General features: G+C 49.1%; 1 protein-coding gene, 1 non-coding gene and 1 pseudogene across 2 annotated transcripts; 1 reads left to right on the top strand and 2 right to left on the bottom strand.

Annotated features, from left to right (window-relative positions):
* Positions 1-19,759: 19,759 nt before the first annotated feature.
* On the bottom strand, positions 19,760-38,035 carry ENO1 (enolase 1). The gene is made up of 12 exons (XM_003822124.5): positions 37,321-38,035; positions 33,576-33,669; positions 30,659-30,754; positions 29,218-29,276; positions 26,741-26,810; positions 25,868-26,001; positions 25,033-25,255; positions 24,042-24,239; positions 22,657-22,858; positions 22,001-22,109; positions 21,655-21,713; positions 19,760-20,187 (listed from the first exon to the last, which is right to left on the bottom strand). Exons 2-12 carry the CDS (start codon positions 33,658-33,660, stop codon positions 20,118-20,120), a joined length of 1,305 nt encoding a protein of 434 aa, XP_003822172.1. The 5' UTR covers positions 33,661-33,669; positions 37,321-38,035; the 3' UTR covers positions 19,760-20,117.
* Positions 38,036-42,175: 4,140 nt separating this feature from the next.
* LOC112438357 (U6 spliceosomal RNA) lies at positions 42,176-42,279 on the bottom strand. Its single transcript, XR_003026799.2, has one exon. It is a non-coding gene; the product is annotated as a U6 spliceosomal RNA (small nuclear RNA).
* An 8,846-nt stretch (positions 42,280-51,125) lies between these two features.
* LOC117976237 (non-histone chromosomal protein HMG-17-like) lies at positions 51,126-53,920 on the top strand (annotated as a pseudogene).
* The last annotated feature ends 16,908 nt before the right edge of the window (positions 53,921-70,828 follow it).

Genomic DNA, 70,828 nt, shown 5'->3' with positions numbered 1-70,828 from the left:
CCCTCCCACTGGCTGTTCTCACCAGGGATAGCAATTGTTTTGCAACTTAGGCCTGGGCCCAATGGCTCATGCCTGTAATCCCAGCACTTTGGGAGGCCAAGGTGGGCAGATCACCTGAAGTCAGGAGTTTGAGACCAGCCTGGCCAACATGGGGAAACCTCGTCTCTATTAAAAATACAAAAATTAGCTGGGCATGGTGGTGCTCGCCTGTAGTCCCAGCTACTTAGGAGGCTGAGGCAGGAGGCTTGTACCTAGGAGGTCAAGGTTGCAGTGAGCCGAGATCGTGCCACTGCACTCCAGCCTGGGCAACAGAGTGAGACTGTGTCAAAAACAAAAAAACAAAACACACACACACAAAAATGAGAAAACAACAACTGAGGTCACATTTTGCCCTCCTCATTCAGAGTCCTCCACTGGCTCCCATCTCATTCAGCGAAAACCCAGGGACGTCACCAGGGACCCACAGAGTCCTACGTGATGCGGTCCTGTATGTGTTTTCTCCAACCTCATTCCCCATTGATCTTGTCCTGACCCACTGTTCTCCAGCCTCATTGATCTCCTGGTGTTATTCACATAGACCTCGCCTGGATTGAGCACCCCAGGACGTTGGCATTACCAGCCTCTGCCTGAGGGCCCTGCTGTGTGTTGAACTGTGTCCCCTAACAAAGCTACGTCCAAGTCGTAGCCTTATTTGGTGCTGTGGTCTGAATGCTTAGTCCTCACAATTCAGACGTTGAGACTGAATCCCCAGTGTGATAGTATGAAGTGGTGGGGACTTTAGGAAGTGACAGGTCATAAGGGCTCTGCCCTTGGGAATGAGATTTGTGTCCTCGTCAAAGAGGCCTGAGGTGGGAGGATTGCTTGAGCCCAGGAGTTTGAGATTACAGTGAGCTAGGATTGTGCCACTGCACTTCAGCCTGGGTGACAGAGCAAGAAAGTTCTTGTCTCAAAAAAAAAAAAAAAAAAAAAAAAAGGTGGGAGGTGGGAGGGAGAGCATTAGGACAAATACCTAATGCACGTGGGGCTTAAAACCTACATGAGAGGTTGATAGGGGAAGCAGACCACCACGGCACATACATACCTGTGTAACAAACCTGCATGTTCTGCACATGTATCCCAGAACTTAAAAAATAAAAATAAAATTTAAAAGAAAAAAGAGGCACAAGGGAACCTGTGTGCCCCCTCCTCCACCATGTGAGGACACATAGAAGGTGCCAACTATCAGGAGCAGCCTCTTACCAGATACTAAATCTGCTGGTGTCTTGATCTTGGACTTCCCAGCCTCCAGAACTGTGAGCATTAAATGTATGTTGTCTATAGTTACCCAGTCTAAGGTATGTTGTTATAGCAGCATGAATGGACTAATGCTTTTTTTTTTTTTTTTTTTTTTTTTTTTTTTGAGACAGAGTCTCGCTCTGTCGCCCAGGCTGGAGTGCAGTGGCGCGATCTCAGCTCACGGAAACCTCTGACTCCTGGGTTCAAGTGATTTTCCTGCCTCAGCTTCCCAAGTAGCTGGGGTTACAGGCATGTGCCACCACGTCCAACTAACTTATTTTTGTTTTGTTTTGTTTTTGAGATGGAGTCTCGCTCTGTTGCCCAGGCTGGAGTGCAGTGGCACGATCTCGGCTCACTGCTACCTCCACCTCCCAGGTTCAAGTGATTCTCCTGCCTCAGCCTCCCAAGTAGCTGGGACTACAGGCACGTGCCACCATGCTGGCTAATTTTTTGTATTTTTAGTAGAGATGGGGTTTCACCATGTTAGCCGGGATGGTCTTGAACTCCTGACCTCGTTATCTGCCCGCTGAGCTCAGCCTTACAAAGGCTGGGATTACAGGCATGAGCCACCGCACCCAGCCAACTTATTGTATTTTTAGTAGAGAAGGGGTTTCACCATGTTGGCCAGGCTGGTCTCGAACTCCTGACCTTAGGTGGTCTACCTGCCTCAGCCTCCGAAAGTGCTGGGATTACAGGTGCGAGCCACCGTGCCCGGCCTGGACTAAGACATTTTGGAATAAGGTTTTTGCAAATGTAATCAAGTTAAGAGGAGTCATACTGGATTAGCGTGGGCTTTCAATCCAATGATGGTGATCTACTAAGGAGAGAGATTGAGAAACACAGAAGAGACGCACAGAAAAGAAGGCCATGAACTGATGGAGGTGGAGATTGGGGTGATGCAGCTGTAACCCTAAGGCAAGTGACCCCAAGGATGGCCAGCAGCTACCAGACGCTGAAAGAGGCAAGAGAGATCCTCCGAGAGACTTCAGTGCCTGCTGATGCCTTGATTTCAGACTGCTAGGCTCTAGGGCTGTGAGAGGGTGACTTCTGTTTTTTTGTTGTTGTTGTTTATTTGTTTGAGACGGTGTCTCACTCTGTTGGCCAGGCTGGAGTGCAGTGGTGTGAACTTGGCTCACTGCAACCTCCACCTCCCAGGTTCAAGCAATTCTCATGCCTCAGCCTCCCCAAGTAGTTAAGATTACAGGCGGGCGCCACCACGCCTGGCTAATTTTTGTATTTTTAGTAGAGACAGGGTTTTGCCAGTTGGCCAGGCTGGTCTCGAACTCCTGACCTCAGGTGATCCTCCCGCCTTGGCCTCCCAAAATGCTGGGATTACAGGCGCAAACCACAGCACCTGGCCTGATTTCTGTTGTTTTATGACATCCAGTCTGTGGTCATTTGTTACAGCAGCCACAATAAACTAATAGAGGTCTCGCCCCAATGTCAGATGCTTCCTACTGCCACTTAGAGGGGGCTTGCGGAGAGGGCTCTGTGTCTCTGCTCCACGCCTTTCTCTCAGGTCACCACAGCCCCAACCGAGAGGACTCTCCCATAGTTTGGGCAGGGGCACAGGGTGATGCCCTCCTTCCCCATTCTCTTTCCAATTTAGACTCTGCTGCTTCCCTAGGCTTTCTTTGTTGAGTTGCGAAAAAAGCAGATATTGCTTCTTGACCCTTACATTCTATTACTTTATTTTTTTCTTACTTCCTTTTCTTTTCTTTTTTTTTTTTTTTAGACAGAGTTTCCCTCTGTCGCCCAGGCTGGAATGCAGTGATGTGGTCTCAGCTCACTTCAACCTCCATCTCCCAGGTTCAAGTGATTTTCCTGCTTCCACCTCCTGAGTAGCTGGGATTACAGGCACCTGCCACCACGCCTGGCTAAGTTTTGTATTTTTAGTAGAGACAGAGTTTCCCCATATTGGCCAGGCTGGTCTTGAACTCCTGGCCTCAAGTGATCCCCCCTACCTTGACCTCCCAAAGTGCTGGGATTACCCACTGCGCCTGGCCAACTTTGAGTATAAATATGTGTAGGAAACCGTGAGAAGCATAACAACAAAGACACCCTCCTGCAAATGTTCTCAGGAAGAAAAAGCAGTGGTTGGAGGGATCTGGGGCTTTATGCATAGCTTGAGGCAAACCAGCTCAGAGTCACGGGGAATCAGGAGCGATGGGTCATCTCCCCGCCTCCCTGGTCACTGGTGGAGACATGGCGGAGGAAGGCTACCCATAAATAGGCCAGATAACAGCTGCACACAGGCTAGTGTCCGGGAGCTCACCCAGGGCTGCAGGGGAAAGTGGCTTCCTCTCAAGCTGTGCTTAGGGCCAGCTGTGGATGTTTCCTGACATCAACATGCTACCTTGACCAGATGATACAACAATATGTCCAGACCCCTTTGCTCAGGTCTACACAGCAAGAACACAGGGCCAGATGGCAGTGCCAGCTCCCATCTGCATTCAGCGTCGACTGCTCTGAGGCCCCAGGGGGAGAACATATGGCTCCAATACAAACGAAGACTGGCCAGGCCCTCAGCCTGCTCCTGTCTGTGCCCTTGAACTGGTGCTGCTCCTCCTAGGAGCTCCATGTCCCCCTTCCCTTTGCTGAGAGCTCTGAAGGAGAGGTAAGGAAAGTGAATCCCAAAAGGTTTACCTTTGCCAAAATAATTGTTTGCCAGGAACAGCCTCTGCTTCTAAGGGCCAAGGCAATTGAGTTCTTAATAAGTCACCTTGTGATCTACCCTAACGAAACCTCCAGATACAGTAGGAACCCCAGGACACCTCCAGCCTCTCCTGTTTTTACAAAGAAAGGAACCATTAAGACTGAACCAAGTTGTGTTTCCAGCTGAGGCTCAGAGAAGTTAAGTGACCTGGCCAAAGCCACACAGCCAGCGGTGGCAGGAATCAGTGCTCTGAGAGAGTGAGCATTGATGTTTTTGCTCATCATGCATTCACTCTTTCTCTAGTCACAGCGCCCCATTCTTCTGGTGGGAAACACCCCCCTCCCAGTCTCAGTCCATTCTGTTGGGCGAGGCTGAGCTATCTCCAGAATCTAAGGGTGACCATGTGACCCAGGCCTAATCAATCAGTGATTCCATCTCCCTTGGCCATAGTGATTGGTTCAAGGATATACCTGTAACCCATTTTGAGCCAATGAGAGTCAGGCTTAGGGTTTTTGCTGAAACAATTGAGAGAAAGAAGCTAGGGGTGCTGAGCTGAACCTACAGAGGTGCTGGGGCCACCAAGCGGAGAGATGGATTGAGGCTGAGTCCTGATGTCATCCTCTCAGTCTCTGGACCCAGCCGTGCCTGAAGCCACGTCCTTTTTGGTTTAAACCTCCTTGAATTGGTCACTGCTGTAGGTTCAGCAGATGAAAGATGCTGAACCAACTGGACCCCAAACCCACGCCCTCTTCCGACACTGCGCCGCCATCAGCCCAGATTCACCAACCTGGCTCCCCCCGGGGAGCAGACGAGGTCCACCAACCCAGGTCCCCCCGGGGAGCAGACAAGCACGTGGGCACGGCTTTGCTGTTGTTTTCGCCTTTGGATCAAACTAGCCTCAGGGACTTGGGAAGCACAGCAGAGCCCAGGAAGCTCTCCGCACCTTTCCCTCTGCGTCCTTCCCAGTCACCTGCTGCATCTTCCCTCCTTTCCAGGAAGGAGGCAATTAGAGACAAGTGAAATGTAAGCTTCCGTCCACCATCTCAAAGGAGGCAGGAACATGGCTGGGGACCCAAACGTAACACTTCACAGGCTTTGTATCTGGCACACTTTTGTTATTCTTGTCATCCTAGGGATGTTTTCTTATGGTGTCCAGGAAAAAAAAAAAAAAAAAAAAAAAAAAAAACAGAAAGAAAGAAAGCCCTTATGAAGAAAAGAGAACCAAAGTGGGGAGCCTGCTTATGCCAGCATCTACATAGATTTCCAGCATCACCGCTGGTTTGATAAATGCAGCTCCTCTGCCTCTGGCTCGTGTGTGACCATGTTTTTGGCAAGAGCTACATCCCAAGGTCTCAAGTGCTGTCTGACGACACATCACTGTGTATAGTTCCTGAGGGACTTTGCTCTCCGAACCTCGTGTGCCAATAACCCTGAGGAGCCCCAGTCCCCACCCTGCCATGTGAGTGGGACTTAGGTACAGGCAAGATTTAATAAGTAGGCTGTCACTGCTATTTTGCAGGGATCAGTTAGGACAAAGGACACCCAGGCAGGCCAGGGCATACTTTTTGGGGGACTCGCATATTTGAGGTCAGCAGTGAATTTCTAAGTCTCTATACTTTTTTTTTTTTTGAGATGGAGTCTTGCTTTGTCACCCAGGCTGGAGTGCAGTGGCACGATCTCAACTCACTGCAACCTCCACCTCCCGGGTTCAAGTGATTCTCCTGCCTCAGCTTCCCGAGCAGCTGGGACTACAAGCACCCGCCACCACATCCGGGTAATTTTTTTTTTTTTTGCAGACAAAGTCTCACTCTTTTGCCCAGGCTGGAGTGCAGTGGTGTCATCTCGGTTCACTGCAACCTCCACCTCCTGGGTTCAAGTGATTCTCATGTCTCAGCCTCCTGAATAGCTGGAATCACAGGTGCCTGCCACCATGCCCAGCTAATTTTTTTGTATTTTTAGTAGAGATGGGGTTTCACCATGTTGGCCAGGCTGGTCTTGAACTCCTGACCTCAAGTGATCCGCCCGACTCAGCCTCCCAAAGAGCTGGGATTATGGACGTGAGCCACTGTGTCTAGCCTTAATTTTGTTGTTGTTGTTGTTTAGTTGAGACAGGGTTTCATCATGTTGGCCAGGCTGATCTCAAACTCCTGACCTCAAATGAGCCTTGGCCTCCCAAAGTGCTAGGATTACAGATGTGAGCCACCGTGCCCGGCCCTAGGTCTCTATACTTCCAGGTCATTTGAATTGGGGTGACATTAGTGTGGAGACATCATCTCTGTTTATTGGTGAAGTAAGCTGCGAGTGGCCTTCTTTCAGGAGGAGGGGCCACCGCCTACTGTGAGAGACCCCCGACACATAGCTTCCCCTTAGGGCAGAGTAGGATTGGTCCAGCCTTTGTTTTTTCAGCAATTGTCCCTATTTCTACTCTGGAAGTCATATTTCTCTAGTATGAGGCATTATTTCTGCAGTGTCTAGGCCTTAGGAAGGTGTTGGCTAGAGACTTACGAGGGTCTTTTAACACTGCAGGCTCTTTATGCCAAATACTGCAGCCCATTTCCTATGGAGGTTGGCTGGCTGGCTGGCTGGCTTTGATGTTGGTGGATGAGATGAGGCCCAACATTCCATAAAAACAGGGAAAAAGTGTGACCAAGATGACCAAGAGGAGAGACCCAAGGATCTGATCACTCCCGACCCCGCCTCGGGCTGCCCTTCCCCAGACCAGGCACCCAGGGCCCCTGCCTTGTGTGGAGTCACTGATTCTCCCCGAATGGCCCTAGAGCACTCCCTCAAACAGGTGCTGTCACTTGGAGTGACAGGAATCAGTGCAGGACACCTGTGGAAATTCTCCCCTGAAGTTGCAGCCTGACCACAGATGCCCTCCATATGAGCACTTGGCATAGAACCCACTGGTTCCCTTTAAAGCAGGTGCACGTGAACTTGGGTACTCACCCTGTGGCTGCCTCTGCCATGCTCATTTCCAAAGTGGTCCCTGGGGCTGGTCCCAGGAAGTATCGTTCCCGGCCCTGGTTTGCTGGTTTTTCTGGCTTGTGGCTGGCCATGCCACACACAGCTGCACCTGCTCTGCGGCTTTGCTTCCCAGTGAGGCGGAGGCAGGTACTAGGTCTCACTGCTGAAGATCAGAGTTCAGTGCTAGGGCAGCCAGAGAGGGAGGGGAGCTGTGGCCAAGCAGAGAGGCAGGGAGGCACAGCAGCTGCTCTTCCCACAGCTGTTTCCTCCTCTGTCCTTTCATCCACTGAAAGCCTGAACAAAAGACCTCAACACACAAGAAATGTGAGGGAAGGAGATGCTACCCAAAAGGTTCAGAAATCAAAGTGGGAGGCCGGGCGCGGTGGCTCATGCCTGTAATCCCAGCACTTTGGGAGGCCAAGGCGAGTGGATCACCTGAAGTCAGGAGTTCGAGACCAGCCTGGCCAACATGGTGAAACCCCGTCTCTACTAAAAATACAAAAATTAGCTGGGCATGATGGCAGGCACCTGTAATCCCAGCTACTCGGGAGGCTGAGGCAGGAGAATCACTTGAATCCAGGATGTAAAGGTTGCGGTGTGCTGAGATCACGCCACTGCACTCCAGCCTGGGCGACAAAGCTAGACTCTGTCTCAACAACGACAACAAAAAAGAAATCAAAATGGGCCAAGGAAGAAGTCTCGCTTTGACCAGGTCCCATGGCCTCTGCTGTGCCTCGTCCCAGCATCTGCAGTGACACAGGAGAGAGTGTTGACAAGGATGGGCTGGCTTCACTCTGGCTCTGAGTCCCTGTGAGCCACAGGGTACAGTCCACTTGCAACAGTAAACCTGCGCCAGCCAGCTGGGGCTGGAGAGAAGGAAGGGCTGGGATGGCAGCCAGCCCAGCCAGGCAGCGCGCAGAGCCAGCAGCTAGGGGAGGCCACGGAGGCCCAGGGTCTTGGGGCAGCCCCACTGCGCCCCCTGGCGGCTGAAGGAAGCTCCTGGGCGCGTCTGGACCTGGACCACCAGCTGACCTTCTGCACAGTTAAAGAGTAGCTGTGACCTGGCTTTCATATGCAGAAATAAATAAATAAATAAATAGAGTAGCCAGGAGAAGTAGCCAGGATGAGGGCCCCGACCAGGGCTCCTTACATATTGTGTCTCACCGCACCCCTAGCAGGCGGATGCAGGGGCGCCCTGCTCTCATGGCAGGGAAAGCTGAGCTGCACCTGCAGAAGGTTGGGGGAAGGATTAACCCCCTCCAACCCCCCCCCCCGTACAGAAGAGCTCCTCTCCAGCCCCGTGGCCCTCAGGCATCAGGCATTGTATGTTCTGGCCAGGAGTCCTGGTTGTGCACTGGCCGACCTAGAGCTTCAATTTTCCCAGTCCTAGCCTAGCCTGGTGTAAGCTCAGTGAAGGCAGCAGTTGTAACAGTGCTAACTGCACAGCGGCGCTCTTTCTTAATAATAACAAGAAGGACAGCTGAGGGTGGGTGTGTACTGGGAGTGGCCACGACCTCTGAGCACACTGTCTGAAAACACCACATTTTCAACAGTGTTTTTGGTTTTGTTTCGTTTTTTTTTTTGAGACAGAGTCTCACTCTGTCACCCAGGCTGGAGTGCAATGGAGTGCAATGGTGCGATCTCTGCTCACTGCAACCTCTGCTTCCCGGGTTCAGGGGATTCTCGTGCCTCAGACTCCTAAGTAGCTGGGGATTACAGGTGTGTGCCACCACACCCAGCTAATTTTTGTATTTTTAGTAGAGGCGGGGTTTCACCATGTTGGCCAGGCTGGTTTCAAACTTCTGACCTCAGGTGATCCGCCCACCTCAGCCTCCCAAAGTGCTGGGATTACAGGCGTGAGCCACTGTGCCCGTCCTTCAGCAGTTTTTAAGGTGATCTGTTGGCAGTTAAGACTTAGACTTTTTTTTTTTAAAGACACTTAAAAAAAAAAAAAGACACCTTTTCAACAAACGGTACTGGGACAACTGGATATCCACATGCAACCTTATATAAAAATGAACTCAAATGGCTCATAGACCTAAATGAAAGACCTAAAACTATTAGACTCTTAGAAGGAATTAACAGGTGCAAATCTTTTGGAGCTTGGATTAGGCAATGGTTTCTTAAATACAATACCAAAAGCACAGCAACAACAACAAAATAGACAAAGTGGACCTCATCAAAAGTAAACACTCTTGTGCATCAAAGGACACTATTGGCTGTGCATGGTGGCTCACGCCTGTAATCCTAGCACCTTGGGAGGCCAAGGCAGGAGGATGGCTTGCACTCAAGCCGGGCTCAAGACCAGCCTGGGCAACATAGTGAGACCTCATCTCTACAAAAAAATTTTGAAAAATTAGCTGGATGTGGTGGCGTGCACCTCTAGTCCCAGCTACTTGGGGGGCTGAGTGAGGGGATCGCTTGAGCCCAGGAGTTTGAGGTTGCAGTGAGCTATGACTGTTCCACTGTACTCCAGCCTGGGTGACAAAGCAAGAACCTGGCTCAAAAAAATAAATAAATAAAAGTAAATAAAAAGTTATATAAGACACTATCAAGAAAGTGAAAAGACAACCTACAGAATGGGAGAAAATGTTTGTAAATCATGTAACTATCAGTTCTATCAGAATTCTACAACTCAACAAAAAAACACAAGCAACTCAATTCAAAAATGGGCAAAGGGCTGGGTGCGGTGGCTCATGCCTATAACCCCAGTACTTTGGGAGGCCAAGGTGGGCAGATCACCTGAGGTCAGGAGTTCTTGACCAGCCTAGACAACATGGTGAAAGCCCATCTCTACTAAAAATACAAAAAATTAGCTGGGCGTGGTGGTGGGTGCCTGTAATCCCAGCTACTCGGGAGGCTGAGGCAGGAGAATTGCTTGAGCCCAGGAGGTGGAGGTTGCAGTGAGCCGAGATCGTGCCACTGCGCTCCAGCCTGGGTGACAGAGTAAGAATCTGTCTCAAAAAAAAAAAAAAAAAAAAAAGCGAAGGAGGATTGCTTGAACCTAGGAATTTGAGACCAGCCTGGGCAACATTGTGAGACCCTCGACTCCACAAAAAAAAAAAAAAAAAAAAAAAATTAGCTGAGTGTAGTGGTACACGCCTGTAGTCCCAGCTACTTGGGAGGCTGAGGTGGGAGATCAAGGCTGCAGTGAGCTACAAGTGTGCCACCGCACTCCAGCCTGGGCAACAGAGTGAGACCCTGTCTCAAAAAAAAAAAAAGTACTTGAATAGTCATGTCTCCAAGATTACAAGTTGATGGCCAGACACAGTGGCTCGCACTTTGGGAGACTGAGATTGGAGGATTGCTTGAGCTCAGGAGTTTGAGACCAGCCTGGGCAACATGGCAAAACCCCGTCTCTACCAAAAAATACAAAAAAATTAGCTGGGCATGGTGGCGCTCACCTGGAGTCTCAGTTACTTGAGGGGCTGAGGCGGGAGGATTGCTTGAGCCCAGGAAGTCAAGGCTTTGGTGAGCCCTGATCAAGCCACTGCACTCCAGCCTGGGTGACAGAGAGAAACTCTGTCTCAGAAACAAGAGCAACAAAAACAAATGGACAGTAAGCACATGAAAAGATGTTCAACATCATTAGCCATTCGAGAAATGTAAATCAAACCCACAATGAGATACCCCTTCACAACCATTAGGATGGAATTTAAAAACACAGAAAACGGTTGGGCGCAGTGGCTCATGCCTGTAATCCCAGCACTTTGGGAGGCTGAGGCAGGCGGATCATCTGAGGTCAGGAGTTCAAGAACAGCCTGGCCAACATGGTGAAACCCAGTCTTTACTAAAAATACAAAAATTAGCTGGGCATGGTGGCACGTGCCTGTACTCCCAGCTACTCGGGAGGCTGAGGCAGGAGAATCGATTGATCCCGGGAGGCGGAGATTGCAGTGAGCCGAGATCGCACTCCAGCCTGGGTGACAGCGCAAGACTCTGTCTAAAAAAAACAAAAAACAAAAAACCCAGAAAATAACCATTGTTGGTGAGGATGTGGAAACTCGGACTCCTTGAACCCTGCTGGTGGAAAAGTAACATGGTACAGCCATTGTGGAAAACAGTTCAGCAGCTTCTCAAAAACTGAAACATAGAGTTGCCATATACCCAGCAATTCCACACCCAGGTGTAGACCCGTAAGAACTGAAACCATAAGTTCACACAGAAATTTATACACAAATGTTCACAGGAGCCTTATTCATAACAGCCCTCAAATGAAAACAACACAGATGTCCATAAAACTGAATAGGGGCATGCACCCGTAATCCCACCTACTCTGGAGGCTGAGGCCTGAGGATGCCTTTAGCCCAGGAATTCGAGGCTGCAGTGAGCTATGATTATCACTGCACTCCAGCCTGGGTGACAGAGTGAAACTCCATCTCAAAAAAAAAAGAGAGATCATGCCATCTCAAAAAGAAAGAAAGAAAGAAAAAAAAAACACAAAACTTCTCTCATTTCTTTCTTTTTTTAAATTTTCTTTTTTATTTTTGAGGCAGAGTCTCTGTCACCCAGGCTGCATTTCAGTGGTAAGCATAGCTCTCTGCAGCCTCGAACTCCTGGGCTCAAGGTATCCTCCAGCCTCAGCCTCCTAAAATGTTGGGATTACAGGCGTGAGCCATCATGCCTGGCCTCCTCTTCATCCTGAGCACCAAAACGTCAGAACTCAGAGGTCCTGCCGGTAGGTTGCTGTGTGCCTTATGTGAGGGACATTAAAACCACACGGTGTGGACCATGGGGCTTATTCATGCCTGGGGCACCTGCTGTGTACCAGGCACCTTTCTTCCTGCAGGATTCACTACAGTCAGCAAAATAAAGTCTAATGGAGCTTACAGTGTAATTAAGGAAGAAGAAATAAAAAGCAGATATATAACATTTCAGGTGATGTTAAGTACCTTGCAGAAAATAAAGCAGGGTACGGGGTAGAGCATTGGCCAGGGAAGGGCTGGGGTGTATGTATGTGCATTTGGGGAGATGGTAGCCCCCCTTTGCCTTGAAAGTGTTTCTCAAAGCCTCAAAGCCCCAGCATGCTAATAGTCTGGAAACCCATTAACCAGCAGACACACTTAGACACTGCAGAGGTCAAGACCTCCCCAGCACTGTGGACAGAGCCACAGTCAAAGCCAAACAGCTCCAGGGTCTCCTTTTTAATAAGGTACCACTTCACGGCCGGGCGCTGTGGCTCACACCTGTAATCCCAGCACTTTGGGAGGCCGAGGCGGGCCGATCACGAGGTCAGGAGACCGAGACCATCCTGGCTAACACGGTGAAACCCCGTCTCTACTAAAAATACAAAAAATTAGCTGGGCGTGGTGGCGGGCGCCTGTAGTCCCAGCTACTCGGGAGGCTGAGGCAGGAGAATGGCGTGAACCCGGGAGGCGGAGCTTGCAGTGAGCCGAGATCGCGCCACTGCAGTCCAGCCTGGGGAAAAGAGCGAGACTCCGTCTCAAAAAAAAAAAAAAAAAAAAAAAAAAAGGTACCACTTCACTCCTACTAGGATGGCCATAATTGACACATGCAAAATAGCAAGTAATTAGAATGCGAGGAAACTGGAACCCGCTATTTTCCTCGTGGGAATGGAAAACGGTGCAGCCGCTGCGGAAAGCAGGTTGGTGGTTCCTCAAAGTGTTAAACATAGAATCCCCACAAGACCCAACAATTCTACTCATAGGTATTGACCCTGAAGAATCGAAAGCAGGGGCCAGGTGCGGTGGCTCACGCCTGTGATCCCGGCGCCTTGGGAGGCCGAGGCAGGAGGATCCCTTGAGCCCAGGAGTTTGAGACCAGCCTGGGCAACATAGGGAGACCCTGCCTGTATAAAATATTAAAAAATTAGCCAGGTGATTGCGCCACTGAACTCTAGCCTGGGCGACAGGGCGAGACTCCATCTCAAAAAGAAAAAAAAAGTTAAAATGATAAATCTTGTTTTCTTTATTTTACAACAATTAAGAAAAAAGGACATTGTCTTGCACAGTAACCTTTCCATAACAGCATCAGGAACCTGGCGGAAGGCTGAGACGGTGGCGGAGCTGTGGTCCTTCCTTAAAAAGGTGCAGCCATGGTGGCAGTGGGGTGGCCAAGAGACAGCCTGGAGGTAACTGTCTTCAGTTAGCGCCAGTCTCAGAAGTGGTGGCTGTGCACAGGTGACGATGGAGGGTTTTTAATTGCTCCTGAATTAATGTGCTTACTTCTCACCCCTGGGGCGCCTGGGTTTAATTACTGTCTTAGGTCACATATGCAAATGAGTCTGCTATCACTCCTGGTCCCAGTGGACAGCAGCCCGGGTTACCCAGCCCTTGCACATTGCAGCAAGACCAGCGGGAAGAAGCTGCAGTGCCCCTGGCCAGGCTGGCCTGTTAGAGCTGAATCCGATGAAGGTGATGTGATGCCTGCCCCCTGTGCCGGGTCTAGATGAACTGAAGAGTTCAAGGTTGCCAGGGGAGTCCTTGATCCTTAAAGCACTGGGAGACCAGCTGTCAATGGTGGAGAAACCCCGGAAGCCCTGAATTCATGAGTACCTGGGCATGGAGGAGTTTCACACAAAAGGAAAGAACTGGGAAGCCAGCAACCTGCAGAAGAGGCCATGGACAAGGGGTGCAGACCCAAAAACCTTGGGGGCTGGGCAGGCAGGGAAGAGAAGCAGGCAGGAGGGACCTCAGCTGCCTAACGGGGTGGCCAACTGCTGCCTTCTGGGAATGCAGTGTTGTCCATTTTCCAATCCCTCAGAACCCAGAAACTAGGGCCAGGCACGGTGGCTTATGCCTGTAATCTCTGTACTTTGGGAGGCAGGAGGATTGCGTAAACCCAGGAGTTGGAGACCAGCCTGGGTAATACAGCAAGACCTTGTCTCTAAAAAAAAAAGTTTTAAAATTAGCCAGGCATCGGCTGGGCAAGGTGGCTCATGCCTGTAATCCCAGCACTTTGGGAGGCCGAGGCGGGCGGATCACGAGGTCAGGAGTTTGAGACCAGCCTGGCCAACATGGCGAAACCCTGTCTCTACTAAAAATACAAAAATTAGCCGGGTATGATGGCAGGCACCTGTAATCCCAGGTACTCAGGAGGCTGAGGCAGGAGAATCACTTCAACCTGGGAGGTGGAGGTTGCAGTGAGTCAAGATCGTGCCATTGCACTCCAGCCTGGGTGACATGAGCAAGACTCTTGTCTCAAAAAAATAAAACAAAATAAAATAAAATAAGCCAGGCATGGTGGCATGTGCCTGTAGTCACAGCTACTCAAAAGACTGAGGTGGGAGGATCGCTTGAGGCCAGGAGGCGGAAGATGCAGTGAGTCCTGGTCACGCCACTGCACTCAGTCTGGCTGACACAGTAAAAAAAAAAAACCCAGAAATTGACGGTTTTACATGAAGTCAGTTTTTTTAGATATTGGCAATTAATTAAAATAAAACACACACACAGAGTAGGCTGCCTGGGGAAGGGATGGGGCGGGGATTGAGTGGCAAGGGACCCAAGGAACTTTTGGAAGTGCTGGAAATATTCCGGTTACCCAGGTGTATTTGTTAAAATATGTCACACTGATACGGTTAGGCTTTGTGTCCACACCCAAATCTCATCTTGAATTGTAATCCCCATAATTCACATAATCCCCACACGTCAAGGGAGAGACCAGATAATTGAATCATGGAGCCGGTTTCCCCCATGCTGTTCTTGTGAGAGTGAGTTCTCATGAGATCTGACGGTTTTAATTTTATTTTTATTTGTTATTATTATTTTTGAGATGGAGTCTTGCTGTGTCACCCAGGCTGGAGTGCAATGGCACGATCTCGGCTCACAGCAACCTCTGCCTCCCTGGTTAAAGCAATTCTGCTGCCTCAGCCTCCCGGGTAGCTGGGATTAGAGGCGCCTGTGCCACCACGCCCGGCTAACTTTTTGTATTTTTAGTAGAGATGGGGTTTCACCATGTTGGTCAGGCTGGTCTTGAATTCGTGATCTCAGGTGATCTGCCCGCCTCCGCCTCCCAAAGTGCTGGAATTACAGGCGTGAGCCACTGCGCCCAGCGAGATCTGACGGTTTTATAAGAGGCTCTTCCCTCTTTGCTTGGCACTTCTCCTTCCTGCCGCCATGTGAAGAAGGTGCCTGTGCCCTTTGCCTTCTGTCATGATTATAAGTTTCCTGAGGCCTCCCCAGCCATGCTCAACTGTGAGTCAATTAAACTTCTTTCCTTTATAAGTTACCCAGTCTTGGGCAGTTCTTTATAGCAATATGAAAACAGACTAATACACACACCATACGCTCCAAATGGACATCTGTTATTGAATGTCAATGATACCTCAATAAAGTTAGCTAAATAGAAAAGGGAATTGGGAATGGGAAACTCACAGAAGCCCAAGGAGAAGTGTTGGGACCTAGAATCAATTTACATTTTTTTTTTTTGAGTCAGGGTCTCACTGTATCGCCTGGGCTGGAGTGCAGGGGCACAATCTCGGCTCACTGCAACCTCCACTTCCCAGGTTCGAGTGATTCTCGTGCCTCAGACTCCTAAGTAGCTGGGATTACAGGTGCACACCACCACGCCCATCTAATTTTTATATTTTTAGTAAAGACGGGGTTTCGCCATGTTGGCCAGGCTGGTCTGGAATTCCTGGCCTCAAGTGATCCACCCACCTCAGCCTCCCAAAGTGCTGGGATTATAGGCCTAAACACCTTCCTCCCCTTTCCCTATGTCCTGCACCTCTTCTTACCTAAGTGTATCGGCACCTGATTGTCCAGCTGAATCATTTTATTCCGCGTGGGAGCCCGAGTTGGTGTGATCATTTATAGTACTATGTGTGCTCACCCTTGAGTGGTCGTACTATTGTGTTATTAGCCCCCTTTTATGGATGGAGAAACTGACACACAGTTGTTGGGGGAAAAGCCAGAATCCAGAGTCGCCCAGCCTGGCTCTGTGTTCTCCGACACTGCTGCCTGCACTGCGGTTGCTATCGGGGAGCAGGTGCTGGGAACCCGCTGCTTAGGGGACAGCTAGTGTGGCTGCATCTACAGGCCCTAGTATGGAACACATTGCTAAGAAGCAGGTTCCTAGCAGAGCCCTGTGGACTGTGTTGGTGGCATTCAGAGGCCACCTTCCTGCCTCGGCTGCATTCACTAAAATGAAAATTACCAGGACTTTGTGCTTTTCAGGGAAAGCCTGGCTGCCTCCCACTGTGTCCTTGAAAGCTTGGCGTTCTAGCTCTGCCTGGTTATCACCACCTCTGAAATCCATTTACTTGTTATACCAGCGGTTCTCAAGTCTGGCTGCACACTGGAGTCAGCTTTAAAAAATACTGAAGCTTTGGGTTCCACCCTGAGGTTCTGAATTAATTGACCTGGAGTGAGTCCTGATATAGAAGCTTCAGAAGCCTCCCAGGTGATTCTAATGTGGCCAAGTTTCGGAATCATTGCTTTAAACTTTCAACTTACCTTTTTTTTGAAGACATAGTCTCGGTTTGCTGCCCAGCCTGCAGTGATCACAGCTCACAACTCCTGGGCTCAAGTGATCTCTCCACCGCAGCCTCCTGAGTAGCTGGGACTACAGGGACCATGTCACCCTGCCCAGCTAATTTTTCACTTTTTTTTTTTTTTTCAGCTGGGTGCAGTGGCTCTCGCCTGTAATCCCAGCACTTTGGGAGACCAAGGAGGGCAGGTCACCTGAGGTCGGGAGTTCAAGACCAGCCTGGCCAACATGGTGAAACCCTGTCTCTACTAAAATTACAAAAATTAGCTTGGAGCGGTGGTACATGCCAGTAATCCCAGCTACTCCGGAGGCTGAGGCACGGGAATCACTTGAATCCGGGAGGTGGAGGTTGCAGTGAGCCAAGATCATGCCACTGCACTCCAGCCTGGATGACAGAGTGAGATGCTGTCTCAGAAAAAACAAAACCAAACCATATATATAGTTTTTTTTCAGCCCAGGCTAACCCCAGACCTATCTTAAATGTTTCACTGAGGATGGCTTTCTCAAAACTTATTCATGTTGCCTGTCCTGCTTCAGACAGGCTCCCCAGGAAAGGACCCAGAGGTCTGCACTTCTGCTGGGCTCACATCTGCCAGTCAATGTCAGGAATGTGCTTTGTTTCTGCTGGGTCAGGAAGTTTAGTCACAGTTGGCTTTCCTTATTTGGGGCCTCTGTGTCTCCAGGGTCAATGTGGTAAACCGCTCAGTCCAGCCTGCGATGGAAATGGCTCCAACCCCAGCCCAGCAGCCTCCTTTCGGGGTGGTGTGGACTGGAAGGGATCCCATCTACCTGTGTTTGCCATCTAACCTCAAGAGTGATAAATGAGGTTCACCTCACAGTCAGGAAATGTTGACATTAAACCAAACTGAAAAATACTCATGCTAACTTGCTGCCTTCGAGTTGAGACAAACAAGATGTAGAACATGCCAGTAACTGTCAGACCCAAGTTCCATGGTTTACTTCCCTCCAGGATCAGTTCTCAGACACCGGTCATGAGAACCTGGAAAGGGTTAGTATCTGGGGTTTTATGTGGGATGATTGCATTAAGTTAGGTAGGAGAATCACTTTGTTACTGTCATTATCTGGAGATTAAGTATAGTTTAAGGAAATGTATATGGGTGTAGAGCTGACAAGGGGGGAACCACGATGGCTTTGATATATCAACTTGACGATTCCCCAGTTATTCAATCAAATACGAATCTAGGTATTACTGTGAAGCTATTTTGCAGTGGTAATTAAAGCTACTAATAAGGAGACGTTAAGGAATTATCCTAATTACTCTAGATCCGCCCAACTCCATAAGCGAGGTGTTTTTTTGTTTTTTGAGAGTCTCCCTCCATCACCCAGGCTGGAGTGCAGTGGCGTGATCTCAGCTCACTGCAACCTTCACCTCCCGGATTCAAGCAATTCTCCTGTCTCAGCCTCCTGAGTAGCTAGGACCACAGGCACACGCCACCACTCCCGGCTAATTTTTTGGTATTTTTAGTAGAGACTGGGTTTCGCCATCTTGGCCAGGCTGGTCACAAACTCCTGACCTCAGGTGATCCACCCACCTCGGCTTCCTAAAGTGCCGAGATTACAGGTGCAAGCCACTGCACCCGGCCAGTGAGGCGGTCTTAAAAACCGAGGTTTCAAGACAGAAATTTCACCTGTGAAATGACAGCTTCACCCAAGCCCCTGGAGTTCCAGCCTGCTGCTGGCCATTGTCCCTTCCCACTGGCAGCCCTGTGAATTTCAGACATGCTTATCCAGGCCCCACAATCAGAGGCCAGTTATTACTTTTGAGAAAGGCTCTCACTCTGTCACCCAGACTGGAGTGCAGTGGTGCGATTTTGGCTTACGGCAGCCTTGACCTCCGGGGCTCAAGCAATCCTCTGGCCTCAGCCTGCTGAGTAGCTGGGACCATAGCCACGCCGACATGCTTGGCTAACTTTACCTCTCCTTCTTATTGGTTCTGCTTCTCAGGTTAAATCCTGACATTAACAATGAACAAGAATGTCCACAAGGGGGCTCCCCAGCTCCCTGACTGTGCATTGGAACGCACAACTCAAGATACTTCTTTTAGGGAGAAAAATCAAGTAATAGAATATGGGACCTCTTAAGGTGCAGATGGCAACCAGTTTCTCATCTCTTTATTTTTTTTGAGATGGAGTCTCACTCTTGCCCAGGGTGAAGTGCAGTGGCGTGATCTTGGCTCACTGCAACCTCCACGTCCTGGGTTCAAACGATTCTCATGCCTCAGCCTCCTGAGCAGCTGGGGTTATAGGCGCATGCCACCAAGCCCAGCTAATTTTTTATTTTTTTTCGAGATGGAGTCTTGCGCTGTCACCCAGGCTGGAGTGCAGTGGCGCAATCTTGGCTCACTGCAACCTCTGCCTCCCGGGTTCAAGTGATTCTCCTGCCTCAGCCTCCTGAGTAGCTGGGACTACAGGCGCCTGCCACCACGCCTGGCTAATTTTTGTATTTTTAGTAGAGATGGGGTTTCAACATATTGGCCAGGCTGGTCTCAAACTCCTGACCTTGTGATCCACCAGCCTCAGCCTCCCAAAGTGCTGGGATTACAGGCATGAGCCACCGCACCCGGCCTCATTTTTGTATTTTTAGTACAGGCGGGGTTTTGCCATATTGGCCAGGCTGGTCTTGAACTTCTGACCTCAGGTGATCCACCTGCCCTGGCCTCCCAAAGTGCTGGGATTATAGGCATGAGCCACCACACCTCGCTTCATCTCTCACTTTTAAATAAACATATTCTTCACACCCCGTGTTCAGCATTACCCTAGAACAGTACTTGCTGCAACATTCAAGTTTTCCATCTGCTTAATCCAATGCAGCGGGCAGCAGCTACAAATGGCAGCTACCGGACACATGAAACCTGAAGCTTGAAAAAACCGAGGAGTGGAATTCATTCATTTAAATCGGGTCCTGAGGTCTTCTTGATGCCCTTCTGCCTTCCTGCCCAGAGCTCCCATTTAATCCTTCTTTCACCTGCTTTCCCCAGGAAGGGACCCTGGGAAGAGAACAGCTCTTCCCAGGATGGTCACCTTTACCCTGAAGTCCTTCTGGTCTGAATATGGCTGTGTAACCTAGTAGCTACCATTCTTAAGATTATCTACAAATAGGCCTGCATTTGAAGTTTCTTCCAAACAAGGTGTCCAAACAAAGTCTCGCTCTGCCTCCCAGCTTAGACTCTCTGTTTTGACCCCACTATGCTGGAGGGACCGTGTATGTCTCTTCTCTTGCCTTTGCCTCTGGTTCCCTTCCCAAGGACCCAGGAAAATGACCCCATTGGATCCTCATCCTTTTCTGTTACGACACCAAACCTTGGTTCTCAAAGGCCGACACCCTTTCGCCAGGGGCCCCTGAACACTAAGGACAGACCCAGATTGTTCCAGACATACACAGGCACACGGAGTATTCTCATGGGTCACTGAGGCTTTTTATTTTGAGCACAAAACCACCGGGGATCTAGCCTGTGGCCACCCCGGAGATGACACGAGGCTCACATGACTCCAGACACTTGGTGGAAAGTGAGGCGAGAAAAACAATGATTTGGGCCAATTACACGACTGCAAAGCTAGAGCTGCCAACAGGGCTCCAGGGAGCTTGGCTTCTGCAGAAGTTCTAAGGAAGCGGTACGAACTCCACGGCGGTGCGGCGCTAACTAGCAGGGACCCCTGCAAGTGTTGGTCGGGGGCCTCGAGCTGCCTGAGCTGACACGAGGGGAGGGGTCTGTGTAGCCAACAGGTGACCGAAGGGCTTGCCTGCCCACAGCTTACTTGGCCAGGGGGTTTCTGAAGTTCCTGCCGGCAAACTTAGCCTTGCTGCCCAGCTCCTCTTCAATTCTTGGGAAGGAGAAAGGTAAAGAGATGGGGAGGAAAAAAGAAAAGTCAGACCTCAAGTTTTAAGTTTTCCCATCCTAGATGTGGTCAAAGACACAGCCCCACTCCTGGGAAGCTGAGAACACAGAACTCTCCAGTTTGTCCACCTTCTTTAAACCCTCTCAACTTGTGCTTCTCTGAGAAGCCAGATATAGAAAAGTATTTAGTTCTCCTCATCCCAACTCACCATGCTAGGTGCCCTCCACCCACTGCCCCTTCTCTTCCTCTCCTCTCCCCGTCAGTGTTGCAGAGGAGCAAAGAAAAATGTCAGCATTGCCATTTCTTGGAAGATAAAAATTCTAATGCTTTTGTTTTTTTAAAAATATTGAAGGGACAACAAATAAATGGCATGGTGAGAAAAGGAGAGTGACCTTATTAAAAGAGAAAATGTGTGAGCTGTTTGGATCTTGATGTTAAAAAAAAAAAAAAAAAAAAAAAAAAAGGCCAACACATTTTGGGGCCAGGCACAGTGGGAGGATCACCCGAGGTAAGCCGGACCAATATGGTGAAACCCCGTCTCTATTAAAAATACAAAACAATTAGCCAGGCATGGTGGTGGGCACCTGTAATCCCAGCTACTCGGGAGGCTCAGACAGGAGAATTGCTTGAATCTGGGAGGCAGAGGTTGCAGTGAGCCAAGATTGAGCCACTGCACTCCAGCCTGGGCGACAGAGTGAGATCCGTCTCAAAAAAATAAAAATAAAATTCCCCAGCAAAAAAAGAATGGGAGTTTGAGGCTGCAGTGAGCTATGACTGCCCCACTGCACTCCAGCCTGAGTGACATGGCAAGACCCTGTCTCAAACAAACAAAACAACAAAAAAGCCCTGCGTCTACTGTTCACCTGCTTTTTTGTATATGTTTGAAAATTTCCAGGATACAGTTTTAATGAAGGGGTAATATGGGAGAACTTAGCGGGGTGGGGGGCGGGGGGACAAGTCTCCTGGTGTTCAGGGGCTTTCCAAGGACACAGACAGGAAAGGGAGACCAGAACAGCCCCACAGCGCTCACAAGTAGAAACCCAGCCATGTGCCCTTTGGCCTTTTCTTCCTCCCTCCCAGCCCTGGCTCCACATCCACAAACAGGGGTTAAATGCGCTGAAACAGATCATATGAAGGAGCTCTCTGAAAGCTCTAACAAAGTCATGCATCAGCTGTCAAAGGGGGTCCCATTCTTTCTCACCAGAAGAGGGCAGCACTGTGTGCAACAGGCTCCTGCCTCCGGTGGCGCTGCAGTGGGTGGGTGGGTGGGGGGAGTCTAGGCCTAACTCTGTCCTGACGTAAGCCTGCTCAGGGCCTGGCTGTCTGCACTGTGCACCTGCACCTGTACATGTTCCCAGAGCCAGGAGCTCCTGGGGGAGGGCAGTGCCTACACTGAGTGCAGGCCCCCACCTCGTGAACCACAGGCCCCTTGTTCTCAGGAGCCCTCCTTACCTGAGGAGCTGGTTGTACTTGGCCAAGCGCTCAGATCGGCAGGGGGCACCAGTCTTGATCTAGGAGAAAAGAAAGGCCATTTGCTTACAGCGGACAGGCTTTGCAGGCATTTCTGGCAGGGAGAGGGTGTGGTGTCAGAGAGAATTTCTAGAGGATCTGATGCTAGGAAAGTGGGGGCCACAACATACAGGCAGGGCCCTCATGTCCCCATTCTGTTCAGGCTCAGAAACAAGAGCACTGACTCAGGGGACATGAGCAAAACGGGGACAGACATGGAGCTTCACTGGTTTTGGGTCTTCCTAGGAAGTTGAGGTCAGAGAAGAAAGGAGGAGACGCTCATTCTTACCTGCCCAGTGCACAGCCCCACAACCAGATCAGCGATGAAGGTATCTTCAGTCTCCCCCGAACGATGAGACACCATGACGCCCCAACCATTGGCCTGGGCCAGCTTGCACCTGGAAGCCAAGGAACAACCCAGATGGCATGACCCCATTTTCTGGTTCCACAACCCCCAGTGCCATTACCCCTCGGTGCCAGCAGGAAAGCAGTGGAGGGGCTGTTAATGGCTAAAGCTCTCCATGCCTGGGCTTTGTCAAGAGCACAGAGGAGAACCCTCACCCTCCTCTGAACTCTTCCACCCCCAGGACCTTCTTAGCCCTCTTGTCATAGTTGAAACACTGGGTTCAGCCTCCCTTGATGGGAGAAAGATTAGTGTTCTCTGACAGAGCTCTTCACAGAATACAACTACTTGCTGTGTTGCCCAGGCGGGTCTTGAGCTCCTGAGCTCAAGTGATCCTCCTGCCTTGGCCTCCCAAAATGTTGGGATTACAGGCCCCAATTGTTTAATTTACAAGGCTCCTGAGTTCAAACACAAAACCTGTTAAAATTCCAGGGAGTCCTACATTCTGGCCAGCAGGATTCCCCATCACCAGAACAAAAGGGCCCTTTTCTGATTCACGAGCCGTAGCTGCGGGAAAGCTGCTCGCCTGGGAAGACACTTACGCCTGAAGAGACTCGGTCACGGAGCCAATCTGGTTGACTTTGAGCAGGAGGCAGTTGCAGGACTTCTCGTTCACGGCCTTGGCGATCCTCTTTGGGTTGGTCACTGTGAGATCATCCCCCACTACCTGGATTCCTGCACTGGCCGTGAACTTCTGCCAAGCTCCCCAGTCATCCTGGTCAAAGGGATCTTCGATAGACACCACTAAGGAAAGGAGGGACACGCTTCATCAGTGTGATCCTCCCAGTGTGCTCCACCGCAATGCCCAGCCTTGCTTCCCCCTTGACTTGCTGCTCGCCTGGCCTCACACTGCCCAAAAGCATAGGACGGGGACGGCTCCCCAACTGATCCTTGAAACAATGTGCCCCACCAACCTACTCCTGCAGCAGGGAACAAAAGTCACCCACAATCCTGGGTATCTATAGATCTAAAACAAAAAAAATCTGTCACCCAGGCTTGAGTGCAGGGTGCAATCATAGCTAAGTGCAGCTGTGAAATCCTGGAATCAAATGATCCTCCCACCTCAGCTTCCTGAGTCGCTGGGACTACAGGGGTATGCCAACCCCCCCAGCTACTTATTTTATTTTATTTTAGTAGAAATGGAGTCTTGCTATGTTCCCTAGGCTGATTTCAAACTCCTGGGCTCAAGTGATGCCATTTCAGCCTCTCCAAGCGCTAGGATTCCAGGTGTGAGCCACCATATGCCCAGCCTCAAAAATTTTAAGACCTGTAAGAAGAGGACACTTATTTATCTAGGGTGGTTTGAGTTTAGTGCCACTGAAAATCAGAATGGAGCCATAGACTCAGAAGTGAGAAGACCTGAGTTTGGGTCTTGGTTCAACCTTGACCAAGTTATTTAGGGTAGTGGTTAAACACACAGACTCTGGAGTCAGATTTCCTGGTCTGAATTCTTGCCCCACCATTTGCTGTGTGCTCTCGGGCAGATTATTCAACCAGCCATCAGTTTCCTCTCCTGCAGAAAGGTGGTCACAGTCTCTATCCTGTGCACACACACAGCCTAAAATGAATATTCCCAGCTCACAGGAAGCACGATACATCTCAGTACCAAGTGGCTGTTCTGATTCTGAAGGCTTGGTTCCCTCACCTGTCTAATGGAGCACAGACTGCCTCTGCTCCTGACTGTGAACAACTTATAATGCAATGTCGCTGCTGGCACCCGAGCTCCTTAGCTACACAAGAACCTCTGTGAAGCCCTGTGTATGCACAACTGGGGGCAAACCCCCTGGCGAATCCCCTACGGGAGCTGGAGGTTCAGACACACCCTCCCCATCCCCTCCTTGCAGCCATCACCAGCCAGCCAGATGCTCCAGCTGCCCTGCTGCAGGTCAGTGGCAGGAAAGGGAGATGGCACTCGGGGAACACTCACCTGGGTAGTCCTTGATGAAGGACTTGTACAGGTCAGCCAGCTGGTCAGGCGAGATGTACCTGCTGGGGTCATCGGGAGACTTGAAGTCCAGGTCATACTTCCCAGACCTGAAGAACTCGGAGGCCGCTACATCCATGCCGATGACCACCTTATCAGTGTAGCCAGCTTTCCCAATAGCAGTCTTCAGCAGCTCCAGGCCTGGGAAGAGATGGTGACAACAGGTTTGGAAAACAGGTAGGTACAGAGAAAACTTCCCTTCAACAGCTGCTACACAGGGACTGTAACACAAAGATCAACAGGTGTTCAGGCCCCAACCAGTAGTTCTGACGTCAGTTACTTTTTTTCTGCTTTGGGGCAAGAAACCATGGGTCAGAGTTCTTGGTGCATACAAAATGGGAAATTCAGCTCTGCTTCCAAGAAAGCAGCCCTTCTCACTGACAAATGCTCCCAAATTTAGTGCCCAGGAACAGCTGTCCTGGCCAAGATACAGTTACAGTAAGCAGCTGAGATCAGCTGTCCCAAGGCACAGGCCTTAAATAGAGCAGAAACGGGGTCCAAGAGAAAGCCCAGTGGAGGCAGCCCGGGGTGGCAGGATCCCCCCGCCAGGCTGTGCCGTTGAGAGCTCAGGCTCAGGGTCTGCTGTCCATGGCTAAGCTGCCCTGCCAGCAGGACAGACGGACAGACACTTGGCTCCCCAAACTATTAGGTATCACTTGAGCCCAGGAGGCGGAAGTTGTAGTGAGCCAAGACTGCGCCACTGCACTCCAGCCTGGGCGACAGAGACTCCATCTCAAAAAAAAAAAAAAGAAAAAAATAAGTAAAATAAAATGAAGCTCCCCTTTTCCTCCTTAAAACCGTTTGAAGGGTGTTGATTTTTACAAACTACAGGTGGAAAGAATAGATTTCCACAGTGGCAGGTGTGGATGACCCCCCAACAGAGGGAGCTGGCGCTGCAGGGCTGGGTGGGGGGGCGGTTCCCTAGCGCCTTTACCTTCTTTATTCTCCAGGATGTTGGGAGCAAACCCGCCTTCATCCCCCACATTGGTGGCATCTTTCCCGTATTTCTCCTTGATGACATTCTTCAGGTTGTGGTAAACCTCTGCTCCAATGCGCATGGCTTCCCTGAAGTTTGCTGCACCGACTGGGAGGATCATGAACTCCTGCATGGCCAGCTTGTTGCCAGCATGAGAACCGCCATTGATGACATTGAACGCCTGGGGAGAGCAGAGCAGAGAAGCATGGCACTGGGTCCAGAGAGCCCCACAGGGCAGTAAGTCCCTCTGGTCCTACCATCCCCATCTAGCTCACATGAGCCCAAGACTTGCTTCTTGAGGAGCACCAGAGGGCCACGGTGCGGTGAAATGCTCATCAGGTCTCTGACTCATGTTTTTAGAGACAGGGTCTCGCTATACTGGTCTTGCCTAGAGGCTGGTCTCAAACTCTTGGGTTTAAGTGATCCTCCTGCCTCAGCCTCTTGATTAGCTGGGACTACAGGTGTGCACTACTGCAACCAGTTCACGCCAGGTCTATTTTGATAACTGCAAATTCATCATCACCAGGATAAACACTTGTGACTATGTCAGCTAATGCTCACAGCCTAGCAAGGAAAGTACTGCTGTCATTTCCTCCCCGAGCCTCCACTGCAGATAAAGGACCTGGGGCACAGGCAAGTTGAGTTACCTGCTCAAGGTCACACTTAACAAGGGGCAGAGCTGTGCTGGGAGAGTCACATGTGTTAGGATATCAAGGCATAGGAGGTCTCGGGTCCCCAACAGCAAGCTGAAACCCCCAACTCCTTGCTTGGGAAGTTCCAATAAACCACTCACTGGGACTGGCAGGATGACTTCAGAGTTGCCAGCCAAGTCAGCGATGTGGCGGTACAGCGGGACCCCCTTCTCAACGGCACCAGCTTTGCAGACGGCAAGGGACACCCCCAGAATGGCGTTCGCACCAAACTTAGCTAGAACAGAAGAGAACCGAGTGGAATGAAGTCATTTCTGATTCACCAGCTTTTCTCCTGCTGTACTGCCCTGAGGGTTGTATTCTGCACCATCTCCTCCCCCATCACACCTCCATTTCACTGTTACTAGAAATACAAATAGCATTCTATGTGGACTCACCACTGCTTTTCCCCTCTAAGACAGAGCCCAACTCCGGCCAACAGTAGGAATTGCTGAATTCATTATAAGGAGCAAAGATCTTCTGAGTAACCAAACTGACAGGCTATTGTCACCTGGTTTTGCACCTGATATTCAAAAATATTTCTTTTTTTTTTGAGACGGAGTCTCACTGTATTGCCCAGGCTGCAGTGCAGTGGCAGGATCTCGGCTTACTGCAAGCTCTGCCTGGGACCATTCTCCTGCTGGGACTACAGGCGCCCACCACCAGGCCTGGCTAATTTTTTGTATTTTTTAGTGGAGACGGGGTTTCACCACTAGACGGGGTTTCACTGGCCAGGATGGTCTCGATCTCCTGACCTCGTGATCCACCTGCCTCAGCCTCCCAAAGTGTTGGGATTACAGGCGTGAGCCACCGCACCTGGCTAAAAGTGTGATTTCTTAAGAGTAAAGCAAAGAAATGGGAAGAGACCACAGGCTCATGTAGCTCATCACTAAGATGGGCCTCTTCCTGAAAGGTTTTAAAATCTTCAGGAGACTTCATGATCTTCCCCAGTAAAGATGCCACCTCAGGCCACTCACATTTATTTTCTGTTCCATCCATCTCGATCATCAGTTTGTCAATCTTCTCTTGTTCTGTGACATTCAGTTTCTACGAGGGAGAGGGGAGAATGAGGGGTTGGTGCCACTCTTATCTGCATAGACTTTGCTCCCCTACCATGGAATCTGACTTTGGAACTGTGTAATATCAAAATCAATTCTGTGATGTTTGTTTTATAAGCAAAAAAAGTGGAGAACAAAAATCAGTGGGGAGACAAAAAACTGCCTTCTGCTTGCTTTGATGGTTATCAGGCATTCACCCAACAATGCAACAGAGATGGCACTCTCAGACAATGCTTTTGTAACAAAAGGTTAATAGTCTACCCAGGGAGCCCAAGAGAACTGTCTACCCAATTTACACCCAAGAGAACTGTCAGGTATGTGCTATGTAGACCACTGCTACCGAGGAACATGGCTTTCATAGGCAATAAATAAGCAAAGCTCACTGTTCACTCAAGCAGGCTGAGCCCTTGAAAGGCAGGCTCTGCTGCTCACTCTTGGCTAACCTCAAAGATGGCAAATCTTCATCCTCTGATGGGAGGCATGATTTCTGCAGGTAGTCCGAAATCATTTAGCAAAGCGTCTAATGATGGATCAAAATGAATTTTTGATGAGACTATAAAATAACAAAACTGACGTACTGAGAACTGGCTCAAAGTAATCCAATAAAAATCAGCATTGCTTTTTAATTTTTTAATTTTTATTTTTTAAGACAGAGTCTCATTCTGTTGCCGAGGCAGGAATGCAGTGTCATGATCTTAGCTCACTGCAACCTCCACCTCGTGGGCTCAAACGATCCTCCAAACTCAGCTGGGACTATAGACATGCACCATCATGCCTGGCTAATTTTTGTATTTTTTATTTGTAGAGATGGGCTTTGCCTTGTTGCCCAGGCTGGTCTCAAACTCCTGGCCTCAAGGGATCTGCCCACCTCAGCCTCCTAAAGTCCTCCTAAAGTGTTGGAATTACAGGCGTTAGCCACTGCACCCAGCCAAAAATCAGCATTCCATTTTAAACTAATATATTAATAACAAGGCATTATTTTTATCTATGATGTGCTTGATATAAAAAAAATGCAAAGAAAATCAACTCTGATCCCATCATGCTGTATGAGCAATTTGGTGTCTTTCGCAGCTTTGTCAAGGCATCACTGCAACAGGCAGGCAGTTACCCAAGCACACAGCTTCAGAGGTCAATTCTCACTAACAGTTTGCTATGTTTCTCTAGGGGGTTAAAAAAATGTCAGGGATCCTGCTCATCGTGTGAGTCACACTATGCAGGGGTATGAAGGGACAGAGAACAAGGTATGTGTGGAGGTGTCCGGGAGACTGGCAGAGGGTGGTGCAGACAGAACGGTAACAAGACATTTCGTCTGGGGGCTGGTCGGGCAGGGAGTAATTACACAGTGCCACAAAAGCCAGGCCTAAACCAACGAGTCAGGGACAGAGACAACAAAGGAACTCCTCCTTTTCCCTCATGTACAGAATGAATTCACGGAGGAGAGGGACTAGATTCAAGAATAGACGGAGGCTGTGGCTGGGCTTGGACTGGGCCTAGAGAGCTTTGTTATTTTTATTTTTTGAGACAGAGTCTCTCTCTGTTGCCCAGGCTGGAGTGCAGTGACACAATCTCTGCTCACTGCAACCTCTGCCTCCCAGCTTCAAGTGATTCTCATGTCTCAGACTCCCAAGTAGCTGGGACTACAGGTGTGCACCACCACGCCCGGCTAATTTTTGTACTTTTAGTAGAGATAGGGTTTCACCATGTTGGCTAGACTGGCCTCCAACTCCTGACCTCAAGTGATCCACACACCTCAGCTTCCCAAAGTGCTGGGATTACAGGTGCCAGCCACTGTACCTGGCCCGGAGTGTTTTTAGACAGGGGTTTTCAAACCAGTCCCATCTGATGAGCGCCACAGGAATTACGGAGGGACGGGCCGAAGGGAAGGTAAATGAGATAAAACCTGCTGAGTCGGGTGGGTTGCTGGGTCCCCAGCCCTACTTCACCTCCAGCAGCTCTACTTTTATGTTTGACATACTGAGATTTCCAGATTTTACTTAACAGGAACTCCACTGTTAAAGTCAGTAGAATTATAGTAAATAATTCCAAAGTTCATGAGAAATTAGTCACCACGGACACTACCACAAACACCCCTGAGAGCCACTCTTAAAATCTGGATCTTAATTTCTTCAAAGGTCCTGAGAGTTGCAGGGGGGAAAAAAACCTCAGGGCTCGAAGCGTCTCATTCTTCTGATGCAATTCCATCTGCTCCCAAAAGTGGGGTGAGGCAGCGGGCAGGTTAGAATTATGTCATGCACGGATTGTTCTCAGGCATGACAGGGAATCCAATCGGCTTCTACAGCTCTCAGAATAAGCTCTTCCATAAACAGGAAAGCCCCTGGGCCTGGGAGACGCGCTGGTGGCATTAGACACATTAGTTATCAGGAGGCAGGTCCTACCTTGCTAACCAGGGCAGGCGCAATAGTTTTATTGATGTGCTCAACAGCCTTTGAGACACCTGGAAGGAACAATCAAATCAAATTACTGACATTAACTTTAAAAGCAGGCTTGAGCAGCATTGTTAGAGAGAACCACTGTTGAGGCCGACGCGGAAGCCCACCAAGGGACCCTCTGTGGGACCTCTTCCCCCTCTCCCCTTTCCCCCCAGAATCGGAGGACTTTCCGGCCCAGTCTGAGTGCTGCTACCTAGGACCCCAGAGGGTTAGAGCCACACAAACAGCAGCTGGCTCAGAGCGATCTGACTGGAGGTTAGTTTGCAAGACCATGCACTGGAAACGCCAACTGCAGACTAAAGGCTGTTCAATCAGTTACCTGAGTGCACAGGGCTGGTGCCAGGAACTCATTAATATACTTAATGGGTCTGGAGACGCCTGCCCAGCAGAGGATGAAGAAGGAAAAATGAGAGAGACTCAGAAGAGAACCGGTGATTAAGGACTGCGAGTGAGAGACAGTGAGGGGGCAGGAAAGCAGAGGAGAGCATTTCAGGGGCCATGCGTTCAATCTTCCACAAATGCTTACTTACTGAGCACTCATTACCATCAAGGCACAGCATCATCCTGCTCCGGGTAAGTCCCCACATACGCCATTAAACAACGGTCAAATGGTAACATGTTCGTGTGTGTAGAGTGCTTCTTACAGCATTAAAGCGGGACTGAACACCCAGCACCACCACTGCGACACCAGCCCAGTGTTTCACAACCTGATTTCATCATTGTCCCCTCCCTGCAGCCTTTTTGGAGTTTTCCGGGTCCCCCACTGAGAATGCGTGATCTAGCCCTATGTGCTTTTCTGTAATTTGGCCACATGTTCTATATCTCTAGAAAGGTCAATGTTGCACACACACTAAGTCAATTTGAATACAGCCAGAGGCTGGCTCTGCCACAGAGCAGGGCTCCTGTGAGTCAGTCAACAGGAAAATCAGACTAAATGACACACCTGCAGCTCACCATTCAGGGCAGGTCATTGGTTAGACCTTCCCTGGATCCTTTCTAGCCCTTGAAGAGGCTGATGATCTCTGGAGGGCCCACAGAACCCTCCTGGGAGATGGGGAAACTTTTCTTTAGTTAACAGGCCCTGTTCTCATGCTTGGGTTCCTGTCCTAACCGTGAAGGAGTATTTCGCAGATTGGGAACAAACTGCAATAGAAACAAGCATTGGAACTCTCGACCCAGAGCATGCAGGCTCGGGAACCCCGGAATCCACACACCAACTTTCCTGTCCACAAGGTGGTGCACTGCTTCCATCAACATCATGGGTCACAGCAGGTTTACCTGCCATAAACCTGCAAGTGCAAGTGCCACCCAGAGAGGACAGGACTGGGCAAGGCCAGGAACGGGGCTGGAAGCAGGGAGGCCGTGGGCTGTGGGTTCTAAGGCTTACCCTTCCCCATATAGCGAGTCTTATCATTGTCCCGGAGCTCTAGGGCCTCATAGATACCAGTTGAAGCACCACTGGGCACAGCAGCTCTGAAGAGACCTGGATGAGAGGAAAAAAGATGTAGTAGCAATTCAGAAATCCAGTTCCAGCACAATCCCAAGTCCCCTCCCGCCCACAGATGCATTTGTCATTAGGGAGCTGTTTCTTCCTCCTACCAGCTGTGTGAATTAAACGCTCTGGGCTGTTCTTCATGCCTTTCACATGTTTATGATCCTGTACTGCAGAACTTACTGCAAAGATGACTAATTCCTCTAGCAGAAAGAAAGTGTTCTACAGCAGAGCCTACATGCCACCTGGGGGTCTTGTTAAAATGCAGATTCTGACCCAGGCAAATATGCATCCCTCACAAGCTCGCGTTGGTGCCCTGTGGATTACTCCAGCAGCACTGCCCAAGAGAAATCCAATGCGAGCCACACAGGGCATTGAAGACGTTCTGGTACTTTTTTTTTTTTCTTTTGAGACAGAATCTCGCTCTATCCCCCAGGCTAGAGTGCATGGCATGATCTTGGCTCACTGCAATCTCCACCTCCTGGGGTCAAGCGATTCTCCTGCATCAGGCTCCCCAGCAACTGGGACTACAGCAGCGTGCCACCACGCCCAGCTAGTTTTTGTATTTTTAGTAAAGATGGGGTTTCACCATGTTGGCCAGGCTGGTCTTGAACTCCTGATCTCAGGTGATCTGCCCACCTCGGCCTCCCAAAATGCTGGGATTACAGGCATGAGCCACCATGCCCAGACAGGTACTATATTGATGTTAAGCATAAAATTAGGGTAATTTAACTGGCTCAGGAGGAGTATCTAGCTCATTTGTTTCAGTTTGGACAATGCTAAATGCTATTTTAGGGGTTCTATGCCCAACTGGAAACTGGCAAACAGGATGGATGTGGGGGGAAGGAATAAAGATAATAAAATGCGCAGCTTAATAAATGTAAGAACTGAACCAAGTAATCTTGCAGATACTGAAACCAGCCATCTGGTGAAACCTATACCTGTAACAAGGGCAATCTTTGGTGGAGGCAAAAGAACAGATGGTGTCAAGGAAGATGTTGCAGAGAAACCAACAAGATATTTCTAGCAAAGGACCCAGCAGCGTTCCCTGCCGCACTGCAGTGTGCGCTATCAACAGGTCATACTTCCTTCTTGAAACCTGCCCTGGCTCCCTACATATCCACCCTACACTGGATCAGGCAAAGACAAGATGAAAACAAGAGGCTTGGAGTGTACAGACTTTTGGTGATAATAACGTGTTCACGTATGTTGACCACTCTAGTGGGGATGCTGACAATGGGGGGGCTGCGCATGTGCAAAGGCAGTGGGTACTCGTGGGTTTATGTACCTCTGCACCTTCCGCCTGCTTCTGCTGTGAACCTAAAACTGCTCTAAAAAAGTTGATGAGACAGGGAGAGAGAGAGATGAAAGGTTCTGAGCAAGTCCATCATTTCATGTTTTTTGAAAAGGATTAAGACACACAAGAGAAAGTTCCATGCATTTCAATTTCAAAATATCCAACTCCCAACAATCTTCTAGTGTCTGGGGTCTTTTGTTGCTTAAAGTTCATTAATATCCAAGTAGAAAGTTCCACCCATTGACTAAGCAAACCACTCTTACTGGATGAAGGGAATTCTTGGCATCCTGTGAGAACCCTCAGGGTTCCCCATAAAGCCAGTGAAAAACCCCACTGTGCTTGAGAGCCCACACAGCAAGCAGCCAACTCAGGCATTCTTTTGCCCAACGAAGTCAGGCCTCAACGATCCTTTCTTCCGGAGGGGTAGGGGAAATGCAAGGGGAAGGGAAGGGCTGGGGTTCCACTGCTAGGCCTGTGACTCACAGATGGTGACTCAGCTCCGACTGGCAGTTCTCTGTGAGTTTAGCACTGCTGAGTGATTCTGCCTGAAGCTCCTTTGCCAACCTCACCCACTCTGTCCATCGCGCCATGTGCTGGAGGTAACATAGAGCTATAAAGGCACTGGATTTTCTTCTTAAAGGAAGGAGTTTCACAATTCTCTAATTTTTTCATAAGAAAACTCCTCCTATGGGGATTGACAGCCAGGTAAAAATGAGAGCCTCCGGACTATTCCAAAGCCTACAGGTAAAAACTGTCCTTGATCCTTGCTGAAGACTGATTTCTAGTCACAAAGATAAAGGTGCTATATTCACTCCTGCTATCCCTCCCCTTATCAAGAGATACCATCCTATCACACTGTATCTCCGCATTTGGTCACAGCAAGCTGTCAACCAACAACTAGTGATGGGCCCCTTTAGGGACAAGGTCTTGTGGTATCACCTTACTTCCTTACCTCACTGACTTAGGAGCCAACTTATGTGGTTTTAAGCCAAGGACCTGGCAGGATCAGGCGGGGTGGCTCACACCTATAATACCGGCACTTTGGGAGGCAGAGGCGGGCAGATCACCTGAGTGAGGTCAGGAGTTCGAGACCAGCCTGACCAATATGGTGAAACCCCTGTCTCTCCCAAAAATGCAAAAATTAGCCAGGTGTGGTGGTGCACACCTGTAGTCCCAGCTACTTGGGAGGCTGAGACAGAAGAATTGCTTGAACCTGGGAGGCAGAGGTTGCAGTAAGCTGAAATCATGCCACTGCACTCCAGCCTGGGTGACAGAGCAAGACTCCATCTCAAAAAAAAAGAAAAGAAAAAAATAAGCCGAGAAGCAGCAAGACACTGGCTCCATGCCTAAAAATCCCCCAACCCTCACAGTCAGGAATCACAACCTACTAGCATGTGCAGACAGAAAGAAAAGCTTTAACAGATTTTTTTTTTCCTAAGGCTCCAGCATTTGTAGAAAAATTTTAAAATGAAGCATGGTGGAAGGAACCATGGAAACCAAGGAGGTGGCACATACCTTTCGAGGTGAAGAGATCAACCTCAACAGTGGGATTCCCGCGAGAGTCAAAGATCTCCCTGGCATGGATCTTGAGAATAGACATGGTGAACTTCTGTAGAAGAAACACACAGTTCATGTTTTCCATAAGCCATAATGCTGCATTTCCTCACTCATTCAAGGAATCACTTCCGAGGTTCGTGGACTAGAAAGAATCAGCACTGGACTAAATACTGGATGTAGGAAAGCTGGCTAGGGTGGGGGAAAAAGCCTGCTGGAAAGCAGTGGGAATTCTCCTAATTAAGTAGTTAGGGCCTAGCTGCGGAAGGCCTTAACCTATTTATGCCTAGTGTTCCATTATTGGAACGCTAAGGGCGTGGGAGTTATTTTTATCCGACTGCTCAAGTCATTGCCAAGGTCTGATTTTTCACAAAAAGATTTGCAACCTCTGGCATAAATGGGTTAAACCCTAGCAACTGAGGTCTTGTTCTGTAAGAAAAAAGAAAAAAAAAAAGAGAGAAAAAGCCCACAAATGTGTGTGCCCAGGGAGAATCAAATCCAAATAGAAAGATGAATGTGTTGCTGGACGCAGAGTGGCCCAGGAGCTGTCTGAAACTGGCTATCGTCATGAGTGAACAATGAGGGCTGGCATGGGAATGGAAAGGAACCAAGAACAGACATGAAGGTCACAAGCAAAACCACCTAGGGCCAAAAAGAGGGTGGCGGGACCAGGGGAAAACCTTGCTTGTAGCAGAATTAAAACAAAATAGTGAATGAAGTTTGGACATAATTCTTCAGATTAATATTCACTTAGTAGGTATTTGATCAGAAATTCTGAGTTTGGAAGTCAGGAACAATGAAGTCCTTGGACCGTGTGATCTTGGCTACTGCCACTTCCTGGGACTTTCCAATTTCACAGTACTTGGGTCTTCAGTGTTGTTATGTCATTAATGATAACATCTTTATTTTATTTTAGTTACTTTTTAAAGAGATGGCGGTCTCACTATGCTGCCCAGGCTGCTCTCAAACTCCTGGGCTCAAGCGATCCTCCCCTGCCTTGGCCTCCCAAAGCATGCTAGGATGATTATAGGGGTAAGCCACCAGGACCAGCCAATAATGACATCTAATTATTTCTTCCCAACGGGGTTTTATAATTTGTAAATAGAGGAAAGATTCTTTGAACACCAGGATACTTCAAGGGAAGGGGCTTCCTTTAACACCACCTTAAAAAAAAAATACAAGAATTTCCAGCAATGAACAACAAATACCAATTCCTCAAAGAAAAACCCGTTCTTACTTTTTTCCTTGGCACTCTCCAAAGAAACTAACTGAACAACTTATAGAACTGAGGTGGGTGAGAGGAACTTAGTGTTTAAAGCCATTATCTACCTGGGCTCCCCTCCAACATCTTCTCTGGAATGTCCTGAGGTGGCAAGTGGCAGGTTTTTAACTTTCAAAATTATTTACTGAAGTCACTTCTGTGGCTTTGTTGTCTATGTAACAATGGAGTTTTATTCATTAGCCAAAAAAAGGTACTTACTTTTTACTAGGTTCCAAAAAGGCAAATTTGTTTAAACTTATTTTTAGATTTAATTTTGCATTTTGGCAAATTATATACCCGAGTAACATTTCCATCACTGCAAAAAGTTATCTCAGGCCATTTCCAGTCAATATCCCCCTGCCCCATCTCCAGGCCACCACTGTGGTATACTTTGTGTACTTCAGTCATACTTTTAAAGGCAATTTTATTAGGGTGCCTCAGTATTTTTGTTTTCATTTTAGTGACTTAAGACGAAAGTCTTGGCCGGGCGCGGTGGCTCACGCCTGTAATCCCAGCACTTTGGGAGGCCGAGGAGGGTGGATCACGAGGTCAGGAGAGGAGGCTGAGGCAGAAGAATGGTGTGAACCCGGGAGGTGGAGCTTGCAGTGAGTCGAGATCGCGCCACTACACTCCAGCCTGGGCGACAGAGAGACTCCGTCTCAGAAAAAAAAAAAAGACAAACGTCTTAGGATGTGAAAATAAAGTGTGATTTTTTTTTTATTTTTTGAGACGGAGTTTCGCTGTTGTCGCCCAGACTGGAGTGCAATGGCGCCATTGTGGCTCACTGCAACCTCAGCCTCCTGTCTCAGCCTCCCGAGTAGCTGGGATTACAGGCGCCTGCCATTACGCCCAGGTGATTTTTTTTTTTTTTTTGAGACGGAGTCGCGCTCTTTCGCCCAGGCTAGAGTGCAGTGACACGATCTCGACTCACTGCAGGCTCCGCCTCCAGAGTAGCTGGGACTACAGGCGCCCACCACCACACCCGGCTAATTTTTTGTATTTTTAGTAGAGATGGGGTTTAGTAGAGTAGGATGGTCTCGATCTCCTGACCTCGTGAGCCACCCGCCTCGGCCTCCCAAAGTGCTAGGATTACAGGCGTGAGCCACCGCGCCTGGTCGATTTTTGTATTTTCAGTAGAGACGGGGTTTCACCACGTTGGTCAGGCTGGTCTCTAACTCCCGACCTCAGGTGATCCTGAGGAGGCCCACCTCGGCATCCCAAAGTGCTCGGATTACAGGCGTTGAGTCACCGCGCCCGGACCATTCACAGCTTTTTTAGCCGCCTGGATGGAACCCCGAATTAGGGTCACGGTAAACGAATGGAGCAGTCAGGGCCCGGGTGGGCCTGAAAGGCAAGTGAAGCAATGGACCCTACCGCCCAGAGAAGCGCACAGAGCAGGGGAACATTGAACAGGAAGCTTTCTTAAAATACATCCTTCTTGGCCTAGCGCGGTGGCTCACGCCTGTAATCCCAGCACTTTGGGAGGCCGAGGCGGGCGGATCACCTGAGGTCGGGAGTTCAAGACCAGCCTGGCCAACATGGTGAAACACCGCCTCTACTAAAACAACAACAACAACAACAAAAAACAAAATTAGCCGGGCGTGGTGGCGCATGCCTGTAATCCCAGCTACTCGGGAGGCTGAGGTAGGAGAATCGCTTGAACCCAGGAGGCGGAGGTTGCGGTGAACCGAGATCCGAGATCGCGCAATTGCACTCCAGCCTGGGCAACAATAGCAAAACTCAAAAAAAAAAAAAAAAAAAATCAGATCAGGCCCGGTTTTTGGTGGCCAGCCGGGGAGCCACTCTTGCCCAACTTGGGCGAGGTCGCCTGGAGGACTTGCCAATGATCTAACGGCTCTGCTGCAGGTTCCTCAAGAGGTGCCTTCTCGGAGTTAAATGAGTCACCGCTTACTAGGCAGAAGCGCGGGCCGCGAGCGCGGGCGAGAGGCGGGGGCTACCGGTGGGGGAGGGGGCCGCAGCCTCGTGGCCATCTCCACTCTCGCCGCCCTCCTCCATTTTAGGAAGGGCCTGGCCTGAGTGGCCACCGCCGCTAAGTCTGCGTCTATCCCAAAAACCTTACACTTGGCTACGATGGAAAAGCAACTTCCACTCCCAACTCCCGCTGTGCTAAGCAGCTCGCGTGCGCAGCTCCCGACCTTCCCTGACAGTGACTCGGCCCCGCAGTCGGTAATCACGTGTTGATCTGCACTTTCCCCTCCAAAGAAATCGGGGGCCCAGCACGTGCGCCTGGCATTGCGCCCCCGCCCCGGGCCTCGGGGTGAGCGGGGGAGCCAGTTCCCACCCAGGGAGGCGGCTTGCACGTGCCCCCGACCCCGCCACGCTGGGCCTGCGGGCGCGCCGCCTCCCTCGGAGGGAAAAGAGCCCCGCAAGCCCAGAAAAGCCCTGCGCCGCCTGCCCGTTGCTCAGCCCTTCCCCAATCATTACCTAGCCACTGGGTCTCGTCGCCTAGGAGAGGAAGCGGAGGGTGCTGCAGACAGCGAGGTGAACGTAAAGCCAGCGAGGTCTCCGTGCTCCGGGTACCCACAGATACTGTCCGCGTCGCCCGCGCCGACTTCCTGCCTAGCTAAGGCGAGCCCCACCCACTTCCCGCCTCCGGGGCACGCCCCCTCAGCTCCGCCTCGCCATTGGTCGGGAGAGCCGTCACTCATTCCCTCACCTCCCGGAAAGGGGTGGGACTGCGACGGCTGCATCAGCGTGGAAAGGGGGGTGACGTCCCGCGGACTTGAGGCGGGCAGATCTGGGGGGCCCCGACTCCCCAGCGGCCCTGTAGTGGTGCGGGCGAAACTCTGGCCCCAGATAGGACCGGTGAGCCGAACTGGGGTGTGCGGAGCCGGGGCTCCGGGGGATGGCCCGGGGCGGCGTGGCGGGCATGAGAGCTCGGGGCTCCGTCACGTACTCCGAGTCCCGCACGCACTCAGCGTCGCTCTGGGGCCGCACGTCCGGCCCTCGACCTTGCTGACAACTTTGGCGGCCCGGGCCTGCCGCGGCCCTCCTGCCCCGCCCCTCCTGCCGCGCGCCGCGATCCGAGAGACCCCGTTGGCGTCGAGTCGTTGAGAGGCTGCGCGCCTCGGCCCCACTCCGGGGTTGGGGCGCTGGCCCCGCCGCAGCGCTGCGTGTCCGGGGCCACGTGCGCCGCCTGCGCCTGCGCGCTGCCCTCCAGCCGCGCCCGTCTGGCCGGGCTCCGCCTGGCACCCGCCAAGGTGACCCTGTCCCTTTCTCCTTGCTGCGGTGAGAATCAGGCCGAGACAGCCAAAGGAAGGTTCACTTTCCTTTAATTCTGCCTCATACTTTTTGAGTGCCTTCTAGGTGTCCGGCGCGCCCCCACGTGCTTCCCCAGTGTTAATTCATTCTCTCTCTAGTCCATGTCATGTTGCCTCTCAAATTTCACATCCCTCTCATTCCCATCTAGGGAACTAGATCAAACCTACCTGGATTCTTGTGAACCATTCATGTGAATTATTTGGAACTGGAATTTCACACAGACCCGGGGAATTTCTCAAAGTTCAAGACGGGCCATATTCCGTGGAATACGGAAGGAGTTGGAGTGATTTCACTTTTCTGATCAAGAACTGATGGCCATTAAAACTCAGCTCCGCAATATATCCCCCCACTCCAAGGGAGGGCTGAAATGATCACTTCGTTTTCTGTTACGGCTACTTTTATATTTTTCAACATTACTGCTGGTCTGTAAGAGAACTAAAACATCTGATTTTCCTCATTTCCTTGTAAAGAGGTGTTCAAATATGTACTTGAATTTAATTATTTCTTCTGGTCAGCTGCAAAAACTGCTTTTCTTCCTTAACCCCTAGCATTTTTATCCTCTTAGCTACAGACAGGTTTCCATGGCGTTGGTTAAAAATTAAGGCCTATTGAGACCATAGTATTTGCTTTCCAGTGAGTAAGAAGCAAGAACTTTAGGATTAAATTCAGCCAAAAAAAAAAAAAGTAAAATTTTGCAAGCAGAGTTCGTGATTTCACCAGCAATACACTAACGTTTTTGGCTACTGAAAACCACTATCCCCAGCCCCATGACTCAGCAGCTAAATCAACAGCCAACATCTCCTACTGGTAAGGACTCTAAGAAATCAGGCACTTGGTACTCTCAGAGCAATTCTAAGGCGTGGCCCTGAAAGGGCTCCAAACAATCTTATTTTACATAAAAATGGTTAGAGAGATAAAGATACTCTGCTGTGGCCAGAACCAGTAAATCTAGCAGGAAATCAGAGGCCGAACATGATCCCGGACTGCTGCCGTTGCAAGATTCTTGGAGGCTGCAGCGCCACATTCTGAGCCAGCACTTCGACCTCACATTGTAGCTAAAATGTTAATGATTACTAGAGATGCCCTGAAATCTTTTTCAAAATTCACAGGCTGCCAAATGCCCTCCCTGTTTCCATAGCTCCTTAGGCTTTGTTAGCAGGCTGTGGGGTTCACAGTTGCTTGTAGTCAGCACAACGGCATTGCATTTAGTTATTATTTCTCACTTGCTGTAAGCTTGTTGAGAAGTTTTATTGGTGGTGGGCAGGTGGGGAATAACTGTCCAAAGCTATCAGAATACCACACCCTGAAGCACTGTAGGTAACACATGCATGGTGTCTGCAGGTGGCCGGGATCAAGGGAGAGTGAATCTGCTACGACCTGTAACTAGCTTGGATTACTGATTCTCCCTGTGATACGTGTGTAAAAATCACTGGTCAGCTTGAGAAAGTGATCTTTGTGAAAGAGGGTCTCCAGCCAGATAGGGAACTTCAGGGTTGGATAAGGAGCTCTGGGGAGGTAAGATACCAGATGAGTGCAGAAGGGGATGTAGGTGGATGGTCCCTCCTCATAACAGATCATGAGGTTTTGGTATTCATCACTCAGTATTTCACGTACACCAGAGACTACATAAAGCATATATAAATCTCTGTGTACCCACATCCCGCTTAAGAAATGGAACACCAGGCTGGGCGCGGTGGCTCACGCCTGTCATCCCAGCACTTCGGGAGGCCGAGGCGGGCGGATGGCGAGGTCAGGAGTTCCAAGACCAGCCTGACCAACATGGTGAAACCCCGTCTCTACTAAAAATATAAAAATCAGCTGGGCTTGGTGGCAGGCGCCTGTAGTCCCAGTTACTCAGGAGGCTGAGGCAGGAGAACCACTTGAACCCGGGAGGTGGAGCTTGCAGTGAGCCGAGATCACGCCACTGCACTCCAGCCTGGATGACAGAGGAAGACACCGTCTCCAAAAAAGAAAGAAAGAAAGAAAGAAAGAAAGAAAGAAATGGAACCCTAGAGTCCAGGCTTAGTGGCTCACATCAGTACTCCCAGCACTTAGGGAGGCTGAGGCAGGAGGATTGCTTGAGCCCAGGAGTTCTAGAACAGCAGGACAGCCTGGGCAACGTGGGGGAGACCCCAGTCTCTGTAAAAACTAAAAAATTGGGCAGATGTGGCACATGCCTGTAGTCCCATCCCAGCTACTTGGGAGACTCGGGTGGGAGTGTCACTTGAGCCCAGGAGGTTAAGATTACAATGAGCTACGATTGTACCAGTGCACTCCAGCCTGGGAGATAAAGACCTGTCTCAAAGGAAGAAATGGGGCCGGACATGGTGGCTCACCCCTGTAATCCCATCACTTTGGGAGGCTGAGGTGGGTGGATCACCTGAGGTCAGGAGTTTGAGACCAGCCTGGCCAACATGGTGAAACCCCATCTCGACTAAAAATACAAAAAATTAGCCAGGTGTGGTGGCACATGCCTGTAATCCCAGCTACTCAGGAGGCTAAGGCAAGAGAATTGCTTGAACCAAGAGGCAGAGGTTGCAGTGAGCCAAGATCACTCCATTGCACTCCAGCCTGGGCAACAAGAGTTAAAAAAAGAAAAAAAAGAAAAGAAATGGAAAGTTAAAAAAAAAAAAGAAAAGAAAAAAGAAATGGAGGCCGGGTGCGGTGGCTCATGCCTGTAATCCCAGCACTTTGGGAGGTTAAGGCGGGTGGATGACCTGAGGTCAGGAGTTCAAGACCAGCCTGGCCAACATGGTGAAACCCCATCTCTACCAAAAATACAAAGATTAGCCGGGTGTGGTGGTACATGCCTGTACTCCCAGCTGCTCGGGAGGCTGAGGCAGGAGAATCATTTGAACCCGGGAGGCGGAGGTTGCAATGAGCCGAGAGTGTGCCACTACACTCCAGCCAGGCGACAGAGCAAGATTCCTTCTCAAAAAAATAAAAGAAATGGAACATTAGTAATGTCATGTAGGTCTCCTGTATGTTCTTTGATCCCAGAGGTAGCCACTATTCTAAATTTTGTGTTTTATTATTCCCTTGCTTTTTTTTTTTTTTTTTTTTGAGACGGAGTCTTACTCTGTCGCCCAGGCTGGAGTGCAGTGGCTGATCTCAGCTCACTTTAAGCTCCGCCTCCCCGGTTCACACCATTCTCCTGCCTCAGCCTCCCGAGTAGCTGGGACTAGAGGCGCCCGCCACCACATCCAGCTAAATTTTTTGTATTTTTGGTAGAGACGGGGTTTCACCGTATTAGCCAGGATGGTCTCGATCTCCTGACCTCGTGATCCACCTGCTTCAGCCTCCCAAAGTGCTGGGATTACAGGTGTGAGCCACCGCACCCGGTCTATTCCCTTGCTTTTTAAAATGATTTTTTTTTTTTTTTTTTAGAAGGAGTCTCATTTTTTTTGCCCAGGCTGGAGTGCACTGGTGCGATCTCGGCTCACTGCAACCTCTGCCTGCTGGATTCAAGCGATCCTCCTGCCTCAGCCTCCTGAGTAGCTGGGATTACAGACACCCACTACCATGCCCGGCCAATTTTTTTTGTATTTTTAGTAGAGGCAGGGTTTTACCGTGTTGGCCAGGCTGGTCTCAAACTCCTGACCTCGTGATCCACCTGCCTCGGCCTCCCAAAGTGATGGGATTACAGGCATGAGCCTCCTCGCCCAGCCTATTATATATTATTTTATATTATTTTATTTTACTTTTGAGACAGAGTCTCTCTCTGTCACCCAGGCTGGAGTGTAGGGGCACAGTCTTGGCTCCCTGCAACCTTTGCCTCCCGGGTTCAAGGGATTCTCCTGCCTCAGCCTCCCGATTAGCTGGGATTACAGCCGCGTGCCACCACGCCCGGCTAAGCTTTTGTATTTTTAGTAGAGATGGGGTCTCACCGTATTAGCTAGGATGGTCTTGATCTCCTGACCTCTTGATCCTCCCGCCTCAGCCTCCCAAAGTGCTGAGATTATAGGTGTGAGCCACCGTGCCCAGCCGTATTTTATTTTTAAATATATATAAAAAAATTAGAAGTACAGAACACGTCACAGATTTGCATGACGTCCTCGCGCAGGGCCCATGCTGATCTTCTCTGGATCATTCCAATTTTTTTTTAGTATATGTGCTGGCAAGTCATGCTAGGTTGGCATTCCTCAGGGTGTCCAAATGAGAGGAGTAAAGGGGAGGTGATTAAGCAAGAAGGCCCAGGGGAGCTGGGGAAGCTGGGAGCAGAGTTCCCCTGGGCAGAGGTCATGAAGGGGCACCCAAGTGACAGCCGAGGGAGAGCAACTTCTGGAAAGTCTGTCTCAGCAGGCAGCAGAGGAAAGCATCTCTATTTGGCATCAAAGAGCTCAGCATGGCCTCCCTCAGGGCCCCAGCGCCTTTATCTTTGGGATGGATGTGATAATAGTCTCGGGGAGGTCAGCAGTCTGGGAATTACTGTTTCAAGCTAGAATGGACACCTAGAAGGCACTAATACCCCTAAATAGTACCTGCAGGAAGTTATCCAGCCAGTTTTCTTTTCACGTGTCTCTGTTCCCTCCCTCTTTTTCACAAAATTCTTAAGGTTGTTGCCGAGGTTCTTTTTTTTTTTTTTTTGAGATGGAGTTTCGCTCTCGTTTCCCAGGCTGGAGTGCAGTGGCGCCATCTCGGTTCACCGCAGCCTCCACCCACCAGGTTCAAGCGATTCTCTTGCCTCACCCTCCCTTGTAGCTGGGATTACAGGCATGTGCCACCACGCCCAGCTAATTTTGTATTTTTAGTAGAGACAGGGTTTCTCCATGTTGGTCAGGCTGGTCTTGAACTCCTGACCTCAGGTGATCCGCCCTCCTTGGCCTTCCAAAGTGCTGGGATTACAGGCGTGAGCCATCGCGCCCAGCCGCTGAGTTTCTTAAGGTTGTCACAGCATCACTTCGAGGCAGGAGTGCCGGCCCCTGGGAAGGCCCTTGTCTTGAGAGGAGGAGAGGTCAGATAACAATTGCTGAGTTCCAGATGGAAAATGAGGAGCCACGTTCTTCAGAAGGTAGTGATCTGGCGTGATTCAGGCGCGGGGAGCAGGGTTTCACCACGCCTTCAGGCACCCCACAAGATAATGAGAAAATTCTCCCTGCATCTATCGCAGACCAATAAAGTTGCTGGGCCGGGCACAGTGGCTCATGCCTGTAATCCCAGCACTTTGGGAGGGCGAGGCAGGCAGATCACCTGAGCTCAGGAGTTCGAGACCAGCCTGGCCAACATGGCAAAACCCCATCTCTACAAAAATACAAAAATTAGCTGGGCGTGGTGGCACACGTGTGTAATCTCAGCTGCTCGGGAGGCTGAGGCAGGAAAATTGCTTGAGTCCAGGAGGCAGAGGTTGCAGTGAGCTGAGATCGTGCCACACTGCACTCCAGCCTGGGCAACACAGTGAGACTCTGTGTCAAAATAAATAAATAAATAAAATAATGTTGCTGAGGCCTCATTACTTGCCAGACACCAGGATGCTTGTATATATAACTCATTTAATCTTGTAAGCACGTCCATGAGCACACTCCATCTGATTGTCTCCACTTTCCAAGGGGCAGGGAGGCAGCAGCTGCTGGCTGAGGTGCCAGAGGACCAACTAACGCAGCCTGGTCCCCAGTCCTCGCCCCCAACCTCAGCATTGTGCTCCTCCAAGATGAAGATTGTTCGTTCCCCTAGTCCTCGGATTCCAGTAAAATGCTGCAACACCACCGTTAGTCCAAGGAACCTTGTCTTGATTTGCCTATCTATACCACAACTACCTAGAATTTAGCTGTAGCAGCTTCAGGATTTGCGAAACATGACTCAGGAAGCTTTTGTGTCTGCCGGATTCTGTGTTCTCTCTAGAACAGGTTTGCAGTCAGGAGAGGCAGCTTGCAGTCAGAAATGCCAGTTACACTGTGTCAGCATTGGAGTTCCAATGATAAAATGTCCCCAACCCCATACTCAGGTTGATGTTTTCTGGCATTTCCTAAGCAGAGGGGTAGAAACTTTCTGATTTTCGGCTGGGCCCCGTGGCTCAAGCCTGTAATCCCACACTTTGGGAGGCCGAGGAGGGCAGATCACTTGAGGTTGGGAGTTCGAGACCAGCCTGGCCAACATGGTGAAACCCTGTCTCTACTGAAAATACAAAAATTAGCTGGGTGTGATGGTGGGTGTCTGTAATCCCAGCTACTCGGGAGGCTGAGGCAGGAGAATTGCTTGAACCCAAGAGGTGGAGGGTGCAGTGAGCTGAGATAGCGCCACTGCACTCCAGCCTGGGTGACAAGAGAGAAACTCTTTTTCAAAAACAAGAGACTTTCTGATTTCGCACAAACACGTTACAGTTCCCATGAAGTGAAGTCCTTGGAAGTAAAGTCCCCACACCTCCTGCGCTGGAATTCTCTGACTAAATGGGGTTTTTGTTTGCTTGTCTTGTTTCCTGGTGGTCAGGGAAATGCTGAGGAGAGAATGGATTTCAGCACAGCATTTCTCAGAGCCTCTTAGGTAATTCTTGGGGCTAGGAGAGAAATGAAGATTTCTCTTCCGCATTTTGAACAGAAAAGCAAGTGGGTAGATTTCTAACTGGCTGAATGAGTCTCCTTAAGGTACTGATCTCAAAAGCAAAGGTAGGAGACTGGATGAAACTGACAGGCTGAGCATGGAGGCTCACACCTATAATTCCAGCACTTTGGGAGGCTGAGGTGGGCAGATCACCTGAGATCGGGAGTTCGAGAGCAGCCTTACCACCAACATGGTGAAACCCCGTCTCTACGAAAAAAATAAAAATTAGCCGGGCGCGGTGGCAGGTGCCTGTAATTCCAGCTACTCAGGAGGCTGAGGCAGGACCACTTGAACCCAGGTGGTGGAGTTTGCAGTGAGCTGAGATCATGCCAGTGCACTCCAGCCTGGGTGACAGAGCGAGACTCTGTCTCAAAACAAACAAACAAAAAAAGGTGGGGCCTTTGGTAGGTGATTGAGCCCTGCCTTCATGAATGGGATTAAGGTTCTCATAAAAGAGGTTGGAGGGAGCTGCCTTTCTCTTCTGCCATGTGAGGGCACAGCATCTATGGAGCAGGGGCAGAAAGCAGGCCCTTACTTGATACCAAATCTGTGGATGCCTTGATCTTGTGTTTCCCAGCCTCCAGACCTGTGAGAAATAAATGTCTACTATTTGTAAATTGCCCAGTCTAAGGAGCTGTGTTTTGGCAGCCGAAGTCATAGTCACAGGCTGCAGATAAACATGAAGTTTAATGGGAGGACATTATTCAACCTACTAGAGCCTCTGACTCTGCAGGGTCTCTCCACATGGCTTCTCATCATTCAGTAGTCTGTCTAGCCCAGGGATTGACGAGCTATGGCCTAGGGTCCAAATTCTGTTTTTATAAATAAAGTTTTGTGGGAACACAGACACACTCATTTCCTTTCTTTTTTGAGACAGGTCTTGCTCTGTTGGCCAGGCTGGAGTGCAGTGCTGCCAATCATGGCTCACTGCAGCCTCAACCTCCCAGGCTCAAGTGATCCTCCCATCTCAGCCTCCCAAGTGGCTGGGACCACAGGTGTGTACCACCATGGCCAGCTAAATTTTTTTTTTAACTTTTTTGTAGACACGGAGTCTCCTATGTTGCCCAGGCTCCGTTTCTTTACATATTGTATATGGCAGCTCTCAAGCCGCAATGGCGAAATCCAGTAGTTTCAACAGAGACTGCAAGGCCCACAAGGCTGAAAATATTTACTATCCAGCCCTTTATAGAGAAAGTGTGCTCACCTGTGGTCCAGCCTAGCTTCTCACATGGAAGCTGTAGCCCAAAAACAAATGATCCAAGAGGGCCAGTCCCAGTGTGCAAGTGCTGATGGCCTCTGCTTGCTGCTGTCTCATTGGCCAAAACAGATCCCATGGTCAAGCCCAGAGTCGGTGGTAGGGGCTACCCACGGGCCTGGATAGTAGGACCCCCCACAACCCAAGAGAGTCTACCACGGCAGTGTGGGAGGTGCTGAAACAGGGAGGCTCAATAAGGAGACTTCTTTCTTTCTTTCTCTTTTTTTTGAGATGAAGTCTTGCTCTGTTGCCCGGGCTGGAGTGCAGTGGCTTGATCTTGGCTCACTGCAACCTCTGGCACCCAGGTTTAAGTGATTCTCCTGCCTCAGCCTCCGAAGTAGCTGGGATTACAGGTGCGTGCCACCACGCCCAGCTAATTTTTGTATACTTACTAGAGACGGAGTTTCAGCATCTTGGCCAGGCTGGTCTTGAACTCCTGACTTCGTGATCCACCCGCCTCGGCCTCCCAAAGTACTGGGATTACAGGCGTGAGCCACCGCGCCCAGCCTTTCTTTTTTTTAAGACAGGGTCTTGCTCTGTCACTGAGGCTGGAGTGCAGTGGCATGATCACAGCTCATTGCAGTTTCAGCCTCCAGGGTTCAAGTGATCCTCCCATCTTAGCCTCCTGAGTAGCTGGGACTACAGGCATGTACCACCACGCCTGGCTAATTTTTAATTTTTTTTGGTAGAGAGAAGTCTCACTTTGTTGTCCAAGCTGATCTAGAACTCTTGGGTTCAAGCGATTCACCAGCTTGGACTCCCAAAGTGCCAGGATTATGGGCATGAGCCACTGCCCAGCCGATGAGGAGACTCTTGCCTTGTCCCAGGGAGAGACCACGGTGGCCCCGTAGGTCTTGTAGGTTGTGGCAGTGGATGTGTGAGAAGTGATTGGATTCCAGATACATTTGCAAGCAAAGCTGATAGTTTTGGCTGGGCACAGTGGCTCATGCCTGTAAGTCCCAGCACTTTGGGAAACCAAGGTGTGAGGATTGCTTGAGCCCAGGCATTTGAGACCAGCCTAGGCAACACAGCAAGACCTTGTCTCAACAACAGCAACAAAAATTAGCTAGGAGAGGTGGCGTGTGCCTGTGGTCCCAGCTATTCAAACAGCTGAGGGTGAGTATCCCTTGAGCCCAGGAGTTAGAGGCTGCAATGAGTTATGATCGTGCCACTGCACTATGGCTTGGGTGACAGAGCGAGACCCTGTCTCTTAGAAGACAAAACGAGCCTGGGCGCGGTGGCTCATGCCTGTAATCCCAGCACTTTGGGAGGCCGAGGCAGGTGGATCACGAGGTCAGGAGTTCAAGACCTGCCTGACCAATATGGTGAAACCCCGTCTCTACTAAAAATAAAAATTAGCCAGGTGTGGTGGTGGGCACCTGTAATCCCAGCTACTTGGGAGGCTGAGGCAGGAGAATTGCTTGAACCTGGGAGGCAGAGATTGCAGTAATCCGAGATCACACCATTGCACTCCAGGCTGGGCAACAAGAGTGAAACTCCATCTCAAAAAATAAAAAATAGGCCGGGCTTGGTGGCTCACGCCTGTAATCCCAGCACTTTGGGAGGCCGAGGTGGGCAGATCACAAGGTCAGGAGATCGAGACCATCCTGGCTAACACAGGGAAACCCCGTCTCTACTAAAAACACAAAAAATTAGCTGGGCGTGGTGGCGTGTGCCTGTAGTCCCAGCTACTCGGGAGGCTGAGGCAGGAGAATGGCTGAACCCGGGAGGCAGAGCTTGTAGTGAGCCGAGTTCGCACCACTGCACTCCAGCCTGGGTGACAGAGCGAGACTGTCTCAAAAAAAAAAATAAATAATGAAAAGTAAAACAAAACAAACAAATGAATAAAAGGATCACTTAGAGTGTGGTTGCTCACACATGTAATCTCAGCACTTTGGGAAGCTGAGGGAGGATCCTTTGAGTCCAGGAGTTTGAGACCAGCCTAGGCAACATAGTGAGACCCCATCTTGTGTCTACAAGAGTTTAAAATGTTAGCCAGGCATGGTGGCATGCACCTATAGTCCTAGCTGCTCAGAAGCCTGAGGCAGGACAAATACTTGAGCCCAGGAGGTTGAGGCTGCAGTGAGCGGTGATTGCGCCATTGCACTCTGGTCTGGGCAACAGAACGAGAGGCTGCCTCAAAAACATAAAAGAAGAAACAGAATCACGTCCAGTGTGAAGTTCGTACTCTGGGGAAGGGTCCTTGGTTCTGAGTAACAAGGACACATAGGGCCCCTCTTAGGGAGGCAGGATGTGAGGGACACAGGAACACACCTCCCCAAGTCCCCGTAGGAAGAGAGCAGACTTGAGATCTGAACTCCACTTACTGAAGGACTATTATGCAATAAAGGGAATAGACCTAGTCTTTGTGGCTCCAGAGATGAGGACGACTATAGAGAGCATTCCCAGGGAGGCCGAGGGCATCTCAGTTTCAGAGAAGAAACCATTTCCAAGATGACATGGTGTTTCCATGTCATCTTGGTTCAGGAGGGGCTGTTCAGGAGAGGCTGGGGGCCCTCTGTGGGAGGGTCTGGAGAATTCCAACATCTGAAGGCTGCAGTTCGGGGCTTTACCGTAAACACACACACACACACACACACACACACACACACACACACACACACTATATATATGCATATATGTATAATATATATTTAAAGCAAACTAAACTTACTTTCCATTCGTTTAAGATCTTTAGAATATCTCTGAGATTATTTGTGAAACCTCAAGATTAAAAAAACAACAACGACAAGAAACAAGGCTAAGAATCAACATCCCAGGCTCCTGCCTCTTATTCTATTAACCACAGAAATTAAGTTCCGCAAAGACAAAGATGCTTCTGTTACTTCCCAATTAGTCTGCCCTGTTTGGACACAGTCCCAGATCTCATACCCCGGAGCCTACGCACGGACTCCTGGCAAGAGAGGCGCCATCCCGGGCCCAGTGCCAGGGCTCCTCTCTCGGTCCTGTCCTCAGGGTGTCCTTGGGCTCCTTCTGGACAGAGGCTCTTCCCTCTCCTGCCAGGTCCTCAGATCCGAACTCCCTAAGCAGGGGCTTATGTCTTGCCAGTGCTTCTTGTTTTTCTTTTTCTTTTTTTTTTTTTTTTTTTTTTGAGACGGAGTCTCGCTCTCTCAAAAAAAAAAAAAAATCAAATGGGAACACTTCAGCTATGACAGGAAATATCTTCTCTATTTACATAGGGCATATGCCGAGTACATGATTTTGTAACTTTATTTCATCCTCTTCATTTACCTAGGGTGTATACCAAGTAACCAATGGAAACCTCTAGAGGGTATTTAAACCCCAGAAAATTCTGTAACAGGGCTTTTGAGCCCTTATGCTCAGCCTGCTCCCACCCTGTGAGTACTTTCTTTCTTTTTTTTTTTTTGAGACTGAGTCTCGCTCTATCGCCCAGGCTGGAATGCAGTGGTGCGATCTCGGCTCACTGCAGTCTCCGCCTCCCAGGTTCATGCCATTCTCCTGCCTCAGCCTTCCGAGCAGCTGGGATTATAGGTGCCCGCCACCACGCCTGGCAAATTTTTTGTATTTTTAGTAGAGATGGGGTTTCACCATGTTAGCCAGGATGGTCTCGATCTCCTGACCCCAAGTGATCTGCCCGCCTCGGCCTCCCAAAGTGCTGGGATTACAGATGTGAGCCACCATGCTCTGCCTTCTACAAAAATTTTTAAAAATTAGTGGGGCATGGTGGCATGCACCCATAGTCCCAGCTACTCTGGAGGCTGAGAGAGGAGGCTCATTGGAGCTGGGGAGGCCAAGGCTGCAACAGTAAGCTATGATGGTGCCACTGCACTCCAGCCTGGGTGACAGAGTGAGACCCTGCCTTAAACAAACAAACAAATTGCACCTACTTTTTTTTTTTTGAGACGGAGTTTCGCTCTTGTTGCCCCAGGCTGGATGCAATGGTGTGATCTCAGCTCACTGCAACCTCCACCTCCCAGGTTCAAGCAATTCTCCTGCCTCAGCCTCCTGAGTAGCTGGGATTACAGGCATGCGCCACCACGCCCGGCTAATTTTGTATTTTTAGTAGAGATGGGGTTCCTCCATGTTGGTCAGGCTGGTCTCGAACTCCCGACCTCAGGTGATCCACCCACCTCGGCCTCCCAAAGTGCTGGGATTACAGGCGTGAGCCACTGTGCCTGGCCCTGCACCTACATTGTAACAGAATTCAGGCCTCTCCCATAATCCTAATCTTGTGGACTTTCATTAGTTTTGCAAAGGTGATCAAAGGTGGTTTTCTGTCCGTGAGCAAGAAGGGGGTTAGTTTTAGAGAGGGACTATTATCATCTTTGCTTCAAAGTTAAACTATAGACTGAATTCCTCCTGTGGTTAGCTTGGCCTATGCCCAGGGATGAGTGAAGACAGCCAGCCTGTGAGGCTCGAAGCAAGATGGAGTCAGCCAGGCTAGACTTCTCACTCTGTCACAATCTGGGCAAAGGCAGTTTCAAAACCATCATATCTTCCAGCTATTCTCTTTGGGACCCATTTATTTTTACTAAAAGTCATTTGTTTTTCCTTAGGGGTCCTTCCCTTATTAAGCCCCAATTTCTAACTGCCTCCTTGGGTCACATTTTTCTGTGAACTTCTATACCTACATGAATAAAGATCTTTTCTCTTGCTAACTTGTCGTTTGTCAATTTAATTTGTATACTCTAAGTGCTGAACCTAATAAAGGAGAAGTTTTTCCTTGACAGTGTCAACTGGGGTAGCAATACTTCTGGTTTCTGATTTGTGTTGAAATACGATTCAAGCTACACACTCTAAATTTATCTTGTCATTCCTCTGAAGAACAAGGTTGATTTATTTATTCTTCAACAAACATTACTGAGGGCCTATTAAATGCCAAGCCAGGCACTGTTTTAGGAATGGAGAATAGAACAGAGAACAAGGCAAAGTTCTCGCCTTCATGGTGTTTACGCTCTGGTGCAGGAGGCAGATGACAAGCCAGTAAATGCCTAGAGTGGCAGCAGGTGCCGATGCTCTGGAGAATATTGAAACTGTCATTGCAAAATCGTAGCTCAGACGATGAAAGAGATCTGACCTAACCAACTCCATCTTGCTTGTAACCTCCAAGCTGCTCTTGTTCATTCCTGGGCATAGGCTGAACTGACTTTGGAACGAACTTAGTTTATAGTTTAAAACAAAGAGGATAACAGTTCTTTCCCAAAACGAAAGAGGTGGGGACTAGACTGCCTTTGTAGGACTAACATATTAGCCACAAGTTTAGAAATTAAGGTTTAGGAGTCATGCAGTTGGAGGCTACAAGATTCTGACCCCCCCTAAACTGCTCCTAAGACCCGTGCTTGAGAAACATTGCAGACCCTGCCTTGATGGATCAGCTGGCACCACCCAGATGGATAAACTAGCTCTCCTGATCTTGTGGCCCCCACCCAGGAACTGACTGAGCACAAGAAGACAGCTTCAACTCCCTGTGGTTTCATCTGCAATCCAACCAATCAGCACTCCTGGCTCACTGGCTTCCCCTACCCACCAAATTATCTGTAAAAACTTTGATCCCAGCTGGGCATGGTGGCTCACGCCTGTAATCTCAGCACTTTGGGAGGCCAAGGCAGGCATATCACAAGGTCAGGAGTTTGAGACTAGCCTGGCCAATATGATGAAACCCCGTCTCTGGTCGGGCGCGGTGGCTCACACCTGTAATCCCAGCACTTTGGGAGGCGGAGGTGGGCGGATCACGAGGTCAGGAGATCGAGACCATCCTGGCTAACACGGTGAAACCCCGTCTCTACTAAAAATACAAAACATTAGTGGCGGGCGCCTGTAGTCCCAGCTACTCGGGAGGCTGAGGCAGGAGAATGGCGTGAACCCGGGAGACGGAGGTTGCAGTGAGCCGAGATCGCGCCACTGCAGTCCAGCCTGCGCGACAGAGCGGGACTCCGTCTCAAAAAAAAAGAAAAAAAAGAAAAAAAAAAAGAAACCCCGTCTCTACTAAAAATACACGGGCGTGGTGGTGCCTGCCTGTAGTCCCAGCTACTCGGGAGGCTGAGGCAGGAGAATCGCTTGAACCCGGGAGACGGAGGTTGCAGTGAGCCAAGATCGCACCGCTGCACTCCAGCCTGGGCGACAAAACGAGAGTCCGTATCAGAAAAAAAAAAAAAAAAAGGTCTGATCCCTGAATGCTCGGGGAGACTGATTTGAGTAATAATAAAAGTCCAGGAAGAAGAAGAGGCGAGAACGACCCCGGGACCGACCGAAGCCCGCGCGCCGCCGCATCCCGCGTCCAGCACCTACATCCCGCCACCGTCACCGCCACCACCATGCCCAAGAGAAAGGCTGAAGGGGATGCTAAAGGAGATAAAGCCAAGGTTGAAGGACGAACCACAGAGAAGATCCGCAAGGTTGTCTGCTAAACCTGCTCCTCCAAAGCCAGAGCCCAAGCCTAAAAAGACCCCTGCAAAGAAGGCAGAGAAGGTACCCAAAGGGGAAAAGGGAAAAGCTGATGCTGGTAAGGAGGGGAATAGCCCTGCAGAAAGTGGAGATGCCAAAACAGACCAGGCCCAGAAAGCTGATGGTGCTGGAGAGGCCAAGTGAAGGGTGTGCCTTTTTGATAACTGTGTACTTCCAGTGACTGTACAGTTTGAAATACCATTTTTTAATCAAGTTTTATAAAAATGCAGAATTTTGTTTTACTTTTTTTTTTTTTTAAGCTATGTTGTTCGCACACAGGACACTTCATTGTTTGTTGGGGGAGGGGCATATGTCACTAACAGAATGTCTCCAAAGCTGGATTGATGTGGAGAAAGCACCTTTCCCTTCTAGTCTTGAGAGACTTCCTCTTGGCTCCCAGGAGGAGGGATTCCCTGACTTTGGCTCCCAGGAGGAGGGATTCCCTGACTTTGACACACATGGCCACCTTGGCACAAAAGCCTTGTGGTGTGGAAAAACAAATTTGTTTTTATGTCCTCTTCTCCCTTTCCATCTTTCAGCATAGACTTAACTCCTTTAAGCCCAGGCATCTGTTGGGACCTGACCCCTAGTCATTGGTTACCAGTGTGTCAGGCAATCTGGACTTTCCAGTGATGCCACTGAGATGGCACCTGTCAAAAGAGCAGTGGTTCCATTTCTAGATTGTGGATCTTCAGATAAATTCTGCCATTTTCATTTCACTTCCTGAAAGTCAGGGTCGGCTTGTGAAAAGTTGTTAAACAACATGCTAAATGTGAAATGTCAACCCTCACTCTAAACGTTCCCTGTTCAGAGCATCAGATGAAGACTTCATTGGGTTTATAGTGGCTTTCTGATTTTTGGTAGTCCATTGAAGAAGGGAGTTTGAAAGTTGTTGTATACTGTTAACAATTGTCTGCCCATGTCCTGCCTGAAATACCGTGATTGTTTATGGAAAGTATCTTTAATAAAGCTGGATACAGTTTGGCTTGGAAAAAAATAAAAAATAAAACTCCGATCTCCCTCACAACTGGCTCTGAGTCAATTACTCTTTCTCTTCTTTCTTTATTATTTTAATTTTTAATTTTATCATTTTAACATTTTATTTTATTTTATTTTATTTTATTTTATTTTATTTTATTTTATTTTATTTTATTTTGAGATAGTCTTGCTCTGTCACCCAGTCCGGAGTGCAGTGGCATGATCTTGGCTCACTGCAACCTCTACCTCCCGGGTACAAGCGATTCTTCTGCCTCGGCCTCGAGAGTAGCTGGGATCACAGGTATGTTCCACCACACCCGGCTAATTTTTGTATTTTTAGTAGAGACAGGGTTTCACCATGTTGGCCAGACTGGTCTTGAGTTCCTGACCTCAAGTGATCCATCCACCTTGGCCTGCCAAAGTGCTGGGATTACAGGTGTGAACCACTGTGCCCTGCTGAATTACTCTTTCCATATTGCAATTCTCCTGTCTTGAGAAACTGGCTCTGTCTAGGCAGTGGGCAAGGTGAACCCACTGGACTGTTGCATATTAGTCTGTCTCATGGGGGAAGGGTATACTGGTGGGGCTTGTATGAACACTACATTATGTGATTCATATAAAACAATTTATCAAAATAAAATTCAAATAGTTTAAATCTTAAGACACCTTCCTAGTTATTTTTTCTAAATAGGGAAGAAAAGGAGCAGCTGACTTTTTTACTGCTTTCTTTTATTTTCATTTTATTATTATTATTTGAGATGGAGTTTCACTCTTGTCCTACTTGGGAGGGTGAGGCAGGAGAATCACTTGAACCTGGGAGGCGGAGGTTGCAGTGAGCCGAGATTACACCACTGCACTCCAGCCTGGGCGACAAGAACAAAACTCCATCTACAAAAAAAAAAAAAAAAAAGAAAGAAAGTACTCTATGCTTGTTTTAAAAATTCAGACCGGGTGCAGTGGCTCATGCCTGTAATCCCAGAACTTTGGGAGGCCAAGGTGGGCGGATCACGAAATCAGGCGATCAAGACCATCCTGGCTAACATGGTGAAACCCCGTCTTGACTAAAAATACAAAAAATTAGCCGGGTGTGGTGGTGCCTGCCTGTAGTCCCAGCTACTCAGGAGGCTGAGGTAGGAGAATCGCTTGAACCCGGGAGGCAGAGGTTGCAGTGAGCTGAGATTGCGCCACCGCACTCCAACCTGGGTGACCGAGCGAGAATCTGTCTCAAAAATAAAAAATTAAAACAAAACAGAAACACATTATATTTGTTTCCTCTCCCTCCCTACTTCACTTCTACTATTAACAGTCTGGCCAGGCATGGTGGCTCACACCTGTAATACAGGAGATCTAGTGCTGGTCAAATCTCTCCCCTTTACCTCCCCATGTATGGATTCTTTGTGGGAAGGACCATACTCCGTAATCCTCTCTACCCCCACTGCAGTTAAGGTGGCAGGAAGGGAATCTTGGATTCACCACACCCGAGTTAAATTTTGGACACCCCCTGAGGAACCTGAGGGACCATCAGCTCAGGAGTCCCAAGATCATCCAGACCAGCCTCGATACACCTGCGAACCGTTGGAGGACTTGCATCTGCTGTTTTGGAAGGAAACATCCAGACTAAAAGGGCTCCTACCACTGATCCTGAAGAAAAACCCCTTCCTCCTTAAAAAAGATAAATGAAAACCTACATAATCTTTATCTTTAACACTTCTCCTTGCCCCTTTGATGGAATCCTTTTACTATTTCATTATATTACTAAGCAGCATACTAACCATACTCTTCGGGATAGGACTATATACTGTAGCTCCTGCCAGGATGAAAATCTTAATCACATCAACCTTCTTTCTATCATCCTTCCTTCTAACAGCAATTTACTCCTACCTTTAACTCAGCCTGGATAAAATGATCTCGTCTTCCAGAGCACCCTCTTTACCTTCCCATTTACTCTTTGTCTATCTATCCCCTCTGCTTCCTTGGATACCTCATACAATCACCCCTCCCCTTCCACTAGCTCCTAATTACCTCTATAAGACACTCAACTTAACCCAGTCTCTGTTAAACCAGTCCAATCCTTCCCTGGCAAATGACTGTTGGCTTTGTATCTCTCTATCCACCTCTGCTTATGGTGCCACTCCCATTCCCTCAAAAAATTGGGTCTTTACCAATTTAACCTACCACCCTTGTAATGAAGGAAAAGACCCTTTCCGACTTCTAAATATGCAATCATTAGCCAACTTCCCCATCTCTGATAGGACCAAGAATACCCTAACAGGATGTGCAATCCAATTTTTACGTTCTTACATTTCCAACCTCACCTATTACACAAGCAATGAAAAGCCCATACATGGTCCTGTTACTATGAATACCATCTTAACTTTCCAAGCCCCTTTATGCATCCAACGCAACCTGTTATCCGGCCTGCCCCTGGGGCACTTACTACCCCATCAGTGTAATTACACGCTACAACTTCAAGCCCCAACTAATCATAGTAACTTCTGAGTCACTCAAACAGCTCCATTCAGATGGCTTGTCTGCTTCTCAGCGCCTCCAAAAATCATCACCTCTTCCCTGCTTAACAAACAGTCCAGGTTTTGTAATGGCAAACATACTCCCTGCATGACCATTCACCCCTGGACCCCCTGCGGCAGCGCCCCCACCACTAGTGAATGCCTTCTCATCCCCTCTTTCAATCACTCTCTTGAATGGCTCCTAGTAGACACAAAACAATTTTTTCTCCAATGGGAAAATAGAACACAGGGAGCCACTCAGTTTGCTCCCAACACCCCTTTCCAGCCGCTCACTGGAGCTACCTTAGCAAGTACTCTAGGAGTATGGGAAAATGAAAACAACAAACTCACACACCTTTTTAACATACACAACCAGTTCTGTCTACCCAGCCAAGGTATATTCTTATGTGCAATGTCAACCTATATCTCCCTCTCCACTAACTGGAGAGGCACCTGCACCTTAGTCTTTCTAAGTCCCAACATTAACATTGCCCCAGGAAATCAGACCCTATCAGTACCCCTCAAAGCTCAAGTCCCTCAGCACAGAGCCATACAACTAGTACCCCTACTTACAGGGTTAGGAATGGCCACTGTTACAGGAACCAGAATAGCCAGTTTATCTACTTCATTATCCTACTACCACACACTCTCAAAGGATTTCTCAGACAGTTTGCAAGAGATAACGAAATCTATCCTTACTCTACAATCCCAAATAGACTCTTTGGCAGCAGTGACTCTCCAAAACTGCCGAGGCCTAGACCGCCTCACTGCTGAGAAAGGAGGACTCTGCACCTTCTTAGGGGAAGAGTGTTGTTTTTACACTAACCAGTCAGGGATAGTATGAGATGCTGCCTGGCGTTTACAGGAAAAGGCTTCTGAAATCAGACAATGCCTTTCAAACTCTTATACCAACCTCTGGAGTTGGGCAACATGGCTTCTCCCCTTTCTAGGTCCCGTGGCAGCCATCTTGCTATTACTCGCCTTTGGGCAAGTAATTTTTAACCTCCTTGTCAAATTTGTTTCCTCTAGGATCGAGGCCATCAAGCTACAGATGGTCTTACAAATGGAACCCCAAATAAGCTCAACTAAAAACTTCTACCGAGGACCCCTGGACTGACCCGCTGGCCCTTTCACTGGCCTAAAGAGTTCCCCTCTGGAGGACACTACAACTGCAGGGCCCCTTCTTCACCCCTATCCAGCAAGAAGTACCTAGAGCAGTCATTGCCCAATTTCCAACAGCAATTGGGGTGTCTTGTTTAGAGGGGGGATTGAGAGGTGAAGCCGGCTGGGCTTCTGGGTTGGATGGGGACTTGGAGAACTTTTCTGTCTAACTAGAGGATTATAAACTCATCAATCAGCACTCTGTCTAGCTAAAGGATTGTAAATGCACCCATCAGCACTCTCTAAAAATGCACCAATCAGCGCTCTGTGTCTAGCTAAAGGATTGTAAATGCACCAATCAGTGCTCTTGTCTAGCTAAAGGATTATAAATGCACCAATCAGCACTCTGTAAAAACGCACCAATTAGCACTCTGTGTCTAGTTAAAGGATTGTAAATGCACCAATCAGCACTCTGTAAAATGGACCAATCAGCAGGATGTGGGCAGGGCCAAATAAGGGAATAAAAGCTGGCCACCCAAGCCAGCAGTGGCAATCAGCTTGGGTCCCCTTCCATGCTGTGGAAGCTTTGTTCTTTCACTCTTCACAATAAATCTTGCTGCTGCTCACTCTGGGTTTGCACTACCTTTATGAGTTGTAACACTCAGGGCAAGGGTCTATGGCTTCATTCCTGAGGTCAGCGAGACCACGAACCCACTGGGAGGAACAAACAATTCTGGACGCGCCACGTTTAAGAGCTGTAACACTCACTGCGAAGGTCTGCGGCTTCACTCCTGAAGTCAGCGAGACCACGAACCCACCGGAAGGAAGAAACTCCGGACACATCTGAACATCTGAAGGAATAAACTCTGGACAAACCATCTTTAAGAGCTGTAACACTCACCGCAAGGGTCCACAGCTTCATTCTTGAAGTCAGCGAGACCAGGAACCCACCGGAAAGAATAAATTCCGGACACAACATTTTTTTTTTCTTTGAGACAGGGTCTCAGTGGCACAATCATAGCTCACTGCAGCCTCAATCTCCTGGGCTCAAGAGATCCTCCTGCCTCAGTCTCCTGAGTAGCTGGCACACCGCCATGCCCTGCCAATTTTTTTTGTAGAGACAGGGGTCTCACTGTGCTGCCTACACTGGTCTCGAGCTCCTGGTCTCAAGCAGTCCTCCCTCCTGGTCGTCCCAAAGTGCTGGGATTATAGGTGTGAGCCACTGTGCCTGGCCTCTTTTCTTCTTTTTTCCCTCCACATGTGTCTTATTTTTTTTATTTTTATTTTTTTTGAGACAAAGTCTTGCTCTTCTCCCCCAGGCTGGAATGCAGTGTTGCCATCTTGGCTCACTGCAACCTCTGTCTCCCGGATTCAAGCAATTCTCCTGCTTCGCCCCCTCAAGTAGCTGGGATTACAGGCGCCCACCACCATGCGTGGCTAATTTTTGTATTTTTAGTAGAAGCGGGGTTTCACCATGTTGGCCAGGCTGGTCTAGAACTCCTGACCTCAGGTGATCCACCCGTTTCGGCCTCCTGAAGTACTGGGATTAGAGGCATGAGCCACCGTGCCCGGCCGTCTTTTGCTTTTTTTTTTGAGACAGAGTCTCACTCTGCTGCCCAGGCTGGAGTGCAGTGGTGCTATCTTGGCTCACTGCAACCTCTGCCTCCCCGGTTCCAGTGATTTTTGTGCCTCAGCCTCCCGAGTAGCTGCTGTGATTACTACAGGTGCCCACCACCACGCCTGGCTAATTTTTGTATTTTTAGTAGAGATGGGGTTTCACCATGTTGCTCAGGTTTGTCTCAAACTCCTGGCCCCAGGTGATCTGCCTGCCTTGGCCTCCCAAAGTGCTGGGATTACAGGCATGAGCCACTGAGCCTGGCCTCTATATAAGCCCTAAGTTCTAACCGCTCCTCTGAGTTACTCATCACTGAATTTCCGTTGCAGGTGATTCATGAATTTCCAGGAAAGGGGTGGGTAATTTCCAGAATGAGGGTTCCTCCCCTTTTTAGACTATATAGGTAAACTTCTGGGCCAGGCATGGTGGCTCATGCCTGTAATCTCAGCACTTTGGAAGGCCAACGCTGGCAGATCACTTGAGGTCAGGAGTTCAAGGCCAGCCTGGCCAACATGGAGAAATCCTGTCTCTACTAAAAATACAAAAATTAGCTGGGTGTGATGATGTGCTCCTGTACTCCCAGTTACTCAGGCAGCTGAGGCAGGAGAAGCCGGAGGCGGAGGTTGTGGTGAGCCAAGATTGTGCCACTGCACTCCAGCCTGGGTGACAGAGCAAGACCCTGTCTCAATAAACTAAACTAAACTAAACTAAATAAATAAAGGAATAGACTACATAGGCTAACTTCTAGATGTGGCTGTGGCATTTGTAAACTGTCATGGCGCTGATGAGAGTGTCTTTTAGCATGCTAATGTATTATAATTAATGTATACTGAGTAGGGAGGACTACCAGAGGTCACTTTCATTGCCATCTTGGTTTTGGCTGGTTTGGGCTGAGTTCTTTTTTTTTTTTTTTTTTTTTTTTTTTTGAGACAGAGTCTCACTCTGTCACCCAGGCTGTAGTGCAGTGGCACAGTCTCAGCTCACTGCAACCTCCACCTCCCAGGTTCAAGTAATTCTCCTGCCTCAGCCTCCTGAGTAGCTGGGATACAGGCGCGTGCCACCACACCCAGCTAATTTTTGTATTTTTAGTAGAGACGGGGTTTCACCATGTTGATCAGGCTGGTCTCGACCTCCTGACCTTGTGGTCTGCCTGCCTTGGCCTCCCAAAGTCCTGGGATTACAGGCATGAGCCACCGCACCTGTCCTGGGCTGACTTCTTGACCACATCCTATTTCAGCAGCAGGGTCTTTATGACCTGTGTATCTCATGATACCAATCCTGCAGACCTCATCTCTCTTTTTTTTTTTTTTTGAGACAAAGTCTCACTTTGTCACCCAGGCTGGAGTGCAATGACACCATCTCAGCTCACTGCAACTTCTGCCTCCCAGGTTCAAGCAATTCTCCTGCCTTAGCCTCCCAAGTAGCTGGGATTACAGGTGTGCACCACCATGCCTGGCTAATTTTTATTTTATTTTATTTTATTTTTAAGACAGAGTTTTGCTCTTGTCGCCCGGGCTGAAGTGCAATGGCAGGATCTCAGCTGACTGCAACCTCTGCCTCCCGGGTTCAAGCAATTCTCCTGCCTCAGCCTCCCAAGTAGCTAGGACTACAGGCACTTGTCACCACACTGGCTAATTTTTGTATTTTTAGTAGAGATGGGGTTTTACCATGTTGGCCAGGCTGGTCTTGAACTCCTGACCTCAAATGATTCATCCACCTGGGCCTCCCAAAGCACTGGGATTACAAACATGAGCCACCGCATCTGGCCTCTGAGTAATTTTTATATTTTTAGTAGAGACAGAGTTTCACCATATTGGCCAGGCTGGTGTTGAACTTCTGGCCTCAAAGTGATCCACCCTCATCAGCCTCCCACAGTGTTGTGATTACAGGCGTGAGCCACTCTGACCAGCCAAAGACTTCTACTTTCATGAACTTACTGTAAATCTTACCCTTAAGTGAAAGCCTCAACATTACTGAAACACATACTTACCATAAATCCTGCCCTTATGCAAATTCCCTATGGTATATAAGCCCTGGGTCTTGGGGTATAACATTGTAGGGATCCACCATGTCATCCGGAGGCTGCCTGAGACATGGTTTCTGTTCGTAAGTCCCTATTAAATGTTTCCTTCTGATCGCTGTGTTTGTCAGCCTCTTTATTTGGCCTCTCAGCTCCCTGGGCCTTTGGGGGTAGGTTTGCATAGACCTGCTCACCGCAGAACAGTGCTTAATACATTTTTTTTTTTTTGAGACGGGGTCTCACTCTGTTGCCCAGGCTGAAGTGCAGTGGTGCCATCTCAGCTCACTGCAGCCTCCGCCTCCTGAGTTCAAGCAATTCTCCCTCCTCAGCCTCCTAAGTAGCTGGGATTACAGGGGTGCGCCACCACGCCCGGCTCATTTTTGCATTTTTAGTATAGATGGGGTTTCACCATGTTGACCAGGCTGGTATCGAACTCCTGACCTCAGGTAATCCACCCGCCTCAGCCTGCCAAAGTGCTGGGATTACAGGCATGAGCCACTGCACCCAGCCTTAATACATTTTTGTTGAATGGATGAAGTGCTTCTCCATAAGGGATGTTTGGGTTCAATTTTCTGGCTCCCTCAAACCCACCTTCTGAGTCTCAGACCCTCTCCTTGTCCATACCTGTCCATGCAGAGATAGGCGGTGTGGTGTTACGATAGATACATACTGGCTTGCATCTGCAGTTCCCCGTTCCTAACTCCCACAGTCCTGTGATAATGTTGGGGCACTTGAGGCCTCAGGAAACAGAACCTCTCCTCTGAACTTCTCCTGTTCCTCTTTCACCTGTCCAACCAGAATTCTAATCTGATGTGGGTCCAAAGACCCTCATTCCAGAGAGGGTCCTGCCCCATACCCTAGAGCAAGACTGCTCAGCCCACAGTCCAGGATGGCTTTGAATGCAGCCCAACACAAATTCATAAACTTTCTTAAAACATTATGAGATTGTTTCACAATTTTTTTTTTAAAGATCATCAGCTATCATTAGTGCTAGAGTATTTTATATGTAGCCCAAGACAATTCTTCTTGTTCCAATGTGGCCCAGGAGGTCAAAAGATTGGTCAGCCCTGCCCTAGAGGAAGGAATGCTGAGAGACAGGCCAAGAAAAGTCTGAACAGACAGGCCTTGCCGGGGGTTTAGATCATGAGATTTTTGTCCAATCACATTTCTACACGGTTATCAGTCGTGCCCATGTAATGAAGCCTCCATAAAAAAGCCACGAGGACTGGGTTTGGAGAGGTTCTGGATAGCTGAATACGTGGAGGTTCCTGGAGGGTGGTGAGACCCAGGAGAGCATGGAAGCTCTGCTTCCCCTAAACTCCACCCTATGCATGGCTTCATCTGTATCCCTTGTGAATCCTTTATAATAAACCACTAAACATAAGTAAGTGTTTTCTTGAGTTCTGTGAGCCATTCCAACATATTAATCAAACCCAGGCTGGGCATCGTGCCTCACACCTGTAATTCCAGCACTTTGGCAGGCCAAGGCGGGTGGATTACTTGAGGTCAGGTGTTCGAGACCAGCCTGGCCAACATGGTGAAACCCCGTCTCTACTAAAAATACAAAAATTAGCCGGACATGGTGACTCACACCTGTAATCCCAGCTACTCAGGAGGCTGAGGCAGGAGAATCGCTTGAACCCGGGAGGCGGAGGTTGCAGTGAGCCGAGATCCCGCAACTGCACTCCAGCCTGGGAGACAGAGTGAGACTCCGTCAAAAACAAAAAAACAAAAAGCAAACAAACAAAAAAACAAACCCAAAGAGGGGGTCATGGGAACCCCAAATTGAAGCCAGTGACTCAGAAGTTCCAGAGGCTCAGACTTGTGACTAGCATTGGGGGAGATAGTCTTGCGGACTGAGTCCTCAAGCCCTGGGATGTGATGCTATCTCCAGGTAGATAGTGTTGAAATTGAATTGCAGGACACCCAGCTGGTGTCCACCCCCACACATTTGGTCACAGAAGTCTTCTTCTGTGTTGACTGTTGTGGTGTGAGAGTAGAGGAAAATTGCAGTTTGGATAGAGTTTTTTTCTGACACAGGTGGTGATCTTCAGGAACCCACCTGCACCTGTGAGATTCTGAAGACGTGGACCCAGCCTTCACAGGCATCCAAGTTACCTTCCCCATGAGGACTTGTTTTACAGATCACAAAAGACATCTGCACTTTGTACGGCTCCAGCAGGATCTCTCTGATCTGTGAGGATTAATGAGCCAGCCACATCTCTCCCCAGCTTCCTGGACCAATGGCGCAAACCTAGTTCAGAAACCCAGCAAGTTGCCTGAGGCATTAGCCAGGCATCCGTGGTATGCAAGTTTTGGCACTGCTTTGCTGTTTGGATGTTTTTCTCCTTCAGGCGGAAATTTACAAAGCACTCATGCTCCAACTACCATGGCAGAGAGAGGAGGTGAAGCAAATTGTAAAACCTTCAACCTCAGTATTGAGTTTCTCCTTGACTTGTGTTGAAGCCAATGATGGCAAGGGATGTGGATAACCTGGATGTTTTTTCTTGGGATCCACCCTCTCACAGGTGTTCCTCTGAGCACTTTGCAGGATGAGAAGTTGAATAGGGAGGGGAGAGGTCCCCTCTCCTCCCCTCCCCTCTCCTTTTCTTTCCTCTCCTCACAGGGTCTTGCTCTGTTGCCCAGGCTGGAGTGCAGTGGTGTGATCTTGGCTCACTGCAACCTCCACCTCCTGGGCTCAAGCAATCCTCTCACCTTAGCCTTCTGAGGAGCTGGGACTACAGGCACGTGCCACTATACATGGCTAATTTTTATATTTTTTTTGGTAGAGACGGAGTTTTGCCATGTTGTCCAGCCTAGTCTTCAACTCCTGGGCTCAAGCAATCTGTCTACTTCGGCCTTACAAAGTGGGTGCTGATTTCTCTGCAGCTTATGGACACACCATAAGCTGGGGGCACCCATGGAAGTGCTTTAGCTTGTAATCTCCATCAACATCTCCCACAAGACACCTCCCCAAACTTGATCTGGTTTGGGGAGTCACTCCTGTCTGGAGGAAAACATCTCTAATTTAGCCCTCGAGATTACACATATTAAGTTCAACTAAGTACGAACTCAAGGTATATTAAATACAATTTCCAAACACACCAGCCATCATGAGTGAGAATCAGCAGAAACTATGAATGACAGACTTAGGCCATCTCAGGTTTTTGGAGTGATCAGATACATATTATTTTATTAATTAATTAATTAATTAATTATTTTTTGAGATGGAGTCTCTCTCTGTTGCCCAGGCTGGAGTGCAGTGGCATGATCTTGGCTCACTGAAACCTCTGCGATTCTCCTGCCTCAGCCTCCCAAGTAGCTGGGATTACAGGCGTGCAACACCATGCCCGGCTAATTTTTGTATTTTTAGTTGCGATGGGGTTTTGCCATGTTAGCCAGGCTGGTCTCGAACCCCTGACCTCAGATGATCCACCTGCCTTGGCCTTCCAAAGTGCTGGGGTTGCAGGCATGAGCCATCCCGCCTGGCCAGATACAGATTATTAAGCATAGAGTTGTAAGGCAAGCGTTCTGGGTCTTTCTCTTTCTCTGTCTCTCTCTCTTTCTTTCTTTCTTTCTTTTTCTTTCTTGCTTCTTTTGAGACGGAGTCTTGTTCTGTTGCCCAGGCTGGAGTGCAGTGCCACGATCCAGGCTCACTGCAACCTTCACCTCCTGGGTTCAAGTGATTCTCCCACCTCAGCCTCTCGAGTAGCTGGGATTACAGGCACCCGCCACCACCCCCAGCTAATTTTTGTATTTTTAGTAGAAACAGCGTTTCACCATGTTGGCCAGGCTGGTCTCAAACTCCTGACCTCAAGTGATCCACCCACCTCAGCCTCCTAAAGTGCTTGGGATTACAGGCATGAGCCACTGCGCCCGGCCCTGGGTGTCTGTTTCGATCTTGCTGCTCCTCTGAGCCTCCTATACAAAGATTCTGGCGCTACTGCACACCGTGTGTTTGTGTCCTCTATGTTAAAGTTCTTTTTCCTGGCTAATGTGGTCCAGACATGTTGGAAGGGATTCTAAAATAACAATCCTGTGACCACGTGACTGTAAGAAGAATTCTTTTCTAAAGAAAAGGATCTTCATCACATACCGACCCATCTCTTTCACTACCTTTAATACCACCTCAGATATCTCTCTTTTCATTTCCTGTAGCCCTTATTGCTTCCGTGGTGTTAGGCCCCTTGGCATTTTATCATATTTGTTTTTTTCCATTTTGTAGCTGACTGTCTCACCAGTCACTCCTGTCTGGAGGAAAACATCCCCAGTTTAGCCCTTGAGATTACACTTATTAAGTTCAACAAAGCACAGACTCATGATACACAATTTCCAAACACACAAGGAAGCCAGCCATGATGAATGAGAAACTGTGAACAACAGACTTACGCCTCTTTAGGATTTTGGAGAAATCAGATACAGATTATTAAATAACTACTCATGGATTTTTTTTGGGGGGGGTGCTGCTTTTTGATTTCTTTTTTTTTTTTTTGAGATGGAGTCTTGCTCTGTTGCCCAGGCTGGAGTGCAATGGCGTGATCTCAGCTCACTGCAACTTCCACCTCCTGGATTCAAGCGATTCTCCTGTCTCAGCCTCCTGAGTAGCTGGGATTACAGATGCCAACCACCATGCCTGGCTAATTTTTGTATTTTTAGTAGAGACAGGGTTTTAACATGTTGGCCAGGCTGGTCTCAAACTCCTGACCTCAAGTGATCCATGAGCCTCGGCCTCCCAAAGTGCTAGGATTACTGGCATGAGCCACTGTGCCCGGCCTTGATTTCTATTTTTTTTTTTTTTTTTTTTTTGAGACGGAGTCTTGCTCTGTCACCCAGGCTGGATGGAGTGCAGTGACACAATCTCGGCTCACTGCAAGCTCCGCCTCCCGGGGTTCACGCCTTTCTCCTGCCTCAGCCTCCCAAGTAGCTGGGACTACAGGCGCCCGCCACCACGCCCGGCTAATTTTTTGTATTTTTAGTAGAGATGGGGTTTCACTGTGTTAGCCAGGCTGGTCTCGATCTCCTGACCTCGTGATCCGCCTGCCTCTGCCTCCCAAAGTGCTGGGATTACAGGCGTGAGCCACCACGCCCGGCGATTTCTATCTTTAATAGAGATGGGGTCTTGCTATTTTGCCCAGGCTGGTCTTCAACTCCCGAGCTCAGGCAATCCTTCTGCCTTGGCCTCCCAAAGTGCTGGGATTACAGGTGTGAGCCACTGTGCCCAGCCAAAAATTTTTAAAAATGAGTTTAAAAATGAGCAATAAGAAGAGACTTCTAAAAATGAGCATGGTTTCTCTGATGCAGAACCAGGGCTGAGCTCACACTGAAGGCCTTTCCACACTTACCACATTCATAAGCTTTCTCACCATGGGTTCTTCGATGCCTAAAAAGGCTTGTACTCCAAACAAAGTTTTGCCCATATTTGTCACAGTTTTGAGGACTCCTTTTAAAGGCATTCTGATCTTTTTCACTTAATTTATCCCCAAATTCACAGAATTCTCTGCCTTCAGAATCCTGGAGAACATTCTCTCTGAGACTGCTAGACTCTTCTGTCAATGGTTCAGTTTTTGCTGTAATTCCCTCCTCTGAAGTTGGCTTTCCAATCTTGGTCTTGTTCTCACCATCTCGACTTGGTCCCTGGACCGCTGTGAAGCCTCACACCCGGCGAACCTGCCATCGCCCTGTCCGCTTTCACAGCACAATCAGGAGCTGTGCTATACGCTCTCCTGGTTCTGCTTTCCAGGGAACAGAAGTAGATATAACAATTTGAATTTCTGCATTGTAATCTGAATCAATGACTCCTGTCTGTACTTGCACTCCTTTTAGATTTAAACTAGACCTACCTAGTTTAAGTAGTAATCCTACTGTCCCCACTGGCATCACCTGACTGCAGACAGCAACATTCTTTAACAGTCCCATTACAAAAGGAGAACCTGGTCCATATTGATTAATAGCTTGCTTAAATTATTTGAGTAATTTAAAAGAAAAAGGCTCAAATGTAGCTATAATATTTCCCTGTTGATCTGGGGGATATATTCTAACAGGGAACCGCCAAGCCTCTATATCACCCTCTCCTCTAGCTTGCTGAATTCCTGTCTAAATAGAACTAAGAGCAGTCATTCGAGGCACTGCTCGAACAGTCACTGGGGCAACTACTTTTTGCCCAGTGTCCTCCGGAAAAGAAAGATCTGGAGGTCAGGCCACTTTCTGTCTTCAAAATAAGGAGGGGATGCAGAAGGGTAGGGATGAACCTCTTCCTCCTTTGCTGCTTTAGCTTTAGCTGGCAAACAAACCTGCTCTGTCACCTCTTCTGTTACTTCATTATACTTTCCTTCCTCGTCATCATCAGTGTGAAAAGCTTCCAAGGACCCTGATACTTCTGAGCTCCTCTTCTTACTCACCACGGGGATTGCTTAAGAGTACTCGGGTGTCCTCCAGCTTAGTTTCACGTTCTCCAACTGTCGCTCCGGCGACCCTTTGACCCGGATGTGAGCCCCCCATGTTGGGCACCGCTTGCCGAGACCAGCTCAGTCGTGGAGACTCTAACCCGGCGGCACTAGAGGAATTAAAGACACACACACAGAAATATAGAGTGTGGAGTGGGAGATCAGGGGACTCACAGCCTTCAGAGCTTGACTCACATGTTTATTGACAGCAAGCCAGTGATAAGCATTATTTCTATAGATTATAGATTAACTAAAAGTATTCCCTACAGGAAACAAAGGGATGGGCCAAAACAAAGGGATGGGCTCTGGCTAGTTATCACACAAACAATAGCATGAGTGATCTGGTCTGAAATTCCAGGGCTCAAACAGTCTTCACGCTTTGGCCTCCTAAAGTGCTGGGATTACAGATGGGAGCCACTGCACCCACCAGGCCTCCAGTTTTTGAGCCAAGGCCATGCTCTGTCTGGGTAGCCCCAAGACAATGACTAAGCATGCTGGGATACCAGGCCTGGTCATTTCTGCCCAACGGGGCTGTACTGATGGCCTGTATTTGCTCCAGAGCTCCCCGTTGGGTTAGCCAAGACGGTTCTGCATCATCATCTGAGGCTCTCCCTGATAAATCCCACTCTCTCCTGCTTTTTCTTTCACAGCTGCTACCCCCAATACACCCTTTTATTTTAATAGTTTTTGGGGAATAGGTGGTTTTTGGTTACATGGATAAGTTCTTTAATGGTGATTTCTGAGATTTTGGTACCCCCGTCACCCAGGAAGCACACACCATACCCAACGTGTAGTCCCAATACACTCTTTTTTGTTTTGTTTTGTTTTTTGTTTTTTGAGACGGAGTCTCACTCTGTCGCCAGGCTGGAGTGCAGTGGTGCGATCTCGGCTCACTGCAACCTCTGCCTCCCGGGTTCAAGCGATTCTCCTGCCTCAGCCTCCCAAGTAGCTGGGACTACAGGAGCACACCACCATGCCCAGCTAATTTTTGTATTTTTAGTAGAGAGGGGGTTTCACCATGTTGGCCAAGCTGGTCTCGATCTCTTGACCTCGTGATCCACCCACCTCGGCCTCCCAAACTGCTGGGATTACAAGCGTGAGCCACAGCACCTGGCCCCAATACACTCTTGCATTCCTAAGTCCACCTGAGTGCTCACTTCCTGGAGGACCCCACTGACTTAATAATCACATCACAAGACGTCTTACACTCATGAACTGTCCCTACATTAGGCCTAAAAACAGATGCAATCCCCGGATGCCTAAACCAAACCACATTCACCGCCACACGACCAGGAGTATACTACGGTCAATGCCCAGAAATCGGCAGAGCTAGCCACAGTTTTATACAACCATCTGGAGAGGAGAGGTGGGCGGGGATTGGATCCTATAGGACCTTGTGGGCCATGGTAAGGGGTTTGAATTCTGTTCTGGTTCTAATGGGAAACCATTGCATGGTTTTAAGAAGAGAAGGGCAATGGATTCATCTTTTTTTTTTTGAGACGGAGTCTCGCTCTGTCTGTTCCCCAGGCTGGAGCACAGTGGCTCGATCTTTGCTCACTTCAACCTCTGCCTGCTGGGTTCAAGCGAGTCTCCTGCTTCACCTTCCTGTGTAGCTGGGATTACAGGCATGCACCACCACGCCTGGCCTGGATTCACCTTTAGAATGCTTTCCCTGGACTGTAGAAAATAGGAGTGAACACAAGAACCTGCTGGTGATCTTTCAGGAGAAAGATCCTGCTTGGACTAGAGTTGCAGCAGGTGAAGTGGGAAGCAATGGTTGGATTCAGGACATGTGTTTGGAGGGAGAGCCCACAGTCTTACTGATGGGTGGGATGACTGGTATGAGCTACTGGTGATAGCATTTGCTGAGATGGGGAAGACAAGGAGGGGAATGGAGCTGGAGAATGAGGAAGGTGGCAGGTTGGAGATGCCTGCTAGACCTCCAGGGGGAGGCTGAGAAGGTGGTTGGGATTCCAAGTCTTGGAGGTGGGAGGAGAGGTCAGGCTGGAGACAGACATCTGGGAGGTGATATTTAAAGCAGCAGAGCTGGCTGAGACTGAGGAGAGAATGTGCCACCATTGAGCACAGACGTGCAAGGAAGGAAATGGGCGATTTCCTCATCAATACTGTACTCCGGTACATACAAAATACTGAATGTGTTTCAACAATTAAAACAATGAGGTTGGCCAAGTGTGGTGGGGGATGGAGGGGGGTGGGGGTGCGGCGGGGATCACTTTCACTCAGGAGATCGAGACCAACCTGGGCAACACGGCAAAATCCCATCTCTACAAAAAATACAGAACCTAGCTGGGTGGGCTTGGTGGCATGCTTGTAGTCCCAGCTACTCTGGAGGCTGAGGTGGGAGGATCACTTGAGCCCAGGAGGCAGAGGTTGCAGTGAGCTGAGATCACACCACTGCACTCCAGCCTGGACGACAGAGCCAGACCCTGTCTCAAAACAAAACAAAAAACCGATGAGGTTGATCTACAGTGTATGTACATCGTGGAAAAGTGTCCATAATACAGAAAGTGAAAAAATCAAACCTCTGAACCATGTGTGTAATAGTCCACCTGCGTGTGTGCGTGACTGTGCATCTGGAGTCTGCAGAAGGGCATGACCACGTGGTTAACAGGTCAACAGCGGCTCTCTCTGCAGAGGGAGCTGGAGGGAAGACAGGAAGCGGAGGGATTTGCTTTTGCTTCTCTACACATTGCTTGGATATTTTATTTATTCCTTCATTTTATTTCATTTCATTTTGCTTTGTTTTAACAAAAGGCATGTATTCCTTGTAGTGTACAATTTCCGGAGCCCACACCTGTTTGCCTGTAGCTAGGACTCAGATCAGATACATTAAAGGGTGGCCAGGCAAGAGGCAGTGACATCCTGTGTTCCCTGGGGCAGTTCCTCCCTCCTCCGCCTATGAACCACAATCTAGGTAGACCCCCTAGAGGGGCTGGGAGGATCCACTCTTCTTTCCCTTTTTTAAGGGGAAGGGTTTGTTTTGGGAGGAGTTCTTTTGTTAGTCAGAGTGGCCCAAGGGCTCCAGAGGTAAATACAAGCACTCCACTCTCTTCAGTCTCTTTTTACATTGTCTTCCCCAGTGGGGTGCTAAGGGCTGGCCAGGGCATGCTTCCACAAGTTCCTTTGATTATTTAGAAAAAAGCTTACATAATTCAACCCGAAGGACTCTGAGAGGTGAATCGAGTGTGCAGGAATCAACTGGACAGTGGCCGAACAGAAAGTTCAAAACTTGTGAATAGTGTTGTTTTGATTAATTAACCATCTCAGTCTCCCAGGGAGGGGTCTCTAAAGACTGGGCAGTAAAAAAAGCAACAACAACAACAACAAAAACAACAAAAACCTCCCCAAACTGTGCAGTAATGTCTTTGCCTGTCCTGGAGGGCCCCTTGGGTAGGTTTTATATGAGCTCGGGTGTCTTGAGTGAGTCCACCATCTGGGAGGCAGGCAGTGCCAACTCAGGGGACCGCAGTGGATGGGAGACTGTGTCAGGGGTGACCCCCAGGGGACCCTGGTCCACTGGTTGGCCAACTTTGTTGTTGTCATCTCTGAGGTTGGGCTGATTGAAAGTGGCCCAAAGACCCAGGGTGATTAAGGTCTCTAGAAGATTCTTGCTATTCTCACTGAGTATTTTAAAACTACATTTTACTACGTGGGAAACTCCTCAGAAATCATCCCAGTGTTCTTCTTTTTTCTTCTTCTTCTTTTTTTTTTTTTTTTTGAGACTGAGTCTCGCTCTTTCGCCCAGGCTGAAGTGCAGGAGCGCGATCTCGG

Source organism: Pan paniscus, chromosome 1 (assembly GCF_029289425.2).
Source record: "Pan paniscus chromosome 1, NHGRI_mPanPan1-v2.0_pri, whole genome shotgun sequence".
NCBI lineage: Eukaryota > Metazoa > Chordata > Mammalia > Primates > Hominidae > Pan > Pan paniscus.
This window is presented reverse-complemented; position numbering and strand designations above follow the sequence as displayed.

Coding starts and splice junctions, on each gene's coding strand:
- ENO1 (XM_003822124.5), bottom strand. CDS start 33,660: ATGTCTATTCTCAAGATCCATGCCAGGGAGATCTTTGACTCTCGCGGG. Junction 26,002..26,740: donor GGATGGAACAGAAAATAAAT/GTGAGTGGCCTG, acceptor CTTCTGTTCTAG/CTAAGTTTGGTGCGAACGCC. Junction 22,110..22,656: donor GTGACCGAGTCTCTTCAGGC/GTAAGTGTCTTC, acceptor CTTGGCTTCCAG/GTGCAAGCTGGCCCAGGCCA.